Raw genomic sequence first — 72,089 nt, forward strand, 5'->3', positions numbered from 1 at the left:
CATATTCCTGTGACTCGCACTGATGCTGGGGAACAACTTAAGACTGTTGACAACTATGATCAAGCAGACAGAGACTTATTAGCACAAGACAAGAAAGCCTGTCTCATTTTAACCGTCTGTCTTTCAAATGAGATCACTAAGACTCTTCGTGAACACACAAGTGCCAAGGGTTTGTGGGAAGCACTTGTTGAGAAGATTGAGGGCAATGCTGAAATTAGGGAAAACAAGAAGGCCCTATTGAAAGAAGAGTTCCATATGTTCAACCATCGATAAGGTGAAGCTGTGTTGGATTTGGTAAAGAGATTTGAGAAGCTGATGGTTAGAGTCAGAGCTGCTAGTGTCAACATAACCAACTCTGAGGTCAATCACAAGTTGATGAATTCGTTGCCCAACAGTTGGAGTACAAACACAATCACAATCAAGAGAACTACAAATCTAAATGCCATGACAAACAGTGATTTGATTTCTATTATCAAATCATTTGAAATGGATGAACAAATGAGAATGAATAATCATCTGAGTTCTCTGAATCAAGCTGGAGTGAGTACTGCTTCTTCATTGCCAACTGCTTTTATTAGCAAAACCCAACAGAATGTGTATCCTGTGACCACTTCTAAGTACTCCCCAAGTGTGCCTTCACAACCAACTGCTTTCATTTCAACCAGCAATCAATCAGATTCTTCCAGTACAAGTTCATTTCAAAAGGCAGTCGACAGTGCGGTTGCCCAAGCATTAAAAGCTCACGGGATTTCCTCATCTTCAAAACCTCAACCCAGCAAGCCTTCAAGTTACTGTGAAGCTCTTCCATTGTTGAATGATTCAAATGTCTCATTAGTTCATGCCTTTCTGTCGTGTCATGAAGAATTATTGCAGGGAAATATATTTCCACCACAATTTGAGGTTAGGGATTTGAGAGATATCAATCAAAAGTATCTTGAAAAGTTGGATATCAAGTACCAAATGGCAATGGCTGTGCAAAGAGCCACAAACTTCATGAAGACGTATGGGAAGGATAACTTCAATGACTCTGACAGGAAAAGGATTGGGTTTGACAAGTCGAAGCTACGATGCTACAACTGTGGTGAGATGGGTCACTTTTCACGAGAATGCACGAATCCCTCAAAGCCAGCAAATGATATTCGTGTGACCGAGGTGACAGAGGAAGAAAACAACAAAGTTGCTGGAAAGAGGCATGAGGTGTAGAAGCCAAGCAGCTCAGCTCAAAGAGTTGGGAATCATCCACACAAGGGCAATTCAAGTACAAACTCAAAGGCCCTTGTCTCCCAATCAGAGGTCCAAACTGGTATGGATTGGGATGATCAATTCCAAGAGCTACAGAATCCTCTCAACATGGCTGGCATGGCTTTCACAACAAACAATGAAGCTTCTTCGTCTACTGCTGCAAGTTCTGATGTGTCACCCTCTAATAAGGTAAATAAAATTCTTTTCTCTCAAGCTTGCGTGAATAAATTTACATATTATAGATATCTTCAGGACGAAGTTTTGAAAGAAAATGCAAAACTTCGTCAGCTAAATGCTGAATATGTAAAGGCTGACAAGATCTATGTTGAAAAGATTAAAACTCATCACGATGATGTTGAAATCTTAAACTTAAAATCTTTCAAAAGGAGCACAATGTCATCTATTATAAGAACATAATTAATAATTTAAAAGATGAGATTGAAAAGTTGAAACTTGATATTTCTGATAAACGAGAAAAAGAAAAACAAGTTGAAAGATTTGAAGCATCATCTGAACAATTAGATGATCTTATTGGAGCTCAGAGAAGTGCTAAAGTTAAATCGGGGCTAGGTTATGATTATTCAGCAGTGCCTCCACCAATGAATGATAATTACACTTGCCTACCCCATTTTAGCTATAATACTTCTCCTAATAAAGAGATGGCTTATGGTATTGGTAAACTACCAAAACCAGTGAAATTTGTTCCTGCTGTCTCTCCATCAAAAGCTCAAATTCCATCATCTGATAAGTCTAACGTCAACGTGTCTTGTGTAGCAGGTGATGTAAGTGATGATTGTGGGAAGGTTAACCAGAGTTGTAAACCAAAAGGAGGGTTAGAACCCCGTTTTGAATCTTGTGTGGGTCTAACAAAAACGATTAACAATCCTGTCTGTAATAAAGTGTGTGAATCAATGTTAGGAAGCTTAATGTCAGGAGCAAAAGCTGTGTTTTGTGAAACATCTAGTGATGACTGTTGTACAAATATTTGTAATGAAAGTGAATGTTCTTCTTTTGATTCAGAATGTGAAACTGTTTTTTATGAAACCATTGAAGTCAAGGTTAATGAACAGACTACTCAGAGTTGCTCATCAACTGATCATAATGTTGAGAACTTAGTAAAAGAGAAATCCAGATTTTAAATGAAAAACCAAGCACTTCCTGTAAATACGTGCCACCGAAGAAAACCTCATTTTCCCATATACAATTTTAAATAATAGTGCTCAATATTATGATCAGATTGATACTGACTATTATTATTCTCAACAGAAACCTAGACATTCAAACTATTTTGCTTCAAAATTTTCAAATGTTCATCATTATAAAACAGATACAAGTTATAGAAATGTTAACCCAACTACATCACCCTATCACACATATCTCAGTGACCAAGATATCTATAAATGCAACGAAAGAAAATGTTGTTTCGTTTGTGGGAATCCGTCTCATCTTGCAAGACATTGCAAAAACTGGCATAAGCAACAAAGAGATCTAAACAGTAAGTTTGGTCAGACATTTTCTAGATTTCCTGCTCAAAATAAGAAAATGCCTAACCAAACTTATACTTTAGCCAGTGAGCCAGATTTAAGACCCAAAAGAACTGAAAAACCCAAGAAACCTTTCCGGCTAACCCAAAGAGAAAGGAAGAGGTTAGCTAAGGGATCTGAAGCTGAAAAGCCCAAGAACTCTTCAAAGGCTTTCTCGAAGGCTAATCAAGAAGATTTTGTGGTTAAGCTTAACCAAAACGAAGGCAATCAAGAAAACCATTTCAAAACCGAGGAAACATAATTCAAGTTCCTCGAGGGATTGCTCTTCAGATTCTGACTCACCAAAAGATTACATTTTCAGAAATCATAAAATTAAACTTGGTGATTTTGTGTTTAATTTTCCCGAGACTAGTACCTCTCGGGAAACCCTCCACTAACTGGTTGTTCGTGTGTATAGGGTCAGCCAGGACGGCCTGTCAACAGTATTTGGTACTTGGACAGTGGCTGCACCCGACACATGACAGGAGATGAGTCCTTGTTGTTCGACATTAAATCATTCGACGGACCTTTCTTTTGCCGGCGACATTGGAGGAGAAATAACCAAACAAGGGAAGGTCTCGAATGGTACTTTGACATTCAATGAGGTCAATCTGGTGGAACAACTCAACCACAACCTGCTCAGCGTGTCTCAAATTTGTGATAAGAAACTCTCAATCCTATTTACAGAAAATGAATGTCTCATTCTAAAACCAGGTTTTAAGGTCCCTGAAGAGTGGATCATGTTGGGTACTCCGAGGCACAACGATGCATACATTCTGGACATGAGAAGCAATTATTCCATGCGTTCTGCTTCTTGCTTGATGTCCAAGGCCTCGGAGAACGATTCATCTTTATGGCATCGACGTTTGGGTCACGTCAACTTTAAGAACTTGAATAAGTTGGTTAAAGGTGACCATGTGAGGGGTTTACCAGTAAAATCTTTTCACTATGCTGAAAAATGTTTATCTTGCTCTAAATGCAAACAGCACAAACTCCCTCACAGACCCAAAATCGTCAATTCTGTAAATTCCACTCTTCAGCTGTTGCACATGGATCTTTTCGGTCCAATTCAACCAATGGAAATAGGTCGAAAAGCCTATTGTCTGGTTATTACTGATGATTTTTTGCGTTTCAGTTGGACATTTCTGTTAGGGCACAAGGACGAGACATCATAGTTTCTGCTCATATTTATCGTATTGGTTGAGAATCAAAGTAACAATAAGGTGAAGTGTATCAGAAGTGACAATGGTACAGTGTTCTGCAACAAGGTGGTGAATGAATTCTGTCACAACAAGGGAATTGTTCATCAACTCAGCGCACCATACACTCCCGAACAAAATGGGGTGGCTGAAAGAAGGAACCGTACGTTGGTTGAAGCTGCTAGAACAATGCTCTCATATTCCAAACTACCATTGATTTTCTGGGGTGAAGTCATCAACGCTGCTTGCTTTACTCAGAATTGTGTGCTTCTAAACGAAAGACTAAACAAAACTCCGTATGAAGTCTTCTATGGAATGAAGCCAAGGGTAAATTTCTTCAGAACGTTTGGATGTCCCTGTACCATACTCCAAACGAATGCTGGAAACCTCCAAGTTTGCTGAAAAGGCGGATGAGTGCTATTTTGTTGATTATGCTGCCGACAAATGTGCTTATCGGGTCTATAACAAGAAAACTAGAGTGATCTTAGAAGTCTTTCAACATTGATTGGCAAGAATTGAACCCTACTGATGCACATAATGGTCCGGACTGGATGTTTGATTATGAAAGTTTGTTCAAGTAGTTTCGTGGAATGTACATGACATCCGCTGTGCCAATGGTTTCCCCTGTTGTCTCTCCACCGGTTCAACCTGCTGATGATCAGTCTATCCTGATGCATGCTGTTTTAAGAGATCTTGGACATGTTGATATAGCTGCTGCTTCACCCATACTTAATGCACAACCCGTGGCAGATCAACCAGCCCTGGTTAATGATGAGCAGCCCTCTTCCGACACCACTGAAATGCCAGTTGTTGAAGACATGACTGATTCAAATTCTGATTCATATGTGTCAGCCGACAACAATCAAAATGTTCAAGTCGATCAAGCAGAGCCACCTGATATGGTCTGAAATATACATATTATTATATAAATGTTTCCTATACTTTTATTACTTTTGAGCTAGGTTTTTTATGACTATTGTTTTTAGTTGGCTCATATGCGGGTTTTTAAGGTTTTAAGAGACAACGAGCTAAAATGAATTATATTTACTGATTTGAGACCAACAACTGAATAGTCGAACTTAATATATTTATACTTTCTATTATCGTTCTCCATTGCTTTTAATTATAGGAAATGACAAGTTGTTTAAATATGAATTTCAAATTTTAAGGTATAATATGAATGATATTTATTTGATTCTCTTGGATACAGGAACATAACGTGAAGAGTAAAACATGGAGAAATTCTATTATTGATTTATTTAATGGCCCATGTGAAGATTTGTGAAGCCCACGTGAAGATAAAAAAGGAAAAAAGGCAAATCGCATATAAGGAGGATATTTATTATTCTAACAGAAGCTGGGCACCCGTGAGCGGAAGAGATGAAGGAGAAACCTACGGCTATCTAAGGGGTCACGCAAAGAAAGAAGAAAAGAAAAGAAGCAAGCCACTAGTTCGAGTAAAGAGCGTTTGGGTTCAACGCCTACTCATCCAAACATCATTATTATTTGGTTCGAATTTATTGTTTTCGATATGAAATCATTATTTGAATTTATTTATTTTGGTTTGTCCTTGAGTATAGTTGTTGGCTAAACCCTTAGACCGCCTAGGCTTTATGATGAACTTTTGTTGACGTTGTATTTAGTTTGGATTTTTCTTTTGTTATGGTTTATGATTAAGTAAGAGGTTTCTTGTTATTTATTCGATGCATATGTGTGCTTAGGATTGTTTGATGAGTTTTATTGTTTCACAGTTTCTTGGTGATTGTCTGTCATATAATAGGATTCTGTTAGGTCATCTACTATGTGTTTTTGACTAGTTATGGTTGATATGCATTAAAACCATAGGAACAATATTAATAAATTAAATAGACCTAAGTGTGCTGCTAATCTAAATAGCTGAGAGGTGATAGATTATATGATAAGTCTTGGTTGTTTAATATTGCTAGATTTAGTTCTTCGTAAGGAGTCCGTCTAGGTTTGATTTTTCAGCCTTGTTTATCTAGTCGAGTGAATACTTTAAACTACCTTTGATTTCCACGCTGTAAGGTAGGATTTCTTATAGAGGTACTTGTCATAAAATAATTAGCGACCGTAAGCGAGTCTAATTAAGCTGGTGTTTTTAAGAACTTAATAGAAATCCATAGGTGTCTTCTTGAGAAGGGTCAGGGGTCCTGTTCGGGTTTTCTTTAAGTGACTATTTTAAGATACCGGTTCCATAACTTAGCATTTTTCCTACTATTTGATAATTGATGCATTAGGGATTCTAGCCTAGGTGGTTGTTTGTCATTATTTGAGTTAAGTCTAGGTTTAAGTCATCTTTAAGTCTTAGTGATTAATTTAATATTAGTTTTTAGTAAAACCCCCAATACTAATAAATAAATAGTCGTGTCTGTAGTTAAGTCTAATTTAGCTAGTTTACGTAATTTAAAGAGTCTCGTGGGTTCGATATCCGGACTTACTTAACTGTACTAGAGTCGACCGGGTTCACTTGCCGGTTAGTAGTTTAGTTAATTTTAGGAGTCTAGAATTTATTACTTAGTGTCTAGATTAGCGTAATTTTAGTTAATAATATTAAACTAATTTTAGCACATCACCACCTCCTGCAAAACCAAGTGTGGTGGAATCTGTCCTCACACCTCCCTCAGAAGAAGACAATCAAGGACCTGCAATGGAGGTCAATGTATCAAATGTGCAGGTTGAACCAAGTCCAAATGAAGCTTCTGATAACACCAACACAACATCTGTTCCAGCAGTAGTTGTCCCATTCTATGACAACCTATGGGAAGGTCCCATTGCTCCAGAACACTTGGTCGAACAACAAGAAGGTGAATTTGATCCTCAACCAAGTGCTTCCGTCCCTGCGACCACTATTTCTCATCCCATAGAGAGCCTGACTATCCAGCTTGAGGCCACACCAGTCGAGCATGTCGACCAGATTCCACAGCTACCAATATATCGTCGACATCCGACTGAGAACATCATTGGAGATCCGTCCGCTGGCATTCAGACACGCAGTACTTCTGGTAACATTAACAGATGTCTTTTTGCTTGTTTTATTTCACAGGTGGAACCCAAGGACTACAGAGTTGCTTTGAAGGAGAACTCTTGGGTAGAGGCCATGCAAGAAGAGCTGTTACAGTTCAAGAAGCTGAATGTTTGGAGGCTAGTGAAGAAACCAGAAAATAAGAAACCGACTGGAACGAAGTGGGTGTTCCGAAATAAGAAAGATGACAATGGAGTGATCATTAGAAACAAAGCCCGACTTGTTGTGCAAGGTTTTTGGCAACGTGAAGGTCTTGATTACGATGAAGTCTATGCACCGGTAGCTAGATTAGAAGCAATTCGTATCTTTCTAGCATACGCTTCGTACATGAACTTCAAAGTGTATCAAATGGATGTGAAGACTGCTTTCTTGTACGGGAAAGTAAAGGAAGAGATCTACGTCAGTAAACCACCCGGCTTTGAAGATCCATCTCATCCTGATCACATTTACCGCCTTGACAAAGCACTTTATGGTCTTCACCAATCACCTCGTGCATGGTATGCCACACTGGCCGATCATTTAGTGAAGAATGGATACGGGAGCGGAATCGTTGATCAAACTCTCTTTGTCAAGAAGGTCAAGGGTGATCTGATTCTGGTACAAGTTTATGATGATGACATCATCCTCGGGTCCACGAATGAGAATCTGTGCAAGGAGTTCTCTAAGGTTATGCAACAGCGATTTGAAATGAGCTCCTTAGGGGAGATGACTTTCTTCCTGGGCTTACAATTTGCGCAAAAGAAGGACGGGACTTTGATTCACCAAGAAAAGTACGTTCACGACATTGTTCAGAAATTTGGTTTCAAGGACTCAACATCTTTCATGACTCCAATCGCTACGTGACCTGTTCTCGCTCCTGATCCATCGGGAAAACCAGTCGATCAACACCTTTACAGGTCAATGATTGGTTCCTTGATGTATCTCACTGCAAGCAGACCGGACATTATGTTCCCTGTTTGTTAATGTGCCAGATATCAGTCTGAACCAAGAGAATTCCACATGACGGCTGTCAAGCGTATTTTCAGATACTTGAAGGGTAGACCACGTTTGCGTCTTTGGTATCCAAAGGAGTCACCCTTGGAACTTCATGCTTACACCGATAGTGATTATGGGGGATGCAACTTGAACAGAAAGTCAACATCTGATGGATGTCAATTCCTGGGAGATCGGTTGATCTCATGCCAGTGCAAGAAACAAGTCACCGTGTCCACTTCCACAGCAGAAGCCGAGTACTTCGCCGCATCCAGCTGCTGCTCTCAAGTGATATGGATCCAGCATCAACTGCTGGATTACGGTTTGAATTTCTATGGCCACGATCAAATGTGATAATGAGTCGGCCGTTGCAATTGTTAAAAACCCGGTCCAGCACTCAAAGACCAAGCACATCGACATCCGAATACACTTTATTCGTGATTGTTATGATCGTAAGCTTGTCGATATAAAAAGGGTCCATACTGACTATAACTTTGCAGATCTCTTTACTAAAGCTTTTAGTCGTGCCCGATTTTTGTTTCTCGTTGAGTCATTGGGCATGATTTCTTTTGAGTAAATTTTATCTTTCTTTTTAAAATAGTAAATATTTTTCAAATATGTCACAATTTTAGAGGGAGAAAATGAGTTAACTTTAACTTACCAAAAAGATTTTAAATTTACTTTTAGCAAAACAAAAATCAAGTCATTTGACTTAACAAAAAGATTTTAATTTTTTATAACATTAATTTCATCTTTACTCCTATCTAAGAAAATCTTAAGAAAACTCTAAAAAGTGGTGTCCCGCTTAGAGGGAGCTCCTTTGTAGAGGGAGTCGGCTAAATTTAAAATTTTCATTTAAGAACTTGATCCGACCATATGGAAAATGATAGTACATTGGTGTGTATTGATCCTAGCAAGTTAAAAGAATAGAACAAAAGGCTACAAAGTCATTCATTGATGTGTAGATAGGCTTAACAAGCAAGTAAGTGTTGGGCGATATAAACTTAAATTTCTACCGTTGCTAGTGGCTACACGTTTAAGAAGCGGTTGCATGATTCCATTTAAGTCATATCAATGAAGGATGAAACGTAATTACACATGTCATACCCAAGCCTCTCTTTACCTGATCACAGAAAGTCAGTGTCAATTTTAATTTTCATTGAGTCAAGTAAAACGTCAAGAAAAGCAAGAAAAAGAAAAACAAAAGAGTCAGAAAAACAAAAGAAAAAGAGTCAGTCCTAGGAATTTTAACTTCTGCTTTATTTCTTCATTTATTTTCGACTCAAGCCTTGGACTTTCTACGTTTGTAGTCATACAAGATCTGATTGTTAAGGCCCTGAGTCTTCTGCTTTGTTTTATTTTCTTTCTTTTGTTCAAGCCTTGGACTTTCTCTGCGCGATAATATGGTATTATCCAACCTGATTGTTATGGCCTGAAGTTTTGCTTTATTTTAATCTTTCTAGATCGAGTCAAGTGTGCAAAGCACAAAGTTTCACGTGTACAGTGTACAAAGTCAAGTATGTTAATAAGAGTACTGTGATCAACTAAGAAAGGTTTAAGCCAAGTTGAGGTGATATGTTAACACAAAGTAAACTCGAGATATGATGGAATCAGTAACATGTCTAATTAAGTGGGGACCACATGAGCATCGAGCCTAATTGAACTTCAAATATATCATTTTGACATCAAAACACTTGTCAAGTTAAACAGGTGGACAATATCTACAGTCAATGATGAATTTGTGTCACAAAAACTTCAAAATGGAGACGTGATCTAGGGCATTGCAAATCAATATGATTCCATCTCAAGATCGTTCTTTGTAAATTAAATAAAGAAAAGAACTATGTAAATTAATTTAATATTATCTTCATCTAAAGTTTTTGTTTATTTTGTTTTTGTTTTTGTTTTCTAAAATTTTTTAAGTACTTGCACATTTAAATATTTTAAGTTTTAATTTTAATTTTTAATTTTATTTTAATTTTATTTTTGGTTTATTTTTATTTTTATTTTATTTTATTTTTATTTCATTTTTATTCTTATGTTTAAGAGATCGTTAGTACAAAGATTAACAGTAACGGACCGACAAAAGAAAAACTATAAAAATTAAACAAGTGTTTGGATTCGGTGAGTAAAATATTTTTCGGGTTTGAAAATGCAAATATTTTTAAAGAACGAGGACTGAGAGTGTATTTTCGGTGAATACTCGCGATGTTTTGACCTTATCGCGAGATAGGCTGACCCTATATAAGAGGGAAATCTAAAATATCTTTCACTGTTCACCAAACACTCTTACTTTTCACTCTCTCTATTCTCTCTCATCTTCAAACCTTCAAACCCTTAACCTTTCAAATTCTTCAACGATCCGACCCTCATTATCAAATATGCCTTTGAATCCAGATCATGCTCCTTCGGTATAACATCATAAACATCTAAATTCATCCTTTCATCTGTGTTTCTGGGTTCTCTTGGATCAAGATGGCGGTTCTTATGAACCGTCGGCTAGATCTAAAGACAGATCTCATGATTTTTGATGTTCTCATGGTCATAATATATTCTTAGGACCTTAGATTTATGTTTATCATCATTATTTGTTAGTTTTAGATTTGATTTTGTACAGTTTGTAGTTATAAGGTTTGTTCATGGGTTCTGAGGTTCAATTGACTAAGTAAACCAAAGTGTTTCAGGTTCAAACTTTCCAGAAACTCAAGTTCGAGTCTTGGCGACACACGCGAAATGAACAAAAGATCAAAAAGGGTAAAGTGAAACTTTTTCGCATGAAAAGGCTTTTTTGCTTCGCTTGGGTTCATGCGAAGCGAAATAAATTCACTGTTTCGCTTCGCTTGATCTCATGCGAAGCGAATGGGATTTCGGTTTCGCTTCGCTTGGGTTCATGCGAAGCGAAATAAGTTTCTGCTTCGCTTCGCTTGAGATCATGCGAAGCGAAACAAATCTGTTTCGCTTCGCTTGGGCTCATGCGAAGCGAAATGAAGTATCTATTTCGCTTCGCTTGGGATCATGCGAAGCGAAACAAATCTGTTTCGCTTCGCTTGGGCTCATGAGAAGCGAAATGAAGTATCTATTTCGCTTCGCTTGGGATCATGCGAAGCGAAACAAATCTGTTTCGCTTCGCTTGGGTTCATGCGAAGCGAAATAAATCCATGCGAAAAACTCTAACTTGGCAATTTTTTTTGGTTTTTCAGACTAATATCCACTGGACTATATTGAACTAATAAACTGTTTGAACTCACAGACTGTTTTGGACTGGAACCTTGTACATATTGGACTTAATAGATTATTAACTAACTTATTAATTATAAAATCTAAAATGTACATGATTAATTTATTGTAAAATTTAACTATGTAAATGCTTAAGGCATACGTATATAACCTATCTTGTTTTGCTTTTATCTATTGATGATTCTCATATTCTTGTGGTATTAATTTCAGGGACATAATCAATTTTGTGCTCTTGAGCTTCCAAAGTCTAGAAAGGACAAAGCGTTCACATCGATGGTCAAGGGACTTAAGCAAACACCCCTTGCACATGCTATATCTGCTGATCCAGCTATTTACTACAAGTGGGTCTTGGATTTCTGGGCATTTGCCAAGGTTGCCGATGATTCCCTATCATTCACAACAAAGGTTGCAAGAAAGGAGTTAACGATTACTGAAGCAGATATTAGACGGGTGTTAAGGATTGCTGACGAGCCAGATTACAAATATGAGAAAGGAGACAGGAAGAAGTTAGAAGACTTTGTGGCGAGTATGGGATATGATACAAAGTGGAAGAGCCTTGAGAAGAAACATCTCCCACCATACTGGAGATTTCTATTCCACATAATCACTCATTGCTTTGCTGATATTTGTGGAGGATTTGATAGCATGAGTGTGGACTGGGTCAGGATCATGTTTGCATTAACGACTCGAGAGAAGTTCAATTACTCTCGAAGAATATTCCTGTGCATGTTGGGGAACATCAGGAATGGAGCCACATGGTACAGATGCTCCTGGATGATTTGATCCCAAATGTTCCGAGGCCGGGGTCAAAGAAGGCTAAAGACAAGAAATCTCATCTCGAGCCCTATCATGTGAATGAAATCAAGACGTCAATCTTTGGTGTATTGCTGAGCACCAAAGGAAGGGGACATCAGTATGAAGGACCAAGGCTAGGTCCTAAGTTTGATTTGTTTGAGGAGACTGAAACTGCGGGTGATGAAGATGTTGAAAGTGAAGATATTGAGGAGTTGGATGCTGAGATTGAGGCTGATTCTAGTGATGAGCCGGCCGAGGACCGCACTAAAGCCAAGCTTGATTTAAAAAGGAAGGCTGCTGAGAAGGGCAAGTTTATTGAGCTAGAGGAGGAAGAGGAAGACCAACCGCCCTTGAAGCGTCTGAGGAAACTTGGGGACTCCCAGAAGTCATCCAAGTTTCTTGTTAAGATTCCCTCACAAGACAAACCATCTAACCAACCCAAAATCACCAAAGAAGCCCTAGCCCAAGCCCTCAAAACATTAGATGTAACAAAAATCCAAATCCCTACCTACAAGAAGCCAAAGACCAGAAAGAAATCCAAATCCAAGAAAACCAAAACCTTACTCCACGACTCACCTGAATCCTCACCTGAACCCACTCCAACAGACCAACCAATATCTACCTTCCTAACCCAAATACCACCCTCACCACCTCAAGACCAACCCACAACTCCAGTCACACAACCAACCCAAACCCTCCCAAATCACAACACCACCCACTCAACCATTCACCAAAACAACAACTTCCTCCATTTTCACATCATCTGTCTTCAGCTCACCAATCCAAACAACAAACTTATGGAGCCAAACCATTATAACTTCCCCAACCCAAACCATAACACCACCTGTCTCACAATCAACACCACCCACCACTACATCTTCACCAATCATTACTCAACCCATCACCCTGCCTTTGCAAACAACCTCACCACCCGTAATGTCCATCACACCACCAACCACCATCATTTCACCCAAACCCATTGCCCGAGGGAAATCGTCGACACCTCCAGTATACGCCAATCCTATCCTCGATAGGATCGTCGCACTGGAGGAATCCAATGCTAAAAGGGCGGAACGAGAGATGGTGCTCCTCAAGTTCATCAAAGAAATGAAGCAGAGAGCGATTGAGAATGAAAAAGAGAAGGATGCTCTGAAGGAGCAGATAAGGGTATTGGAAGAACAGAAGGAAAAAAGCGATGCGCTTGCTGAAAATCAAAGATTATTGACCAACACCTTCCATACCTGAATCCAGAATGTTCAAGCGCTGATGAACCGAGAAGCCTCGGAAAACGAAAACCTGAGAGCAGACCATTCCAGACTTGCTGACAGATTGGCCACTCTTGAAAGAAACCTACCAAGTGCAAGTGCTCTCAGAACAAGTGTCAACAAGAAGATTGAGGATGCCACTCGAAGATGGGATGTTGAGAAAGAAGCTACAAACTTCAGAGTCACAAATTTAGAGAACCAGCTCGCTTCATCCGCTTCCCTCGATACACTCAGGTCCGAAATGCAGGCTATTCAAGAAAAGGTGATGGAACATGATCGTTTTAATGAGCTCCAACTGAAGACAAACGAAGAGTTGGTGAGCAAATATCAAGCGGCCTCAGACCTTATGGGTATTCATGAAGATGACTTTCACGGTCTAGAGGATCGACTTGATACAATTTTCAAAAGTTGGAGAAGGTCTGGTGAGACTTCTCAGGCTGGTGGTTCATAGCCCACCGCAGGTTCGAGTGTGGACTTGCGAGGAGTTAGATTTGTGGCATCTGAAGGTGAGGCAACTGTTGGTCGTGTGGTACAACAAGGTGGCCAAGCCGCTAATGGAGTCAGTACAAGCTTGGGTCCTGAACAACAAGCACAACCTCAGGACCAAGCCGGTGATGATGGTGATGACGAAGATGAGAATGAGGATGATGATGATGAAGAAGATGATGACGATGATGACGTTCATGATAGCTTTGATGAGGATGATGATGGTGGGAACGGTGGAGATGGAGGAGCCAGGGCAGTAGGAGGTGGAGGTAGAGATAACACTCAATCACCTCCACACACTCAACATGACGTTCAAGACCCTGCTGCTTACGACTCGGCTGGCAAAGTCAAGGTGCATGATTATCAAATAACTGACATGTATAAAGAACTGTTTCCTGAGGATTTTGCAGGTGTCATGGATGATTTCATAGAGGCTGGAATGAACTTGGAAAAACTCATTACAGCTGACACGGAGGGGGCAGTAGAAAACGACATCAACTACTCGCCAAATCCAGATACACCTCCAGCTCAAGTCCAAGCTTCAAAGACACCTGCCGCTGATCCCGTCTCCAATCCAACTGACGACTTGACACAGGAACCACCAAAGAATGAGAGAAATAATCATATTGTGTCAAGTCGTGCATGCGCACACGAGCTCATCTACCCTTACCACGATGATTCGTTGATTGTCTATGCGAAATACAATAAGGAGAACGCGTGTTGGGCCACCAGACGATATAGTGGTGATCTAATTTATCTCAACCACCATGAGCTGAAGTCGTTACCAGAGCTTGACATTAATTATCTTCGAAAGGCTCTAGGTCATGGTGCGGTTGGGAGTACGTTGGAAAGTTGGATCCCGGATTATCTTCATCGTCAATCGAAATTCGACTACAAAGATTTTGAGCCGAATAAGGGTCGGAAGTACAAGAACCCAAGGGAGATAGACCCAGCCACCGGAGAGCCACGAACAATGTGGAGATACAGGGCACCAAAGAACTGTCATATCATCTACCATGGTGAGCCCTTTATTCCTAACATCCTCTGAGACTTCATTGGCTGGGAATTCGACTATACGACATGGGAGGCCGTCATACGCTGCAAAGATCTGCCTGAGATTCGCGTATTTGACGAGCACGAGCTAATGGGGCTGCATATAGAAGATATCAAGAGGATCTACAACTCTCCCCTGGGAACCGTCGGGGATATCGGTCGTCAGAATACAGACCGGATAGTTGAAGCCTTCAAAAAGTTTGTTAAAAGAGTTTTTGAACTTCCACTACCCGAGGACGGCTGGCTGGATTACGACACCGACGGGTTCCAATACTAAAGACTAGAGGGAGATAGTTAGTCCCATTTTGTATTAGTCTTTTGTATTGTAATTATATGTTTTGGGCTTTAGTTGTTAGATTTGAATGTATAGGCCCAAGAGAAATAATGTTGTAAAGCCTATTGGGCATTTGATGTGACTTACTTTTCATGCATGCTTTCCTATAAATAGGAAGCATGCCATGAGAGATAGTTGTTGGTTGGTTGTTCATTGTTAATAAAAAGAAACCTTTTTGCCAAACTCTCATTCTCTCTCGGCTTTCTCTCTTTCTCTCAAACCAACCGAAAATAACCTCTCAAGATCCGAGACCGTTTAGATGGCTTAGTGTGATTTCCGCTAGCACTAAGCTCGGTTGATCCAAGATTATTGTTAGATCCACCCACGTTAAGACATACACATAAGTTTACCATCAATTTTAAAACGTGACTGTATAGTAGTTTTTTTTTTTAACTATCTGAACTTGGAAATATACAACTAATATATACATAAAATAACTCACTTTGAGAAGCCTAAAGCTCCATTTCCTAGAAGGTTAGATTTTTAAATGACCACGGTCAAATCTCATATTTTTTTAACTAAGAAATTGCTTATTCATGAACCTTGACACACTCCAACACAACTTGCCCACACAATCGCCAGTTGGCTAGCTTATCCCCTAATTAATTCATTTAAGACCAAATGCCTCCTTTTGTAAAGTCAAACTTTTACGTGTTTTGACTTTCTCTTATTCAATATTAATTTCCGCCTATATATATATATATTACAAATGACCAAATCATTCATAAACCAATATTCACCGTTTCAAAAACTCAAAAAACTCTCAACTTTCTAATCAATTTTCTATCTTATTTCAATAATGGCCGATCCACAAAATGAAGTTGAAGTTCCTCGGTTTTTCGTATGCCCGATTTCGCTCGAGATCATGAAAGATCCTGTAACTCTCTCAACTGGAATCACTTACGATCGAGAAAGCATCGAAAACTGGTTGTTTTCAAGAAAAAATAACGTTTGTCCGGTAACCAAACAAGTCGTTCACGATATCGAGCTCATCCCTAACCACACGCTTCGCCGGTTAATCCAGTCTTGGTGCACCCTCAACGCCTCATCCGAAATACAAAGGTTCCCGACACCACGACCTCAAATCTCCAGAACCGAAATCATTAAACTCCTCAAAGATTCAAAGTCTCCACAACATCAAACCAAGAGTTTGCAAAGATTAAAATCTATTGTTCTAGAGAATGAAAAGAACAAGCGGTTGATGGAATCGGTTGGAGCAGCTGAGTACTTATCAAGCATCATAAGTAACGTAAACACTAGCATGATCACTTCATCTAATGAACAGGCGTTATGTATTCTTTACAACCTTAAACTATCACCAACCAGTCTTAAAACATTATTTGGAAAGACGGGTGATTTCGTTGAGAAGCTGACGCGCATGATGCAACGCGCGTCAAGCTATGAATCGCGTGCTTACGCGGTCATGCTATTAAAGTCCATGTTTGAGGTGGCGGAGCCCATGCACGTGACGTCATTAAACCCTAATTTCTTCAAAGAGCTTGTAAACATCTTGATGGATCAAATATCCGAAAAGGCTACAAAGGCAACACTAAAGTTACTAATAAGCGTTTGTCCATGGGGCCGGAACCGAATAAAGGCAGTGGAGGCTGGAGTGGTTGCGGTTTTAATCAACACGCTTTTGGATTGTTCGGAGAAGAGAGTGTCCGAGATGATTATGATGGTTTTGGTTCAGACGTGTCAATGTGCGGACGGGCGAGCAGAGTTGTTGAGACATGGCGGTGGGTTAGCGGTGGTATCGAAGATGGTGTTTGGGGTGTCTCCGGTGGCGAGTGAGAGGGCGGTGAGGGTGTTGTACTCGGTGGCGATGTATTCGGGTAACTCAAGGGTGTTGCAAGAGATGGTGGAGGTGGGGGTGGTTGAGAAGCTGATGTTGGTGTTGCAAGTGGATTGTGGAAGGAAGATGAAGGACAAAGCAAGGGAGATGTTGAAGGTGCATTCTAGGGTTTGGAACAAGTCTACTTGTGTCACTTTTGATTTTAGTTAGTAAGAAAAATGAAAGTTAAATATTGAGAAGAAAGAAAAACTCATTTTAGGGAAAAGAAAAAAGAAATTGTAGATATGCTTTTATTGATGATAGTTTTATATTTAAGAATCAAGTAATTGTTGTTAAATATGCTTATGATGAGTTATTATTATTGTGAGATAAATTTAAGGTTTGTATGGGATGATGGTAATGTTTGAAATCTTAAGGTTTTAGGTTTGAAACTTAATTTAAGGTGGTTTTCTTATAATGATGGGTTTTCCCCCTTGATGTTGTTCTTAAATGACTCAGGTATGGAGCATAAAATCGGTATAAACGGTTGGCATCTCGTCTTATAAAAAGAATCACCCAAGTATTAGGAATAGTTTTAAGAGTTATTAAAAAAAAAGATAAATGGTATAGTTTTATTGTTGAGGTCATTACAAAACTAAGCAAAAATCATACATGCTAAAAGTTTGCTCTCATCTTTTTTTTTATTGATACTAGAAATAAACGCTATCCAGATCAAGTGAATCATGCTGTTGAAATCAATAGTAATTACTCTCGTTTTGAAGCCGAGATCAGTCGCATAGGCCATTCACATAAATTTGTACATCATGGCGATTACTAATCTAGCTTGCACTCGATCACAACTCAAAACCCGCTGAATTTGCTCATATATGGATTATGGAAGATTGAGAGTGTCAATCATGAATAGAGTTAGAATATTATCAATTAAAGAGAAGATGAAAAGGTTAGAGTAACGTGTTGAATGCCAAACAAAACTAAATAGGTTATATGGTTGAATCATGAATGGCAATTTTAGTTTTATAATATAACATGAATTACTTGTCAATACCATTGTTTTAACGACCAACTCACAATCCTACTAAATAATAAACTCTTAAATACACGAGCGCTCACTATAAAACTAACATTCTCAACCATTTTGGGAGGAACACTTTATTACACTCATTGATATCGTTATACTACCTACCTTTCGGTTAAATTTCACGAAGTTACAAGAAAACCAATCACATAATTGTAAACTTATTTTTATTTTGTAAACATATTTTTATTTTAGTTTCTTTGATGGGTTTTTAAGTAAAATTCAATTTCGCTATTTTATGTATTCATCATGATTCTTCCTTCTCAAACCTAGTCAGTTTAAGAATTGAGCGCGCACACGTGAAGCCTGATAACCGATCAGTTCCACATGAATAACAAATGCGTGAGACTAGTCATGTCAGTATATCAACCTCGATCTAGAGCTTGGTTATTAAAAAAATTCTATTTTAGACAAAAGTCCAGTTCAATTTAACCTTTTAGCGAGTCAATATTAAATTATTAATGGGTTTAATATAAACTTTTAGCAAATCGATATTAAATAATTCATGAATGTTTTGACTTGTTTAAATGGATACCGATTGATCCGCTTTTAACTTAAATGGAAATCATCAAATCAGTTGAGAGATGAATGAATTGAAAGAGACCAAGTCGTACGTAAAGTGAATGCCATTGGCCGGCTTCTTTTATTATGTGTATACTTTGGCGGTTGTCGGTCGTGTGCCAAGACTTTCACAAAAGTCAAAAACATTTTTTTTTCCATTAAAAAGGAGATAGTCAAAACGGGATACCCACGTACATCAATTGACATTTAATGTTTATAGAAGTATTCTCGTAATCCCTTGGTTGGGGTCGGACCTTAATTGGCGATCATGTGATCACCCATTACTTCCATTCACGTCTTCAAATTTTTTATAATATGTTTTACAATTATTTGCACACTGTTTATGAAATTCGAACATCTTACTTATGAATTGTGAATTTTTGATGCATTGATGCGAGATTAATATTTATTAATATGAATGAATTTGATTCTCATAATAAATACTAATTCGTGAGCCTCCTCAACTTAACTATCCTTATGATACGTTCTAAACTGGAACTCGATCATATCATAATCATGTCCTCTTCTGTCTCTATGCTTGTAGAATTAAAAGGTATACGGATTCAATATTATTTGTTCTCCATTATCATATCACATAATTGATCGACATGTAATAAAAGTCTCTCCTACAAAATTTATGGCGTTTCTTTTATTCAAAAAGCTTGTATTATCTTTTAGGGAGTTAAAAATTTATATCCATTCTATAAAGTGATTAGGTGAGATTTCAACATTTAGATTTAACAAAATAATAATTATATCTCAACACGTGAAATAATAATGAGGAAGATCACCTAATTAGATCTCGACATTTAGATTCAAAAGTAGATTATGTATGCTGTATATAATATAAGATGATTATAAAATAAAAAAGTAATCGAAAGTAGAAAGAAATAGCAATCGAGGCCTAGTCGTGGAAACCAAATCTTAACCAACAAGTTGCCCTATTGCAAATAGTGTCTTTTATTCAAAGGAGTTGCATTTTAGATTACAATAATAATTCCATTATATATAAGACCAATCATTGAAATTTTTTATTCATTGATTTCGGAAACAACGTGGAGAAAGCATACATTATTCTTACAATTGTATCAAAACCCAACTTTTTTACATAGAATTAAAATTACACCATAATGTAGTTAAATGATTGAGCTTTTTTATATATACGTGTTAGGAGGATTATGCGAGAAATCAAATTACCACAAAAGTGGAAAAAACCAATATGAAGTATGTACCACTCATTTATTTTATTTGAAATGTTTAAAAAAATAATGGACATTTTATTATCAATAGCTACAACCTACACATTACTAAATCAATGGACATTTTATTTAGCATTAATATATCTTTTGTACAAGGAATTATAGAACGATAATAGTAATTATAATAATAGTGTAATAATAATAGCAATAATAGAAAAGTTCATGGAAAGTTAAATGAAAATCATCAGAATAATCATTTTGACAATAAATATTATCAAAAAAGCATGAAATTTGTTGGATTACGATTTAATTCCTTCGACGTGGAAGGATAAAAAATGGCATAGGAGAAACGATGGCGCATGTGCCATGATATTAACGCTAATGCAAATAATTTTCGTTGGCAACCTATATTAGAGCAGGAGGTGATGATTGATGTGTTGTACCATATCACGTAGAGAAGGAAAATAACGGGTTGGTGTAGAAACCATTAGGCAAGACTATTTTGATAATTATAAAAGGTTAAGTTTATGTTTTTAAAATTTTATTGATCAATTGGGTTATTTTAGTCATTTTTCTCAAAATTAAAACCTCTAAATAGGAAGGCTGCATGTATATTTTTAAAAGAGTAGTTGACATTTAAGGGAATAAAAAGTCAAAAGAAACTATTGGCACTTGGCAGTCAAGTGGGACAGCCAGGTTCTATCTAACAGCACTACCACTACCCCATTACCAAGAAGAAACTTATTAAGAATTCTACGCCTTTAGTTTACACACTTTCAAATCACCCACAAGACTTCTAAGTATTTACATAGTTCACCCATCATACTCAAATACAAACATTCATATCATCATGAAACTTAAGGTTTGCTTTATTATTGTTCCGTACATGAAGAAGAGCATCACATGAGTCGAGCGAATATCGATGATCAACGGTTGAAAGACAGCCCTCTATCTTTTTCTTGTTGAGCATGACAAAAATTTGCTATGTAAGAAACTTGTTCCTTTAAGAAAAACATATGTGAAATCATGTCACTTACCGTTCGTTAACAATTATCTGATTCTACTTTTAAATTCAAACATTTCAACTTAAACCCGCAACCACATAAAAAAAACACATATATCGCAAGATGCTAAGACACGTGCACTTGGGTATAAGAAATAGAGATTTTGAAGATCATATTTACTTTCTATTTTCAAATTTTCTTAATCATAAGGACCTCTATTGCAAAAGTGATAGAAGATAAAGGACCAAAACTGCATGCATCATAATAAGTCAAAAGAATGTCTTGATTGATACTTGTTGTTTTCTACTCTCCACAAACACACTTTTCCCATCTTTGTGCACTTCATTTCTATTTAAAAAGTCAAATAGATTACGTCTTTGACTTTTTTATAAATATATATTTCTAAACCCCTTAGTATAAAATCAAGTCCTCTCTTTGCAATTTATTCATACCCAACATTCACCAATCCTTCAATAGCATTTCAACATCTTCTAAGGTTTTCTTCAACTTCATTTGATTCAATAATGTGTGATGTTCAAGTTCCTACCTATTTCATGTGCCCAATTTCATTCGAGATCATGAAAGACCCCGTAACACTCTCCACGGGGATCACATACGATCGAGACAGCATCGAAAAATGGTTGTTTTCTCAAAACAAGAAAGTATGCCCCGTTTCGAAACAAGTCGTTCTTGACATCGAGCTCACCCCAAACCTTACCCTTCGTCGGTTAATCCAATCTTGGTGCACCCTTAACTCATCATTTGGTGTCCAAAGGTATCCCGAACCACAACTTCTGATAACAAAAACCGAAATCATAAAACTCCTTAAAGATTCAAAGTCTCCTCACCTTAGAGTAGAGAGTTTAAAGAGGTTAAAAACGATCGTTTGCGAGAACGATAGGAACAAACGGTTGTTGGAATCCATCGGAGCAGTTGATCATCTAGTATATAACTTAAATAACGTGATTACTTTATCATCACTTAAATGCACTACTGAACAAATGAGTATTTCTGAGGAGGCGTTGACTATTCTCTACCACCTTCAACTTTCACCAACAAGCATCAAATCCTTATTGGAAAAGACCGAAAACTTCGTTGACACGTTGGCGCACGTGATCCAACGCGTCAACATTCCCGAGTCACGAGCATACGCCGTCATGTTACTTAAATCTATGTTTGAAGTTGCGGAGCCCATGCAAACAACGTCGTTGAGCACTACATTCTTTGCATGCCTCGTAAACATCTTGACAAGTCAAGTATCTCAAAAAGCCACCAAACCAACACTAGAGCTACTCATCAATGTATGTTCATACGGCAGGAACCGGATAAAGGGAGCCGAGGTGGGCGTGGTGGCGGTGTTGATAGAAACCCTACTAAACACTACAGAAAAGAGAGTGTCCGAGTTGATTATTATTCTCTTGGACAGTATTTGTCAATGTGCTGAAGGACGTGCGGAGTTGTTAAAACATGGTGGTGGTTTGGCGGTGGTGTCGAAGAAGATATTCCGGGTGTCTTCGTTGGCGAGTGAGAGTGCGGTGAGGATATTGTATTCGGTGGTGATGTTTTCGGGTGATAGAAATGCGGTGCATGAGATGTTGCAGTTGGGGGTGGTGGGAAAGCTTTGTTTGGTGATGAATGTGGATTGTGGGAAGAAGATGAAGGAGAAAGCAAGGGAGATTTTGAAGATGCATTCTAGGGTTTGGAAGGGTTCGAATTGTATACCTTGTAATTTGGTTTCATCATATCCATAGTTGAGTGATTTCATGGAATGTAAGGTGTTGAAAACCCTAAAAAGCAAAACATACCCCCATTTAAAAGGGAAAATTTCCGAAATAAGCATGTTTGATTCGAAGCGTTACAAAATAGGCGTAGCGATTAGGATTTCAACAAGAGGCTCTTCACGTTTTCCATTCAAAAAGATTTGGCACCTCTCTTATTAGACAATGTTTCTCAACTGGGTTACAGAATTGTCAAAACGTAGATAAGCATGCTAAGACAATTTCTTGTCTGGCAAAGCTCCAGAGGTACCCAACAGGCCCTGCCATGCACCTTACTTGCGTAGCAAGCCAACTTTCCAAGCTGACTCCAAATACGACGACTAGGCTATGGTGCCTAACGAAGTTGGTTGGGCTGGTTGGATGTAATTTCAGACTTCAAGTCACAAGTTGGTGAACTTGAGGGGACAATATTGAAAAATAGGTCATAGTTTGTGATGTTTCCTAATTGTTTTATAATTACAATAGGTAATGTCTTGACTAGCAAGTTATGTTAATCTATATAAATCAAGTCATGGTTAGACATTATAGAACGTGGGATGCAACCGATTTAGGGTTCATCTATAGAAACACGAGTTATATGTAATAGGAAATTTTGAATTATATTTCATCTATATAATATTGAGAGTTATTCGATATTAATTATTGTGTGTTTACATTTCAGTGAGATATCAATTCATTAATTCTTGACGGGTATAGCATTGCCTAACCAGTTAGGTTGCGAAGGTGCTTGACGTTCAACACCTAGATAGAAATGGTACGCATCTAGTGGGCCCCTTTGGTGACTGATTTACAGCACCTAGGCGAAGGTAGTACATTCCTGCTTGGTTGGCTCCCGTGATCTCTGACCATTAGCGTCTATCCATATTGAAATCGTCCTGCAAGGCAGCCTTAACATTATATATCTATGAGCATTGCATTAATTGGATAGGTAGTGTTGTAATAGACGATGTTAATTACCTCGATGGATTGTCATCAAATATTACCCGTAATATAATTAATATGTTATCACATAAAATGCTGCAGGATGTTTACTTGTACATAAGTAAATTTGTGTATTAAATTTGAAAGAAATAAAAATACACTTTTTCTTTTTGGAGGATCACTCATCACGCTAATGGTTAAATTATTTGGTTAAAATTCAATAAATTAAGACCCAATTACAAATTTTGTCCTTTAAAAAAAGCCAAATTACGGTTCGTGTCCTTTCCTTGCAGGCGGTGTCCTTTAAACTTTTTTTTTCTACACGTTATGTCCTTTACGCTAACTGGGTTAGAAAAACTCAGTTAAATGCCCTCACGTGAGACGCATGTGAGGGCATTTTTGTCTTTTTGCCTACCCTTCTTCTTCTTCTTCTTCTTCTGTATCTATTAACACACAGATCCGGTAACAATTACGGTATTCCCATGACCTCCACTCTTTATCCCCATCTCTTTCTCTCATCTCTCTCTCTCCTAGCCACCATGACCTCCACCTGCCACCGTTACTAACACCACCACCATCAGGGCAGCCACAAAACCGGTGTATACTAACATGGTTTGGGCATCACGAGGTTGCTTGTTTGCGACGACAGTAGAGGGTACAAGCCTTCTCGTTTCCGGCGACCAAAAGAAGCTCCCTTTGTAGCGATTGGTGGTGATTGAAGCATTAGACGATGATTAGAAGTCCAATCGGACTAGTGACCAAATGAATAAAGGGACGGTAAGTGTACCAAGACCTCGATTAGTGTTCCGCCGGAAACCCTTATTTTAGATCTTAACGGCGATGTGGTTGTTGTCCGTCGGAAACCCTAATTTCATACCTAATAAGCTATTTAGAACACTAATTTTAGATATTAAGTGCGATGGTGTTATTATGGTTGTTTGGTGGTATGGTGTGCAAGTGGCTGCTTCGATTATGTTGAATTGTTGTTGTAGGTTAATTAGGTTTTGTGGTTTTGTGGCTGCCCTGATGTTGGATCTGGAAGAGATGGGGATGAGAGAAAGAGAGATGAGAGAAAGAGATGGGGATAAAGAGTGGAATCTGGGTTTGTGTCTTCTCCGGAGATGGGTTTGTGTCTTCTCCGGCGAGTTTGACCGGAATCTGGGTTTATGGGTTCTCCGGCGGTGGCTGGTGGCGGAGCTATGGTGGCGGTGGTGATCCCTTGGCGAGTTTGACCGGAATCTGGGTTTATTTAGAGGTGTTCATATCTGAAGAAGAAGAAGAAGAAGGGTAGGCAAAAAGACAAAAATGCCCTCACATGCGTCTCACGTGAGGGCATTTAACTGAGTTTTTCTAACCCAGTTAGCGTAAAGGACATAACGTGTAGAAAAAAAAAGTTTAAAGGACACCGCCTGCAAGGAAACTTAGAAAAGGACACGAACCGGTTTTTGGCTTTTTTTAAAGGACAAAATTTGTAATTCTGTCATAAATTAATTAAATCCAAATCTTTCAACCGCCAACGATCGATGTCATGTTCTTAAGCAACTTGCCACTTTTGCACTGCTATGCATGAACCGCAGCACCCGCTATAGCTTTAAGAAAATGTTTTATATTATAGGTTTAACTGGCTTAATTTGTTTTCATATATTTTATGTGCATATGTACGTATGCTTTCAGTGAAATGCTAAAAAACAAAAAGAAACAAGTTGTTGAATGTAGCATGATCAGTAGCACCCAAGTGGGGTACGCCTAGACGAAGCATTGAACTAAGGAACTTTCAATGAAATAAAGATAGATCATTTATTATTTAAAAACATCCACCAAATTTCAATATATAAAATAAATATTTTATATATTTTTTCAAAACTCGGGTGCTATAACTAACATAATTTGTGTGATACAGCTGAGTTATACCATCAATCATTATTGTTAGTTGACAACGTTGAGCATTTCCGATTCATTCTCTTTCAAATGTTTATAAACGTGTTACATTGGCCTATATTTTAGAACGCATCTCCATCGATATAATAATCCATCATTATTCTAGTCTCATTAAATGTGAAAACACCCTTAAACTTAAAACGTTTTAAAAGTTTGGGTATGGGACATTATGATATTCATTCATAACTGAACAAAAGGATTCAATTGTAATAGAGAGATAGATAAGCGGATAACAAACTGCGCCACCACCCCCTTTTGAATGACAAAACAAATCATACTGAAAACAAAGTTATAGTTTTTTGCGTCGATAAGTTACTGTGCATGACCCACTAAACTCTTTTCAGAAGCGTAATAGCTTCAGGGGCAAGAGACCCAAATGTATCAAAAACAAAAGAAATTGAGACGCGTTGATTCTCGGCACATGCTTTCTCATACTTAGCACGGTCTGCCTAACAACAAACTCGGTATCCCTAAACCCTACAAGGTGGGATGGTACACTAAGGTCTATACAAGCGTGTTTCCTCCTGCCCATCCAAACACAAGAATGTTTGTTGGCCGGAGAGTAAGCCTCCCTTCAAGTGGATCTGTCAGGAAATTCATAGAAGCTTTTTTTTTTTTTTTTGCCAAGATCTCCGCTCGTTTTAACACATCACAAAGGACATTCCGCTCGTATGGGACTCTTTTATTATTTTTCTTAACTTAGCGATCGGGATTATAGGGTGCTTGTTTAAGATATGTTTTAATATTCTTATATGTATATATATATAGGGGAGATTTCAATTAAGAACCCCTTTGAGTTTTACGAACTCAGTGAACGATTTTTTTTTTTTTTTGAATTTTTATTTACACATGCGTAATATATGTAAGTAACATACACGTAAAAAAATTACAGAATTTTTTACGGACCGAGTCGACTTTTTACACATGTGTAACGGACGTAAAAGTTAGTGTAATCACTTATATATTTATTTTCTCTCCTACTTTGACTTTTTTGCCAGATTTAATCTCAACCACATATTCCAATCTATTTAATTAAATGTGTGGCCTAGAATTGAGTTCTTAAGTTCTTAAAATTCAACATGGTTATCAAAATATCCCTCCCTTATATATATATATATATATATATAGGATCAGGATCATGTGAGAACTTTTTGGGAATTAAGAACTTTGAGAACCATTTTGGACCACAAAAAAACCCAAAAATAAAAAAAATCATAAAAAAAAACACAAAAATAAAAAAAGTAAAAAAACCAAAGTTCTTATTTATCATCACGGTTTCTAAAAAAACGTAAAAAAAATTCTCGGTTTAGCTAAATTATACATATATGTATAATATGTACATATATGTACACACATGTTTTTTTCCTATACACATATGTATAATTTAAGGTAAATGATAATGTACATATGTGTACATTACGTAACTAGAGATTAAATAAAAGTATACATATATATAGGTATAATACGAATTAAAAAGAAAAAAAATCAGTTTTTTTTATTATACATATATGTATAAAATGTACACACATGTTTTTTCCTATACACATATGTATAATTTAAGGTAAATGATAATGTACATATGCGTACATTACGTAACTAGAGATTAAATGAAAGTATACATATGTGTATAGGTATAACACGAATTAAAAAGAAAAAAAAAGTCGGTTTTTTTTTTAAATGAAACCGCAATGAAATATAAGAATTTTGATTTTTTTACATTTTTAAATTTTTTGTTTTTTTTTTGTTTTATAATTTTTTAAATATTTTTAGACGCTTTTTTTTGTGGTCCAAAATGGTTCTCAAAGTTCTCAATTTGCCAATGGTTCTCTTAGGATCCTAGGGATGAGTTTAAATAAAAAGAGATAGTTTTCTAAGAAGACTAGGAATAAATCATAGCCTTTGTATCATGTTAATTAATTGTTGAGATTTAAAATTACCAAAAACCGACATAGTTTCCTAGAATAACTCTTTCACCATTATAACCGACATAGTTTCCTAAAATTATTCTTTTACCAAGGTTTTAATGCCAAATGTCAAAAATCTATTAGTTCTTACCATTCATATAAAGCTCTTTATTTTTATTTGAACCCTTTTATATATATATATATATATATATATATATATATATATATATATAGGGTAAGGATCCTAAGAGAACCATTGGCAAATTAAGAACTTTGAGAACCATTTTGGACAACTAAAAAAATATTAAAAAAATTATGAAACAAACAAAACCAAAAATTTTAAAAAAGTAAAAAAACCAAAATTCTTATATTTCATTCCGATTTCATTAAAAAAAACCGAAAAACTTTTTTTCTTTTTAATTCGTATTATACCTATACACATATGTATACTTTCATTTAATCTTTAGTTACGTAATATACACATATGTACATTATCATTTACCTTAAATTATACATATGTGTATAGGAAAAAACATGTGTGTACATATTATACATATATGTATAATAAAAAAAACCGATTTTTTTTCTTTTTAATTCGTATTATACCTATACACATTTGTATACTTTCATTTAATCTTTAGTTATGTAATGTACACATATGTACATTATCATTTACCTTAAATTATACATATGTGCATAGGAAAAAAACATGTGTGTACATATATGTACATATTATACATATATGTATATGTATAATTTTGCTAAACCGAGAATTTTTTTTTACTTTTTTTTTTTAGAAATCGGGATGATAAATAAGAACTTTGGTTTTTTTACTTTTTTTATTTTTGTGTGTTTTTTTTTTATGATTTTTTTTTATTTTTGGGTTTTTTTGTGGTCCAAAATGGTTCTCATAGTTCTTAATTCCTAAAAAGTTCTCACATGATCCTGATTCTATATATATATATATAGGAGAGTTCAAATGAAAACCACTCCTTAACTTAAAAACCATGAGAACTCTAATGGGCCAATCACAAATTTTCTTTTTTATATTTCTTATTGTAAGGATATTATAGTAATTTGGTTTTACTGTATTTAAGCACAATCCCTAATTTATCTCCCGTAATTGTTGAAGTGGATCTTTTTTTTCAAATATAATATACTTTACATATTTAATAAATTACCTAAGGAATCGTCTATGCATACATGATACACCAAGACAATTTAGATCTTATCATTTATAAATATGTTGGAATGGCATTCAACCATCAATTTCCAATGTCTTTGTTTTATTTTATTTTATTTTATCGTTTGTATTAAAAATATTAATATGCGTTTGTATTTTTGTTTTACTATCCACTTATTCTATTTAAATTGAATTTAGCGTAGATATTTTGTGTGGTTTCAGAAAAGAATACACATTTTTATGATTAATTTTTTTTAACGTTTTTAGCGATTTTGAGTACACTCATTTCACTATAAATATATGACAAATAAGAACATTGTTGTTATGCATGTAACTCTATAATTACACAAAGAGCCCGTTTGATTTACATGTATTTAACTATTTGTTACAAAAAAAAGCATGAACACGTTAGTTTACATATATGTAACTTCATAATTTATTTTTACATATATGTATATGATTAAGTTACATATATGTATTTTAGTATGACCCCTTTCAAAATGCAAAAATAATAGAGCTACATATGTGTAAACGTATATGAACACAAGAGTATTTAGTTTTGATATAATAACATATGTGTATACATGTTGTTACATATATATATAACTATGTATATACTAGAGCTACATATGTATAAACAGATACAAACATGAAAGTATATAGTTTTAGTATAATAACATATGTGTATATATGTTGTTACATATATGTATCATTAGGGCTAACTTTGTTTTAGCATGTGCGATAAAAATAACAATAAAAATAAAGGTTCATTTATTCTAATAATAGGAAATTAGAATAAAATTAAAAATTGTTGGACATTTTAGATAAGACGAAAGCATAAAATCTCTGGAAATTGAAATCATAAAACTAGAAAATTGGAAAATCCAATAATATACAATGAATCAAGATAAAGCTGGAAATTCTTTATTTGAATTTTGTGTTTAGATTTTCCAACTTTTTTATTGTTGATAGTTCTATGTATTGTTTTTTGGAAGGCAATAAGTATTTTTTTCTGCCAACAAATATTAAATAAAGTAGGATAATAAAAAACTAAAAAGGTTATGAGAGAGAGTGAGAATTTTTAGGAAACTAAGAATTAATATTTTTCCAGTTTACCAATTTTATCCTTAATCTTCTTAATTAATCTTCTTTAGTTTTCATTTAATTACCTAATTGCCACTATGTATATTAACCATTGATCTAAAAAATGGATGGTTTGGATTGATTTAACTAGTTTTTTAGAAAACTGTGGTTTTTTTATTATATATATATATATATATTTGGATTTTAATTTTATTTATTGTAAAAAAGTTAGTAACTAATATACTTAAGATTTGATGATAAAATGGTTTCACAGATAAATGATGTTATAATCCGGTTTAAAATCTATCTGGGTTTGGTGATACTCATTACCCGTTTATTTTCTTTATTATAAAATTGTTTCTTAATTATATAAATAATACCTTTTTTAAATAAAATAGGATATTAATTTTTAGTATATCCCTATTTTATAGGTTTTTCATATCAAATATATGATAAGATTAATTTTTAATATAATAAGATGTTATAATCCATTTAAGAGCTATCTGAGGTTTGTAAGACCTTTACCCGTGAATTCGGGTCAAATGCGTGAGAAGCCTTGATTTACAAATAAAGCAATCTGATGGCTTGAGAGAATAATTGTTTTACATTTTTCGTTTTTTAATATTTATTTTTTGGATTTTAATTTTCTTTATTGTAAAAAAGTTAATAATATACTTAGGGCTTGATGATGGCAGGGTTTCAAAAATAAATGATATGTTATAACCCGTTTAAAAGTTATCTGGATTTGGTGACCCATAACCCGCTTATGTTTTTTACTATAAAATTGTTTATTAATTATAAATAATATCTTTTTTTTTTAAATTGGATATTAAATTTTAGTATATCTCTATTTTATAGGATTTTCATATCAAATAATTGGTAAGATTAATTTTAAATTTAATGAAATGTTATAACTCATTTAAGAGCTATCTGGTTTTGGTAAGACCATACCCATGAATTTGGGTTAAATCAATGAGAGACCTCCATTTAAAAATCAAGCAATCTAGTGACTTCCATAAAAGGAGGGAACGACCACATCGCGACACGTAGGATTTTAAGGGTTTTATTTATATATATTATGGATTCTTATTCTTATTCACCAATCTAAAATTCTGGCTTGAGTTGTCGAGATAGGTTGAGCACTTGAGCCAATTGATGTTAGCCGGTTAGGTTTGAGTTTGAGTTTGAGTTGTTGGATTCAACCATTTGAAATAAATACATAAAAAATACCAATAATATTTATTCTCTTAGTTTATATGCTACTTCCCAACTGTTCCCATAAATAATTTGATGTATTTTGAAAAGTTAAGAATTGGTCCAAGCCGGTAGCAATCAGACCTAGCTAGCCCATCTTGTAGGTCCACGCCGGTGTTCAGAGTGGGTCCAATTAAGACCGAGCTTCGTTCCTTAAGACTGACCCTGTTACAAAAAGATTGGATTCGTGACTTGGTTATAAAATTAATATAAACATGAAATGGCCCAAGTCCAATGGTAATTAAACATGACGTAGATGTAATCAATAGAAGTTAATTCATTATTCAAACTAATAAACACAATCAACCCTATCTTATACGCGTTAGTAACGACATTTTTTTCTAACGGCAATTCTTTTGTCGCCTATGAGCTTTGAAGCTTCACCCTTCAAAGCTTTGTCTAATTCCTAGATACGACTACTCTAAAGTCCCTTTGATTAGTAACAACTTATTTATCAACCAAATGGATTGATAATAAGATATCTAGATTTAAGTAATAATAAATGCAAGCTTAATTCTTATTTAATTCTTTATTAGCTAAAAGAGGCATTATCCGGCAAACTTCACTAAAGAAAATAAAAGAATACACAACTCCCTTACCTCTTCAAGAAAAATACCGGAAAAACCAACCTAGATGTTACATTTAAGCTAAGTTATTTACCTTGACAACTTCATTAAAAAGAAACATGTTTCACATATTACCGCAATCGGCTTTAAGTGTGTAAAGTGTAAACCTAACCTACTTTTGACTTTTTAAAGAATTACATAACACTGTGCAAAAATAAGGTGAAAAAAGATATTGTTGCTGTTATAGTATTTGACAAATCACAAAATTACCATTATTTTCATAACCATAAAGCCAACTAGTTAAAACTTTTCTGTAAATACATAATACATAATAAATTTTAACATATTATATAGGCTAAATAAATTAGATATTGTCATCCTAAAATAAACTAACCAATCTGAAATCTTGAAATTTCTTTTTCATCCCCAAATGTATTCTACAAATAACAGTTATTCTTCAAATCAGTGACATGTATATAAAAATTTGTAGAATACATTTTGAGAACAATGCTCCCAAAACATTTAAAAACAAATACTGTTTAGAGAATCGATTCTTCTTATCAACAAATCATCTATCAATTGTAGCAATCGGGCTTCAGTCAATACAAGTAGCATCTATTTGTAACATAAAATCTAACAAAGAAACTAAAGAGGGCCTACTAATAAAGAACCATAAATAACTTGCTTCATTTGTCTATTATCCATATTGAGATCCAAAATTGATTACAAAAACAATAACAAAAACAAATGTTTAATAACGAACATTCTGGTTGTGCAGCAACTCAACAAGAGCTGCAACAACTCCTTTACCTTCAACATTAACATCCAACTTAGGGTCTTCAATCTTCCTTTTCAATAATCTATCTACTTCCCCTCTTAGTTTCTGCAACAATCAACATTAAAGATATTATAACTATGGTACCATTGCTCAACATTGAAGATGTTTATCATTAAAAGTAAATAATAAATATAGTACAATTGTCAAATGGGTGGAATTTGTACCACAAAATGTATTTAAATTCATAAAACATAAATCAATTTATTCCAAGAATTTTAAGGTGTTACTAGTAATATATGAAACTTAGATTAAAATCTTTAGACAAAAAGTGTTCGGAGATTAACCCAATCTAGGAAGGCCCGTACCAATACGATCCAACCTACTCATTTTGACACCTAATATAAGATAACACTTGGAAGCGTAACATCTTTGGGATCTAATTTTGAAACATAAACATGTTTGATATCTATGGTTTTCAGCTTGTAGCATATCTATGTTTCACACCAACCCAACATGATTTGACCCAAAAAAATTGGACCCGTTACTCAACCCACCACATATTGTCACATCTAACAAAATACTTACCTTTATCAATCCCAACACACTCTTGGAAGCAGAAAACTGAAGATACCCATCGAGCATCTCAATTCCATCTCCGTTTTTGCTTGGAATTAGATTCCCACCAAACATTAACAAAGCATAATCTGATATATTTGTCGAGTCCCGAATGTATACACTGCTTGTTTTCACCTTTTCACTATAAACCAAATAAGGAAGCGGGAAAATATGAACACCCGCATTCACAGATGCGGGATGAATATCAACTTTTCCAACTTCTTTCGTGTACAAAGCGGTTCGTTTTCCTCTTCGTTTGCATTGCACCACGTTTGGGTACAACCCGGCACATAGTATTGCACATACCATTTCCATGTCATCACTATATTGGTTATAAACCTGAAAGCACATAAAAGAATAAAAATAAAAAATGCAATTTAAAAGATACTGAGAGGTAACAGACCAAAAGGGTGAATAAGCGTACGTATTGGGTCAACCGTTGACCAAATTTCATAGGCCTATAAACAAATTCGTGAATCATTCAACAAGTTAGTTTATGTCAAACACGAGCAATGTCACATTCGCTCATTTCAATTCTTTTATATTTGTGAACGTTTCAGTTAAATTTGTTTTTGTTCTCGTTTATGTAATAAACGGACGAACATGAAGTCATGAACAAAAGAATTGTTGGTTTAGTTAAACAAACATGAATGCATGTCTCATTCACTCATTTAAATTTTTTATGTTTGTTCATTTATGTCTATTAGTTTACGCTTTTTAGGCCGATAGTTTACGCTCATTTATATATTTATTAAAAATACATAACTTGATCTTCACATTACTTTTAACTAATCTTAGCTCAGTTAAGTTCATTCATCTGCGTTTAGTTATGTTCGTTCCTGTAAACGAACCTTCCTGACACGTTCGTTTATACCGTTAATGAAAGAACATAAACGAACACAAACATGGTCATGCACTCATGTTATTAACGAACGAACATGAAAACCTCGTTCGCTTAACTGTCTTTGTTTGTTCGTTTGTTTGCATTAAGTTAAATGATCGAAAAATAACATGCTCCGCTCATGTCCGTTCAGTTTGTTTACAAGCCTAGACTTGTATCTTTATCTTTGTTTACAAGCCTAGACTTGTATCTTTATCTTTATGTGTGAATAAAACGCTTTGATGGACCATTTTGACCCACTTGACCAGTTTGACCCGTTAGAAAACAAAATCTGAATTAGAAACTTACATTTGCACCCTTTGACTTATCCACAAAGCCAATATCAGATAAAAGATCAAGAAATTGAAGCCGCATGTCGCTTATCATTTTCAAAGTTTGAATTGACAAAAAAATTTTCCCAACAAAATGATTTTTCATTTCCGGCCCGTTTTGCTTCCTTCCACCCTTCAAATGCTTTAAGAAGGGCAATATGGTCACTGCATAAACCGCACAAAATGAAACTGAATGTTCCAGAATGATGAGGACTTGTACAATTAGATGGTTCCAGAAGATTCTTACCTGCATGAATCACCAGCAAAGAGTCTTTTTGCTTCATCAGCTTCCTCTTTCCGGTTAATTGGAAGAACAAAAGGGCTGCGAGATGCAAGTGCGGCAGCGATTGTTAAAGCGGGATTAACGCATTGGAAAATCGAACCCATAAGAAGCATTTTTCCGATATTGGGCTCCACTGGCAGAGTGCACAAATGGCGTCCTGTTCATTTACATAACTTTTTAAATTAATAATCAAATACCTTGGTGTGGCAATTTCGACCCATTTACTAGAAATAGGTCAAACTGGGTTGTTTTTATCTTTGAACAAGTAAAACAGGTTAATTAAAAAAAATTTGCTCAGAAAAGAAACTACTAGAAAGGGTAAATGTTTAGATTGTTAGGACTTTGTGCTATGTGCATAGAAACTTCAGATAAAATGTGTTCCGGGTCAATTCAGACAGACATCAGATATTACCGGTTTGACCTGTTACCCAACCTGATGAATTTAAAGTTTGACCTGTTACCCAACCCGATGAATTTACCACCATCGGTGGTGACAAATGAGTATGACAAACACTGAGCATCATACCAAGTGGAGTGAGCTCTTCTGCGTCATCTAGAGCTCCAATGGTTTTAAGAAGTTCAACGGCATTTTGAACCGAGAGTGCATCCGGGGGCTGAAGTGCTTTGGACAAGAAGGACCCAATGGCTCCAAGTTGCAAGCTTTTAATCTGCAAGCACAGTTCTTGCAAAGGTGTTCTAAGAATTTCAGGTAGCTGATATTGAAGCATAGCATCATGAACCGTTCTTGGATATAATCTATAACAAACGCCAGGTTGTACCCGACCGGCACGGCCCCGTCTCTGTCAACACCACCAGATAATAACATGAGAAACAAGAGTGACAATCTCGTTTATTTTCGCTCACGAACATAAACTGAGCAAACACAAATTATAAGTAAACAAGAGCATCAATCTGTTGAGCCAAAATAATCAACATAACTAAACTAAATTGAGAGTGATATCGTTATTTCATTAAACTATACTAAAATATGAGCCTAAAAAACCAAAATAAATATACAAAAACAACGAACTAAACAAACGTAAACTAGCAAACATAAACAAATTTTAATGAGCAAACACGTGTGAAGTTTTGTTCATGTCCGTTTATTAAATAAATGAACACGCCGAACGGTTCACCAAACAGTCGGTTCATTTACAGGTGGATACCTGATGTGCTGAAGCTTTTGATATCCATGATGGTAGCAAACACGCAAGGTTGTTTAAAGCATCATAACTAGTCTCCTTGGCTTTCCCACAATCAATCACATACACCACATCATCTATGGTTATACTACTCTCAGCAATATTAGTCGCCAAAACAATTTTCCTATCAAGAAAAAAAAGAAAAGATATTTTAAGTGAATGATATATAATTTAGTTTAAAAAGTTATTTATAAAATAATCCTAATGGTAGAAAAGTCAAACCTCATGCCAGCAGGAGGTCGGTCAAAGATTTCACGTTGGTTGATAGTAGGCATTGAACCATGAAGAGGAAGAACAAGAAATTTTGTAGGATCACCAATAAAATTGTTGGTTTTGACATTGTCAAGCAGCTTTGAAATTTCATCCCATCCTGTAAGAAACACCAGAATCGCCCCTGGACCTTCGTGACGACAGATATACTCAATAGTTGCTTCTACCTGTATAAAGTTTTGAAAAAACAAAAGCTTCAATATATTGAACTCATTTGGTTAATGTTTGAGCTGAACTGGTTTTAAACCCTAATGGTTCACTAATATATGTCCATCTATATGCATACATCAATATGTGTATCTATCTATAAAGTATAAGCGCATGTATTTGCATAACACATACAAGGCCCAAGTCTGTTTCTGAACCGGACCAAGCTTCAAGTGACTGTTTGGTACTTGCACTATAGTTTTTGTATACTGAGCTGATGTCAGCATCCTGCAATACCAAAATTAGCTCGATATCAGTCTTAACACTAATAAGATAATATGTATAAATAAATAATACCTCAAAGTTCTCAGTTATGGGGTCAATTTTAGTTTCCTGTTGTCTCCTCTTCCTCCTTGAATAACCCTGAAAATTATCAGCCTCGGATTTTATTGCATAGCGAGTCTTCTCGAGCACATCTTCCAGAAACATCTCTTGCACAGGAAAAGTCAAGCCCTGGTAATATAAATATAATACTTACTATTAACCAAATAACAAATGTTAAATATATTTCACGGCATGACAAAAGTAGTACCAGGATATGAATAGTTGGGGCGTTTTCAAAGTATTTGGAGAACAAGTCAGCGTTAATTGTAGCACTCATTAATATTAATCGCAAATCGGGACGTTTAGGAAGAAGATCACGCAAAATAATTAAAAGAAAGTCCTCGTTCATTCCTCTTTCATGGATTTCATCAACCAACAAATGACTGACACCTGTTAAACTCGGATCTTGAACCTGAAAATATAATTAGAGAGAACTTGTAAACGATCCAACAAGCTTGTTTAACTTTACCCAAACAAACGATCAAACATGAATAAATGGGCTTTTCTTGTTTGTGTTAGTTCGTTAAGAAATGGATGTGTTCATGTTCATTCATCTACAGTATAAACAAACGGTTCAAGAATGTAAATGAACAAAGTCACAAACATAACCGAACATAGAAGAACCAAAAATAAATTGACAGAAAACAAAATAACAAACATTTGTTTGTTGGGCTTAAAAGGTTTATATAACTAGACCAAATTCTAATGCATGATATTTAAAATCCATAGAACTATACTAAATTGTGATGGACCTAAAACTTTACAAAAAAATATATATAGTTATAAAAATGGGCGTAAACGAGTGTTAACGAACATAAATGAACGAACAAGACGTGTTTTCGTGTTCATTTAATCAAAAGACAAACTTCTAGCCAAATGGTTCATGAACATTTCACTGGACTTTAGGGTTCTTTTGCGAGAGAACCATATATTCATATTTGAGAAATAAAATCTTATTAATGATAATAAACAAAAAATACCAGTTTTCGAAGCAACACTCCAGTTGTGCAGAACAATAATCGTGTTTGTTCGGATCGTTTTGATTCCAAACGGATCTGATAACCGACAGTCTCGCCAAGGTTTTCTCCCCTTTCATTAGATATACGAGCAGCAACAGATATTGCAGATATACGGCGGGGTTGGGTACATGTAATATTGCAGTGGGACCCACGTAAAGATGATATCTCTTCCTCTAATATGAACTGAGGAAGCTGTGTAGTTTTGCCACACCCTGTTTCGCCAGAAACCACTAATACCTGTATCGTTATTTCCAAAAATATAAGCAGCTTCAATAGATTGTTATTTTCTTGAATAATAATGGAAGCCAACAAGTTGATAAGATTATAAGAACCTGGTTAGCAGCAACAGCTTTTAAAAACTCAGATTTCATTTTGTGTGCAGGAAGCTTCTCTCTAAACGAGCACATGGCCTTAACAGCATCAGATTCCTACAAGGTTGTAAATTATTAAACGCAACCAGAATGTTGAGAACACGATACAATATAGCATTAGTGATAAATTCTGAATGGGCTAATCAGATGGGTCAAATCACAATATGGGTCAGATGGGTATTCATCTCCAAAGTCTAGTTTCCTTAATTGTTATTGTGTACAGTGTACACAAATTATTATTGGTAAAAATATAGTTTTTGTAATTTTAACAAGAGCACTGATTATTTAGGAAAAATAAAATAAAAACCCAATAAGTGTTTACAGGTCAGGTCAACTGGACCTGACTCGTTTTGGCACATATTAAGAAATGTACGCTTGTAAACGAACCGTATGAACACGATCAGAGCATGTTTATCTAACTTCGACCGAACAAATGATCAAACGTGAAAAATAACGAACATGTTTTTCTTGTCCATCTTCGTCCATTAAGCTCGTGTTATGTTCGTTTCTTAACAGTACAAAGGAGTGTTCATGAGCGTAAATGAATGAACATGACTGAACATAAATGAACGAGCATAACCGAGCTAAAGCCAGTTGAAGATAATGTGAAAAGCAATGTACTGGGCCTTAAAAGTTATTAAAACTAGACTTAAGTTGTAATGACAACGAGCGTAAACAAACAAATGAGACATGTGTTCATGTCTGTTCGTTTAACTAAGAACAAAAAAAGTTGTTCATGTCCGTTTGTTTATAAAATAAACAAACTTCCCACTAAACAGTTCACGAACTGCTCATTGAGCATTCGGTTCGTTTACAGGCCTTAGAAATGGCCCGTATTAACCTGAACCCATTTTAAACCGTTGCCTGACCCACCCAATCTGGCAATCTTATCGCCTCTACAAAATAGGTTACCTTTTGCTTATCCTGCCTTTCTTTTAGCTCAACACTAAGTGCCTTCTTGGCACTATCCGTCTCCATTACCGACATGCCAGCTGTCTTATCTGATTCTTGAGGCACTTGTTTAGCACTCTGAACAGATGTACCAGAAAATCTGTCAACACTTTGAGCCCCTGATGAACTATCTAACAGATTCTCAACTCTTCTCTCAGTTTCCGAGGACATATGTATCTACAAAACAAGATATGTATTCACAAATAAGAATAACATGTAAACTTGCATTAGTCAAAACACCAAAATGTACCTCTTTTTGTGCAGATCCATGACGATCATCAAGATCTGCTCGGTAACTTGGCAATAGAACTTTGCTCACCACAAGTGCCTTCCCTTTATTATATGCATGGCTTTCTTTCCACAAAGAGAATATAAATGCATCAATGGTAAAACAGTTTGTTGATCATTTGAAGAAAATAAATGTGGCACTTACAAATAAAGCCCCAGCTGATATGCCATATCAGAAACAGTTTGTTGATCATTTCTACTGAAGAAATGCTTTATTATCAGTTCTGTATCTCCTCCCCTCTTCATTTCCTCCATTTTTCCCCACCAGTGGTTCTTATCAAAAGCCTCAACCTGAGAATCATCATTCAGATTTCAGAATCATTTTCCTTAGGGCTGTAAATGAACCAAACATTCGGCGGGAAATTACTTTAATAAATAAGCGAACATGAACAAAGAATTTCATTTGATTAACTAAATGAACTAACACGAACAAAGGCCAAGTTTGTTCAATCATGTTGTGAGCGTTCGATAACGAGTTCCTTTATGATCGTTAATGTATGTTCATTAAAGGTTTTTAATACTTTTTAATGACTTTTCTAATCTTATCATATAGATTTAAGAAAAAAATTAACTATAAAACAAAAATATATTTGAGTATTATGTAATAATTTATATGTAAAGTTGACATATGAATATATATTTAAAAAAAAAAACACCAACACAAAGTCACAAACTTGGTAGCCGGATGGACCGGTTGACATTTACCATTCTCGGTTAGCCAAATCAAATATAATATTGTTTGTGTTCATCCATTTGGTTTGTGACCGTTCACGAATAAGAAATTTTGTCCGGTTAGCTGTTTGTGAACCATCCGCTTATACGATAAAAGCTTAACCGACAAGCATGAACAAGGCTCGGTTCGATTCCAGCCCTAATTTTTCTTCAACAACTTCAAATTTATACCTCCATCAATCATTAACTGATTTTAACAAGTGGAGCAATGTATATTTTACAACTTACAAGCATAAACTTATTAGCGATTCATTTGAAATGTAAAACCCTAGGAATAAAACTAACTTCATACGTAAAACAGAAACAACGAATTGAACGAAATTAACCTCTCCTTGCATTTGCTTAAGCCGTTCAGCTCGCCAAACAGGGTCCCACCATCGTTGCTCGCCTCTTCCGCCGCCTCCGCCACGACCACCGCCACGGCCACCGCCGCCACGACCGCCGCCGCGACGGCCGCCTTGAGAATTAGGGCGGTAAGACATGGAAGCGGTTGAGAGATGAAAAGTGGTTCGGAAGTAAGAGTAGTAATGAGTAGTGATGAAACGCGGAGAAAGTGAAAGTGAGGTAAAATGCACTCGCATCGCACTTATATTATTAATGGCGGTGGTGGACAGTTGAGTGTGAGCGTGCACGAACTAAAAAAAAAATAAAAAATGTTGTGTAATGTATTTTGCTTTGTGTAACTTAACAAAAGAGAATAATGTATATCGATTTTGAGAAGTTGAGTTGGTCATGTTACAAACATAAACCACTTCTTGAACACTTACACTAGTAACAGTTAAATCGCGTGAATGTTTTAAAAAGAATTAAAACGCGTAGGAAAGGTTTCTAATTTCCTTCATCCACACCCCCTCCCGACCCCCCCCTGTTATCTTCACCGTCAGCTAACCACACCCAGTGACGGATCCAGAAAATTTTTTCACAGGTGTCGGAAATTTTGGGTCAATGCTCAGTTGATTATCGGGTTAAAAAAAAATTTTTGGGGTCCGGTTCGACATCTCTGGTCGGGCCATATAAAAAAAGACTATCAAACAAAATACCATGCAAACAAAAAATACACATGAAACGTCACTAAAAGTATATAATTAAAATAAAATATATTTAAAATTGTTTTCCAAGTATTTTCATTATATAAAATCTAATTATAACATCACCAAGTTTGACATTCCTAGGATATAGGGCCATGCAAAAGAGAAAAACTACAATGATTTACAAAGTTAATACTTATACGCTAGAATTAAAATGACGTTGAACTTTGATTATACTTAAATCACACAAAAGTTTATGTAGTTTAAGAATATTAATTTTGTTTGGGTATATACTTAAAAAACAATAAAACAAAACAGCCACCATTTTTTTTCTATTATTATATATTAAATATTTTAATGTTTTTCACATATTTCAATAATTTAAATGACCAAGAAAAAAGAAACTTGTTGTGCCTACCTATGCTAGTCTACAAGATAAAACAAAATAATGATATCTTCTTTCCATCATCTTCTTCCATTGTTGTGTACCTGCAACTATGATAAACTTGCCTGAAAGCAAATTCTAACGATCTTTCTTTATAATCTTCTTTCTTTCTCCATTTTTCAATATTTTATAGGGGTCGGAGTTGAAATTTCACAGGGCTCGTTCGGGAATTTATAGTATACATAACACTAGAAAAAAATTTATAAGGGACGGCCGACCCGCGTAGCTTTGGTGTAGATCCGCCTCTGACCACACCACCTCCATGTGTAAAATGTTTTTTGACCCATTTTAATACATGTTTTAAGGTGATTGGTGACGTAGCATCATGGGCTATCTAATGAGAGCAAAGAACACATTTCTATGATAGTGACTAACTTTAAATGTTTTTTTGTTAAATTGAAAGATGTATAGATTTTAAATTATGTAAAGGTCTATCAAGTTATGAAATAGATAGTTACCATCTACTCGTTTATAATTATAAAAAGTAAATTTCATAAAATATTTTATCAAATCATAAAACTAACATTGTTCATAGTTTCATCATCATAGAACCAAAACGAGTGATCCGAATTAAAAATTCGTCAAGAATAGTTAATCACCTAAATAAGTTTAATAAGAAATTCAAAGCCATAAAAAAATAAAATAAACCTAGAACTACTAACCCATAAACAAATATTACAAATCAACTATTTATAAGTTTACAAAGTGGGCAAGAGGTGAAGAACCATTGACTAAAAAGAGATTTTTTATTGTTCAAACACAATTTTGTTTACATTGATAAGAAGAATCGAATAATCGAAGCCATAGCCAAAATTGACAGTCAAAAAAAAGTATAGCATAATCGACGTAACCATAAACAAAATAATCGAAACAACTTAAGCAAAATGGACAATTTCGATCAGACAAGTCTGGTCCATATACTAAAACCTTGGTTTTACGTATAGGTGTTAGAAGAAGTTATGCATATGTGTTTATTTATGTATCGTTAAAAAATTCATTTTATGAGCGGTTAGTTAAATGTGTGTTGCAAATTTTATAAGTAGCGGGCATTGTCATTTTAATTGTTATGTTGTTTTTTTAAATCACATACTCAGTTCTTTAATAGGAGACCGCCCCTCTTGAATTAGGCCTTATATTTTCAATTCAATAATAACTCGTCTGCTATTTTTCCTAGCATGCATTAAGATAACTTTTACTTTTTATATTGTGTAAAAAGTTCTCTCTCAAATACTTTTTTTAGTGTATCTGTTTTTGTGATGTATACTTCTAAGAAATATACAATGATCTACCATATCTACCCATACTAATAAAAGAAAATAATTCTGGACACATGGCATTCTGAGGTTAATTCTTACTATCAAATTCTCGTCAAAATCACTTCTCTTCTATTGATGGAAAAGAAAAAAAAATATATCTTGGTTCTAAATATAGTATTGATTATAAATTCAACATACCGTATTAATTGGCCAACCTCCATTGACTGAATTATTATGCTATAAATTATATTGTAAACATACTTAATATAAAACAAATATTAATATATATTATAATTACGTGTCATAAAGATATTTTCTTTAAAATTAAAATGCATATAAAAGAGTTTATGTTTAAAGAGTACACTAATATTTAGTTTTTGAGACATTTTCATATTGAAGAAAACTATAATAATTTCATTTACTTTTTACATATATTCAATGTTTAATAAGTCCTAAAAATCATAAACAAATTTTTTATATTTAGTATAAGATACTTAATGAAAGCTGCTCAAAAAAAAAAAATCCAGTGTATTTTTTTGTTTATGATTTAGGGTTTATGGTATGGAGTGAAGCACTTTTTATGAAATACTTTAACTGCATCTTTCATATCTAAATGCCTCATTGTTTTAAATGTTACTTCAGTGGCATTGCTTCATTATTGTATACCGATGGTAGAACAACTCATTCTCGATTTAAAATTCAAATACATTTGATGATATAAAACGACTATATTTGTAATAAATTTTTTACATGATATAAAGAGACTTAACTATCTTTTATTTTATTTGTATTAAATTATTTATTGTAATTTATACATTAACTTATACCGTGTAATACATGGGTTTCTAAAGCTAGTCTACATATTCTAATAAAGTAAAATAAATGTGGACATTTGTCATGTTTTGGTTAATTCTCGTAATTTTTTTTCCTCCAAAACTAATATACCCTAATATATGTAATAAATCAATAATGATTCACTTTCTTTTTACACTATATTTATATTATATTATATATATATATATATATATAAATATAAATATTAACATATTATTTTACTATATATTTCACAATACTTGGTGAATTTCAAAAATCAACAATAAATCATGTTTCTCAAATGAAAATTTGTTTCGGGTTTTTTTGTGTAACTTAAATTTGATTAATGGATCAAAAGTTGGTAAATACATTGTTTGGTACAAGTTAACTGCATTTAGGTTAAAATTTGTAACGGATAAAAAATGAAAATTTTTAGTATTTTTAAAAGTTTGAAAATGCAAAATAGATTTATTGTCAAATTTGTTATGGGCTCAAAGTGTTGACTTTAAAATGTCAAAAGTATGAAAGTTAGAAGTTTAAACATGATTCGGGTTTCAAATTTATTTTAAAGACATTTTTTGAAATAATCAAAAGATTCGGGATTTGGCAAACTGACTATTTTTTCCTCAACTATTAAAATATAATAAAAGATTGCGAACTGTGACATTCGTCAATTTCGGGTCTTGTTTGTATTCGTTTTTGTATTTGTTTATTATGTAAACCGACCCGATTTGTAAACCGAAGCTTATGTTATAATCAAAATGATGGATTTATGTTACAATATTGTTTCACACTTGTTGGGTCTTGAAAACATCCTATTTTTATTTTTATTTTTATTTATTTATTTATTATTTATTATTATTTTTTTTTTTTTGTTTTGTGTTTTTGTCTTGATCCATTTTGCATGAAAACTCTTGTGTCTCACACCCATATTTGACCATCAACATTACCCTATATATACACCACTTTTCCTCTTCATTTTCCCTTGCTACAACTCAAAAAAAAAAAAACTCTCTCAAACATCAAAGATTCAAGGTTATTTTCTTAAGTGTTATTGAAGGATTTTGGTCTTTCATCTTAATTAGTTTATGTATCCTTATTAATACTTGTTTATGGTTGTGCAGCATATATATAATATACACCCCTTGTTTACCTTTGGTAGTTACTTATCTGATTCCGGTCGGTGAGGTTTCGGACCCCATAAGGCAAGGCTTCATGGAGGACTTCGTGTCCTGATATATATACATCTATATAACTTATTCATACATATTAATCTTGCTTATTTTAGTTTGTTGGTCATGTTTACAAGTTCCATGGTTATGGGTTTTTAAGAGTCTATGCTTCGGTTTAACCGTAAATAGCTCTAAACCGTAAACCGAACTTTGTTACTAGTTTTTGTTTGTTTAAACATACTTAGTGTTAGATCTTAAACTCATTTTTACAAATTTTATGGTTATGGGTTTGTAGAATCTTACCTCGGTTTTAACCCGAAACACGATCCGAACTGAAAACCGAACTTTTGTTTAAAGACTTTATTGTTAACTTTTGGTATTTTTTTTCTATTTGTACATTATTATACAAGTTCTTTAGTGTTTGGATATGTGGAAACCATCTATGAACTTGTTGTGAGATGGAAACCGAACCAAACCGATTCTTGCTCGCTTAAGACACACAAGTGTGTTTTTTTTAGCCATAAAGACTTGTATATTTATTTAAAAATAGTTACAAATTGATTTTTAAATATTTTCTTAAGTACTTGGAAATGTTTGATCTAACTTGATCTCATAACAAAGTTTGGACCGACAAAACCGAACACTCGCTTAACGTGCGTTGTTAGTTCTAAAACAATGGAACTACATACTTGGTTAAGTCTTAGTAAATTTTATTGAGTTATCTCATAACATTCAATATTTTGGAAAGTTGACTTTGGGTTTGACCAATTATCAAGACCTGAACCGACAACCCGAACACTCGATAAAAAAAACCCGTTTTAGTATCCTTATTCCAAAGGGATTTGCATTCTTACATTTTACCCACCTTATTACTTAACATAGGTTGAGTAAATATTAAGGTTAGATACTTTAACCCGGTTTCGAGCAAACTTACATTTTTAAAGGGTTATTATTATAAATTCTTAAATAGTCACATTTTAAACATTGAACTTTAATTATTTACATTTCTCAACATTTATTTTGTTTAAAGACCTTCAAGACAACCTTTCTAAATTCAAGACTTCTTTTCTTTTTAGGCATTGTGCGTTAAACTCGTCGTTCCGACAAATCTCCAAATTATCATCTTTCAAGTTTTCTACTTGAAGGTGAGTACTTCATACCCCATTTTCCATCTTTTATTTTGGGGGTGACATTTCATACTTATTCAACAAAATGCTTTATATTTGAATCTTAAACCACAAACGTAGTTGTATACTTGACCTAAATAATAGCTCGATTTGGTGTTCTATGCTCATATGCCTATGTGTTTATCGCTTTTGGTTAGTGGAACTATAAAATCCTAGACTATTTGGCATCCCCTTATAGCAAGGTGTCGTTAACGTAATGCAATTAACGATAACTATAAAATCCTAGACTATTTGGCATCCCCTTATAGCTAGGTGTCGCTAATGTGTTTAGCGATATCTTTATCCAAATTACCACTTTTATTTATCGTTTCGTATGCAAGTTTTGTGGCAATCTTTATTATATACTAATATGATTAAACTTATGAATTGCTCACCGACCTTCGTGTTGACAAACTTTATTTTATGAAATGTTGCAGGTTTGCGTCTTGGTTGATTTATGATTGTGAAGAAAACGACATCAAAGACCTTAGGATATTAGTAAAAATGAACAATATCAATTTGCCATATTTTGTGATATCTTGTTTATGGTTATTTTATGGATAATTGTTATGTGACATTTTCGATGTTGTGAAATGAAATGAGTTTATTAAATACTGTCACTTTAATTAGTGTCATGTGCTTATGGACAATCGTTACACCTCGGCATGTTCCGCCGCCTTTGGTCGGGGTGTGACGCGAACACTTTCGACGTGCCACCCCATGCCTATCAATGCTTCTAACTTTTATCAAATTAAAATATTTATGTCAACGTTAATTTTTTCTTCAATGGTGATTAGAACGTTGTATGAGAAGCATGTCATGCAAAACTATGCTCAAATGAATATTCACAAAACTGAATGGGTTAACATGTTATTTTTTATGTTGTCATTATGACAAAGTCGAGAAGCCCTCTGAAACTTATAAAAATCTTTTTCAAGGTGTAGCTCAGAAAAATATAGCTCTTGAAGAACATCCATTGTTACAAGTTAATGTTCTACTTTCCTTTGATGAGTGGTAAATTGATAAATATATCAATAAAGGTAACGCTCCTTTTGTATTTAGGCTGAGTGGTTAGAACTAATATCGTATGAGAAGCTTTATCTCCGAAATTGGTTCATAACCAAAAGTCTTTCAATTATACATATATGGCACCGAGAATGAATTTTTCAATAGAAAGAAGCATTATCGGGTACGCTTTTGCACGAACATTTTTTTTATTAAGTTCGTTTAAAAAAATCACTTTATGATATATATAAATAAAATCAATTTATGTACATATTGTATAGATATAATACATTTTTTTCATATATGCTATGTAATTATTTGTTTTCCTTATAATTTTATAATTTGAATTATCCCGTGTGTGACACGGGCTTTATAACTAGTATACTAATAAAAGACACATGGCATTCTGAGGTTAACTCTCATCATTAAATTTTCGCAAAAATCATTTCTCTTCTATTGATGGGAAAAAAAATATATTGGTTCTAATTATAGTATTGATTATAAATTCAACATACCGTATTAATTGGCCAATCTCCATTGATGGAATTATTAATGTTATAAATTCAATTGTAAACATGCTTAATATAAAAAAATATTAATATATACGATAATTACGTGTGATACGTATATTTTCTTTAAAATTAAAATGTATATAAAAGAGTTTATGTTTAAAGAGTATACTAACATTTAATTTTCGAGACATCTTCATATTAAAGAAAACTATAATAATTTTGTTTACTTTTTACAAATATTCAATTTTAATAAGTCTTAAAAATCATAGACAAATTTTTCAATTTTTTTATATTTAGTATAAGACTATTGTGACAGTTGAACAACAATGTGTTTATAAGGACATCATGAAAGCTGTTTAAAAGGAAAATCTGGTGTCTTTTTTGGTTTATTGTTTAGTGTTTAGGGTGTGAAGTGAAAAACATTTTTGTGAAAGACTTTAACTACATCTTTCAGATCTAAAGGTCTCATTGTTTTAAATGGTGCTTCCGGTGGCATTGTTTCATTATTGTATACCGATGTTAGAACAACCCATTCTCGATTTAAAATTCAAATACATTTAATGATATAAAGCGATTATATTTGTAATATATTTTTTACATAATATAAAGAGACTTAATTATCTTTTTTTTATTTGTATTAAATTATTTATTATAATTTATAAAATAACATTACCTTATACCATGTAATACACGGGTTTCTAAAGCTAGTATACGGATACAAGTGAATACTTCAAATTTTGTTAAGGAATTAAGATTGTAGAAGAAACCAAGTTTCCAAAGTCTAGTTATCTCATCCCTTCTAGAAGAGTTGATCTTGGCTAGATAGTAAATACCTAACTAAGCCTTGGCCTTCTTATTTACAACCCAACCCAACCCAACCCAATAAAGTTAATTTTCTCTCTTTCACCTACATAACCCAACCCAACCCAACTTTTCACTTTTATTCACGATCCAACCTAACCTAAACAAATTATTCTAATACATATATCTTATTAGTTTTGAATTTATTCTATAAAATTTAGTAAAATTAATAAAAATATTTATTTTTTAAACAATATTATTTTAAGTATAAAAATCATTAGAAAAGATAATATCATAATTCTATTAAAAAAATCTTGAATTTTTACAACTATTAAAAAAACAAAATTTTATACATAATAATATTAAACAATACATATTTTTAAAAATGCTCCGTTTCTAATAAAATTGATATCGAAATATTCATAAAAATAAACTAAACAAGACTATGTTTTTAGATTTTTGAAATCCGTCAAATAATATAAATTATTAAATAAAACTCAAATTATATAAAAAAACAAATTGTTTAAAAGAAAAAAACAAATTAATATTTAATTAAAAAGTGGGTTGTGACCTAGGTTGGGGTTGCAACCCGGGTTGTAGTGTGAAAAGGATTTAATCTTTTTATTTATTCCTTAAATAGTGTCATGACCTCTTAAGAGGTCACCGATAAAAGTAGTCATAGTTATTGTAGGACGGACCCATTTTAGCCCGTTTGGTATTTGGGGGGTAAGAAACGCTCTATTCCGAGTCTCATTTAACGAGGGGAGTGGAAGGAGGGGGAATTAGGACATGAAATAAAGCTAGTGGAAAGAAAACGTGCGATTTTATTTAGTGTTCTTGAGTTTAACGAAAATGAAAGGAAAAAGAAGAAATAGAACACTTTAGGTGTTCCCGAGTTAGGAGGAAAAGAAAAGGAAGATACAATTTTCTTATTATACCCTCTAAGTAAACTATAATACAAATATTTTCTCTTTTAATTTCTCCAATCAGAAAGGATGAACATATGCTAAAATTTTCTGGTCTTTTCCCTCATCTCCCTTGCCCTTCTCTTCTTAAAAAATCTTTAGAACATGGTTTTTTTTATTTTTACCTCTGTTTTTCTTCCCTTCCCCTTGTTAAACTAGACTCGGAAACACAACGTTATATCTACAATGATATGCATTCCCGGCAGCAGACGCCCATATAACATGGTTTTTAGGTTGCCTAACGCCTTTGTTGAAGGGCCTTATTCGTTCTTGTTGCGTTCGAGATTCCAAACTCCGTATCGGATGGAGTGAAGGAACGCCCCTCTCTCACACAAACAATATATTTATTATGTATTATTATTTCTAAATGTGTTTGAAAGGGGCCCTAACATAAAATAAATGTTTTAAGAATAAAGATATGATATTATGCTATGTCATGTTTAGATGCATTTAACAATGTTAGAGCAATGAATTGAACCTTAACATCGACAATGAAAATGAATTTAGATGTATTGAAGCTGTAGCCAAATATAGCAAGCATAGACATATCTCCCAATCAAGAATCCAAATCTTGAAAAAATAAAAACAGAATAGCAGGCTCCATCTACTCTTGAATTACAATAACAAAGTATAGCATAAAACTCTCACCCAAAATCAATTTTCTATAAACAAAAAACAAAAAAAAAACAAAAAAAACAAATAACAAACCAATTTTTTAACAAAGCTTGCTACTTCCAGGGTCTAATGGACAAGACAATAATGGTAATTATGATCAGCAGCAAAAGGATCCCAAAACAAGTCCATTTTCGCGTATTCTTCTGCTTCTTTCTCGCCTGATTCAACTGTTGTGCCCCTCGAGTCACAAACGAGTTAGCCTGGTTCACATGACTCTCGATATTATCAAGCTGCTCCCCTTGATGCTCCACCAAAACCGCCATATCCATAAACACCTGATGCAGCTCCTTCAAGTTCCTCTCGATCACTGTAACTGCGTCGTGTCGTTCCTGAATTTCAAGTATTGTATCCATCACCTGCCCTCTCCCTTGCTGTTGAATCGCCTTCTGTAAAAACGTCTCGCTTTCTCCAGTTGAGATTAGCTTATCGACGGTGGCTTCATCAGCGTTTTCGCCTGTCACGGTGTAATACCTATAAGATAGTAAAATGCTTAGTTGATTATTATTGAATGATGCATTACAAAATATAGAGGGTTAAAAAGATTGTGATCGCGTGTTTTCCGGTCCAACCTGACACGAACCTGAAAATCATGTAAGACACGTGAACCTAAACATGACCAACATATTCGCAGATCAACCCGAGCCCGAGCATGACAGAAAATTTTTTACTTTTTTGTTGTGTGCATATATTAGATAAATTTATAGTAATTTTTTTATATTTTTAAAGCAAAAGGTATCAATTTATATTAAACAATTAAATTACAAAAAAATTTATTCTTTTTTGTTGTGTGCATATATTAAATAAATTTATAGTCAATTTTTTATATTTTTAAAGCAAAAGGTATCAATTTATATTAAACAATTAAATTTTAATTATTGTATATTATGTCACTTTTCTTAGTTTTCAATTTTGACGTAAGATACTTAACTCATTAGCCGGTCGGGTTGAACCAAACTCGACTCATTTATCTAAATTGGTTAGGGGGTTCGACCTAAAACTAAGCCAAACTTATTCATACCTAACCCAAACCCGTGAATTTCACGTTACGGCCCGTCAGCTCATAATAACAAACCTAATATCCAATAATACCTTCGCTGAACAGTTTCCCGGTGCTCCGCCGCCATTCGCTACCGAAGCTCGTTAAACGACTTCATCGACGTCTGTAGCTGCTTACGAAGACCATTAACAACTGACGTTCGTGTCCGGTCAGTCGAGCTTCCCGGACCGCAGTCCGGGAGACTCCGGTTGGTCGCGTTAGACCGGTCCAATGCTTCAAGACTATTCTTAATAAACTTAGCCTTCTTAAGCGACAAAGCAACGTCGTTGTCTATCTTAGACCTTAAACTTTTAATCGAGTTAGCGTTATGCAGGGTTTTGCTCTGTTCGTTTGAAGATTGGAGTGATTCAAGACCCTTGAGTTCTTCTTTGATTGCATCCACGTCGTGAAAGAACTTGTCCAGATTCGAACCGGCGTTAGTGTTACCCATCTCGATGTCGCCGGTCCGGCCGCCGGAAAACGAGCGAGATAACAGGTCGTTCATCTTTTTACAAAAATAATAAAAGTTGAAGAAACAAAAACGAAAAGAATGGATCTCATTTGAGAGGGTAAATGAATGAACGAATAAATAAAGTGTTAAGGATTTGGATTGAAAAACACGGGAGGTTGTTTTGACTAGACTAGGTCTGGTCGTTGAAGATGGCGGGATCGCACGGCTAAGAAATTTCAAGGCGGTTTGGCATTTGTTTAGACTTTTGAGTTGGATGAGAGTTATAATATAAGTTTTATTTTGTTAAATATTGGACTAAATTAAGTAATTAACCATGTGGCTACACGTTTTTTTATTTTGAGTTTTAAGCTTTGTAAAAGCGTCACGACTCATGCGTGGTATTAAAATGGATGTTCATAAAAGGTTTATCAAAATAATGGAAAGTTATTCTTTTTATTTTAAGGCTTATATTCAAGAAAAAAAAAGGTCAAGTTATTCTATAAAAGTGACAAAAATGAGAAGAATGAGAAATATTTCTAGCTATAAAAAAAACTTTTAAAAAAATAATGAAAAATTAATTAAAAAAAATCATGACTCAAAATTTAATAAAAAAAGAAAAATGTAAAAACGCAAAAATGTTTCCACCGTCTTTTTCGTTCTAAAAAAAACCCCTCTCGAAAAAGACACAATGTTGATGAAAAAACATCATTGTGTCTTTTTATTTATCATTGTGTTTTGTGTTTATTTTCGTCATTGACTGTGTATTTTTTCTTTGACATTATGTTTTTTTTATATTGTGTTATATTGCTCGATACTGTGCTATATTTTGTTCGGCATTGTGTAAATTTTTGCGACCTGTTGTGTTTTTTTATTTATCATTGTGTTGCTTGTTCATTTTTGGCATTGTGTCTTTTTTCTTGGCATTGTGTCTTTTCGTCATTTTTTTTGAACGAAAATGACGGGGGAAACATTTTGGCTTTTTAAATGTTTTTTTTTTATTTATATTTTGAGTTATTATTTTTTTGTTATTTTTAGGGGGTTTTTTGTGTGGCTACAAATTTTCTCACAATTCTCATTTTTGTCTCATTTTGTATTTTAAATTTACACTAAAGAGAGATAAATATGTAAAAACCCCATTGCATGTTTCCGCTAACTTTTGCTATCGATCTACATCATTCACTAACGGGTTGCTTCATATTACGGATCTCAGGGTAGACCACCATCATGTCGACCCCCTTCCCATGTCTTAATCAATCATCGTAGTCCGTAGATCATTGTCAGTGAAAAGTTTGGCCAACAGGAAGACCTATGAAGAAATTTGATGTAACATGAGTGAAACCACCAAGAATGTTGGTCACTTTAAATATGCTTTGTTAGTTTTCAACAGCACACTTTCTCTGCCCATTTTAAAATTAGATACCAAGTGAATGCATTGGGGCTCCTATTTGCTTATTGGGTTTGACCTCGATAACCATCGAGTAGATTGTTCATATGATCATATAGTCACAGCATGTGAAGATGATGCCTTGATGGAACTGAAATTTGGTTTGGTTATTGATTTTTAGATGAGATGCAATTCAATGGTTTTTGAATTTGATTTAGTTCATTGTTATTGAAATGAGTTTATGTTATCTTGATTTTAGTGTTAAATGTGGACGATAACTAAAAATGGTCAACGAAGCTGATAACCGAAAATAGTGACCAAAAAAGAAGAGGGGTTGGTGGCTTTCTCTGTTCCCGAGTTTCATTTAAGAAGGGAGAGAAAAGGAAAGAAATTATTGTGTTTCTGAGTTTCATTAAAGGAAGTAAAGCTCAAAACTTGTGTTCTCGAGTTTTATTAAAGAAAAGAAAAAAAAGAAATGAATGGAAAGATAGGGGAATAAAGAGTAATTTAGAATGGTTCTCTTTTCTTTCATATAGGAAGGAATTGAAAGGAAAGAAATGAAGGAAAAGAAAAAAAAAAGGAAAAGAGAAGAATAAAAGGAATGAAAATATTTCCTTTCCTTTCTCTTTCTCTTGTTTAGCGAAGTCACGGGAAAAATATTTTTAATCCAAGTATTATCCACTTTGTTAAAAAATGAAGAGTTTGTTCATCAAGAAATATTAAAATTGAAAATTGAAACGTGTCTTCAATCAAAAAGTATGTAAACTCCATGGAATGATTGTTTTGGAGTAGAATTGCTAGTCAACCAAGGTGAAGAAACACCAGTCGAACCCCGACAGATTACGAGTAACCTGAGGGTTAGATAGACATTTTCCACGAGGGGTTAATTCCGGCAAGATGGTTCTTCCGATAACCTGCAAAACAGACACCGTGAGCTCGTCACTAAGAAAGGGGGGGGGGGTTCCTCCTTGTGACCACCCTCCGGCGTGAGAATCAGTCTATCTAACCCTCAGGTTACTCGTAATCTGTCGGGGTTCGACTGGTGTTTCTTCATTGGCGCCATCCGTGCATAAAGCTAGAACTTTATTTTTCTCCAGTTTTTTTCAAAACCTCTGAAAAGATGGTTAAGGATACTCCGGTCCCAAAACCGAGTAACCAAGAGACTCCGGTAATTATGACCCCAGCTATAAGAGGGAATACCGAGTACACAAACTTTACGAACACTACCCCAGCTACCCAAGCCGGGGCAAGTGAAGTAAATAATCAGACACTGGGATTCACCGATACCCAGTTAGAAAATCAAGAGACGAGGCTCCCCTGCCAAACACTCGATGAGGTTAAAGCGTGGGCCGAAGCACGTCAAAAAGAGTTCCAAGCTGAGTTGGATGAACGTTTACGTTCACTCCAACAAGTGGAAGAATTCGAATACGACGATGATTCGGAGGAATCCGAGGAAGACGCGAACCCTCGTCATAGGGCGAAAGGGAAGCGTAAAGAAACGGATTCCCAACCGAGAAGGCGTTTTGGAGAAGCATTCAGTCCAATAAACGTGGGCAACAGCCCACGAGACTTCTCCAAATCATTCACGCCAACTGCGGCAAGGGCGGGAACGTCCAAATTCGCAAGGGACATTGCGGAGGCAATCGCCCCAAGAAGTGCCAAACAAATGTCCAACATAGGCACATACGATGGTATCTCTGACCTTGACGATCACTTGAACAGATTCATTGCGGGGGCGACCGTCAGTAACTGGACGGAACCCACGTGGTGTTATATGTTCCAAATGACGCTGGTCGGGGCAGCTAGAGCGTGGTTTGACCGTCTGCCGGTCCACCACATCTACGATTGGGCACACTTCCAACAGAAGTTCAGCCAACACTTTAGTCAGCAAAGAAAGTACACGGAGGAGCAGTGGACAATCCTCAAGTGCGTCCGAGAGGAGGAAGAATCTTTGCCTGACTTCATCACTCGCTTCAACTCGAAGAAGCTAAGCCTGGGCAACGTTAGCGAAGATCTCGTTCGCGCCGCTTTCATCCAGGGCGCAAACGACCCGGAACTCATCCGCACCCTGACGGGCAAAGATGGCATGCCATCCACATGGGATGCCATCATGACCGCAGCTAAACGCTTTGCGGAAACCGAGAGGCAACTGGGTAGAGATCTTCCACAGAGCACGAACCTCTACACCCAGAAGACGAGGGAAAACAACGTCCTTACCGCCCGATTAAACAAAAAGCGGAAGCTGGGCATTTGGCAGTCAAGGGTAAACTTTGACACCCCGTCCGGTTTCCAACATCGGTTGGGCGGAAGAGATAACGTGAAACCGGAGAAGAACTCCAGGTGGACGCCACTCACAAAGAGCGTAACCGAGATATTCGCCACGGAGGAGCTCCCGTGGCCAAAGGCTCCGTTTATCCGGCATCGCCACAACGCTGATCGGAGAAAGTATTGTGATTTCCACAAAACCAAAGGCCACAATACTGAAGAAATGCTTAGACGTAAAGGACTTGGTCGAAGCATTTGTCAAGGATGGGACACTCGCGCACCTTGTGGCGAAGTGAGCGTCGAGCAGGCTGATGCGTGAACCCCAGCTGGGGAAACGCACGAATAAAAATTGCAGCTTCAACGGAGACTACATACTGCGTAAACAACGAGATCCCGAACAAGATACATGTCGGCTCGATGGTGCTCCCATCCAAGCCACGCCTAATGGGAGCTCAATTACACAGTTTGTATGTAGATCAATTCCAAATTTGTAAAGAAAAAGGCCTAGAGCCACTTCTAATGGAAACGATTCTCCTTCAAATTGAAGCTGATGATTTTACATTTATATTTTATGAACTTTGCACATGGAGATGCCGATATCCGCCGCATCAAGTGAAGAATCGTTGCGCAGGGAAGGCGGCAAAACCCGCACAAACCCAAAAGCATCAAACCTTCACGTAGGTCAGTTAATGGGGAAAGGTTCAGCCATCCCACTATGTGAAAGTGCCGGTATATCCGCATGAATCCTGGTAGAGGAAGCTGAACACTAACCTATTAACAACCACGCGTTGAACGGTCGATTCGAACACTAATGCCGGTAGTCATCGCATCAAGAAGAGTCATTGCGTGGGGAAGGCGGTAAAACCCGCATAAACCCAAAAAACGACAGAACCTTCACGCAGGTCAGTTAAAGGGGAAAGGTTCAGCCATCCCACTATGTGAAAGTGCCGGTATATCCGCATGAATCCTGGTAGAGGAAGCTGAACACTAACCAATTAACAACTGCGCGTTGAACGGTCGATTCGAACACTAATGCCGGTATTCACCGCATCAAGTGAAGAATCGTTGCGTGGGGAAGGCGGCAAAACCCGCATAAACCCAGAAAATGACAAGACCTTCATGCAGGACAGTTAAAGGGGAAGAGTTCAGCCATCCCACTATGTGAAAGTGCCGGTATACCCGCATGAATCCTGGTAGCGGAAGCTGAACACTAACTCATTAACATCCGCGCGTCGAACGGTTAAAAGTCATTCTGAAAGGATAAGGAAAAACCTACGCGCAGGTCAGACATAGGTAAAGTTTAGCCATCCTACCAAGTGCAAGTGCCGGTCCTATCCGCACACTCACAAAGGGGGAAGCAAAACTTCAACCTACTGTCAACCACATTCAAGGTTAACTTATTCTAAACACTTGGGAAATCGCTAATTTAAACTAAGTATGCAAGTCATATAAGGTTTATAAAGCAATGAACCCAAAGGAAATAACAGTCTTATCCACAAAAAGATTTGTATTTCACAAAGATATATTACAAGAATGGCTGGGTAACTACCCGCCTACAAAACAAAATCTAGTCTATCCTAGCAGCGGGAAGGGATCTTCAGAATCAAGCTTCAGGACCACTTCCACTTGGACCCGCCCCATCAGTGGAGCGTGGCGGTTCAAGGAAAGCCTTGAGGATAGCAAGTCCATCATCAGCAGCAGCGACTTCCTTCACCTTCTCCACCACCGGATGCGGGAAGGCGGCATATTGGTTTACCGCTTGGTCATATGCAGCTTCGGTGTCCGCATCGAACAAAGGGAAGTGGGAAGGCGGGACGCCTTTCTCAACGAACCCTAGACCAAGCAGGAAGCCGGCCTTTTCCCCATCCTCATGAGAAGCGTTGAGGGCTGCGCTCATGGCATCATCGTAAGTAGTCTCTGAGAAGACCCGATGCACAACCTACAAAGAAAATACAAGTGTCAAACACCTTTTCTATGAACAAAGGAAAGCGTGAAGACATAAAGCTAAACATACCTGAGTCAACGCTTCTCGAAGAAGCCAGTCCTTGGCAACCAGAGCTTCTTGAAGGGCGGCTTGAGCTTGAGTGCGGGTGCGTTCGGCTTCGCTTTTGTTTAGGTTGGCAAGTAGCACTTCCTTTGCAGCAGCCTCTTCAACACCCTTAAGCTTCCGCTCGGTGTGGTCAAGCACGCCCCTCTGGTCCAGGATCTCTTGGAGCTTCTTGGCATCCTCCATCGCCAAGGCATCATGAGCACGTTGGAGAGCCTCTAATTTGGCCTTGAGCTCCTCGTTCTCCACGCGTAAAGGCTCGGCAACGGCTTCAGCCTTGGTGGCCCTCTTGGTTGCGTTCCTCGCAGTCTCCTTAGCCAGCCGAAGCTGTTCGTTAACAGCTTGGGCAGCCTTGGAGCGGGCCTCGAGTCGCGCTTGAACCTCAACCTCGAGGGCCTTGAAGGCCTTCTCCTTCTCCGCAGCAGCTGCGGCCAACTGTTGGTTCTCCTCCCGAAGAGCCCGCGCTTGAGATACTTCCTTGGCGCGAGCTGCTTTCAACTTGTCGTTTTCACGACAAAGCAGCTCGACGCGCGGCTGCATCCGGGCCTGGAGAACCCGAAGCTCATTGGTTAGCCTACCCTCCTGGTAGCTAGCCATGGCTTCCCCCAACGCACCATGGGGAGCAGCGTGGCGAGCCCATTCCACGCACTCCACAGGGGTACGAAGGGTTGTTCCTCGGCGGATGTTCCATCGCGGAACATACACTTCATTGGAATCCGACACTGCAAAAGAAACAAAGCAGTTAGGAAAAGATGAAGAAAAAATATAAATGCTAAAAGAACCCTACGCACCTGTAGGGTCGATCACAGGCCGATAGCCACCGAACCCATCACATGAACCTAAGGGAAATCCATCCAAAAGGTCGGGCAGATGGGAAGGTGACAAAGATTGGCGAGAAGCCCTGCGCGTACCTGATGGGCCGGCCATCGTTGCCGGTGGCGGAGGCATAGTAGCGGCCGCCGTGGTCGCCGCCGCGGTCGCCGCCGCAGAATCTGCAGCAATCGTAACCGCCGGCTCGGTGAAAGATGCTGTAAAAATCGCACTTACCACCGGCGGTGACGTCATCTCGGCTGGAACAGTCGGCTCAAAGGAGTGAGCAACTGATCCAGCGGGAGCAGGCGCAGGCGCCTGGGTCGTCGCCTCAGGTAGGCTGACCGAGCCTACCGTCATCGGCGGAGAGGTACTCCTCTGCGCTCCACCCTGGAATGCGTCAACATCCACGCCTGCACAAGAAGATAAGTGTTTCAATAAATTTATAAAGCGATAAATCTACAAAGATAAGAAGGATGTTTGTACTTACGGGTTTTCTTGAGCTTGAACGTACGGACGGGCGGGGACGAACCCGATGGAGCCGGTCTCTTGATGCCGGTCACCGTCGTCGTCATTGGTTCTCCGGAGGTAACAGTCGTAGCCTCCGGAGCAGTGGTCTTCTCACCACCGGGGTTCCCCGCCACCTCTTCATTATCTGACTCGGTGTCAGATAGGAGCACTGGATCGGCTGTGGAGGCCGCTTTCTCCTTCCCTTTCCCGCCGGCAGCCCTCTTCTTCCGCACCAGCGGAGGACCATCTGCGGATTCCTCAGAAGAAGACAGGATGTCAGGAATTCCAGCAGCGGGTACAGCATTGAGGGGTGGAGGAGAGAATAACGCCTTACCTGGCCGCCGGTGGCTCAGGATCTCGTGGCCCAGCGGATAGACCTCCACAAACCGATCCGCTGTTTGTTCCAGGATGGGCAACTCGTGCTCGTCTAGAGCACGAGTACCCACCCGCACGGGACCGTCAGCTTCCCGCGGGTACAGGAGCGACTCCAAATCGTTCCCCTCTGAAAGAAAAGAAACAGTTAGAAGACAAACTCATATCAGCAAGAAAGACAAGACATACCATAAGGAATAGAATTCAAACCGTATTCGAGAAGGATGGGAAACCGAGACGCCTCCTTCCATACCCGGCTCATCCCCAGCATCACCATCCCGGACTCCGGAAACCGGTAAACCGGAGATTGGACCCGAGATATCTTCGCGAACCATTCCGCCTCCTGGTAGTTGGAAGCGTGAAGGCTCGGAAGCGCTTGCCCCTTCTTAAACTTCATGGCAATGGGGATGGCGCGGGCAGAAATGTAGAAGAACTCCCGCTTCCACGATCGGAGACTGCGCTCGGTCGCGCAAATCTTCAAACCCTTGATCCGGGTTGTCAGGGTGTACCACCCCTGGATGCACCTCCAAGTATAGAAGGTCATCAGGCGGTCCACATAGGGCTCAATGCCTAAAATTCGGCACACCCACTCGAAGTGCCGAATCTTGGCAATCGCCATCGGATGCACCTCGGTCAGGTGCACACCGTGCCTCTCCAGGACACGGTACACAAACTTTGTCAATGGGAACCTAAGGTTCCCATAAACAAAGAATGCAGCATATACCCCGATCTTGCCACTGGGGGCATCGTACACAGTCTGCTGAGGTTCAGGAAACTCAGGCTCAAGAGACTCAAGCATGAATTTCCTGACAACATATTGGTACAGATCGATAGGCAGAGCACACTGGCACTCGCCAGCAGTACTCCTATCGTCGGCTACAGCTTCAGCATCATGAGAAGACATATTGCAGAGGAAGAAGAAACGATTTCTGAGGAATGCTCAACTAAATAAGAGAGTATTCACCAGAAATCGCCTTAGAGATGAAGAGAAGAAGTGAAGATGTGAATTACAAAGGACCCTCTTCCCCTTTATATAGTGATCGCAATTAATGCGATGAATTTAATGCGGAGGAGAGAGAAATTAAAGGTGCAATGAAACCGTGACATGTGGCACCAGGCAAGCTGGCAACAGCTGTTGAAAGGACGAGTGAATTTAATTTAGCGGCCACGCGCCCGAAAAATTGCGCCCACGCGCCGTAAAGAGCGTCTGGAATGACCATATAATGTCACGTCGCCATAACTTCCAGCACGTCCTGACACAGTCAGAAGAAACCGTCGCACGACGACTGTTCTTATCCTTTCACCAACTTTTCAAATTTCAAAAATTCAAAAAGATTCGAAAAGTAAGCGGGAAAAACCCCTTACCCTGGCTATCCAGTTGACCGTAAGACGGTTGCGGGTATAGTGTTAAGGCAAAACCCTTCACATACCTAGCACCCGCGGGGAACAGAGGCCAAGAATACCCAACTATGAAGTCGGGTGCGGGTACAGTGTTAAGGCAAAACCCTTCACATACCTAGCACCCGCAGGGCACGGAAACCGGAAAAACCCAATTATGAAGCCAGGTGCGGGTACAGTGTTAAGGCAAAACCCTTCACATACCTAGCACCCGCAGGGAACGGAAACCGGAAAAACCCAACTATGAAGCCGGGTGCGGGTACAGTGTTAAGGCAAAACCCTTCACATACCTAGCACCCGCAGGGAACGGAAACCGGAAAAACCCAACTATGAAGCCGGGTGCGGGTACAGTGTTAAGGCAAAACCCTTCACATACCTAGCACCCGCAGGGCACGGAAACCGGAAAAACCCAACTATGAAGCCGGGTGCGGGTACAGTGTTAAGGCAAAACCCTTCACATACCTAGCACCCGCAGGGAACGGAAACCGGAAAAACCCAACTATGAAGCCGGGTGCGGGTACAGTGTTAAGGCAAAACCCTTCACATACCTAGCACCCGCAGGGCACGGAAACCGTAAAAACCCAATTATGAAGCCGGGTGCGGGTACAGTGTTAAGGCAAAACCCTTCACATACCTAGCACCCGCAGGGCACGGAAACCGGAAAAACCCAATTATGAAGCCGGGTGCGGGTACAGTGTTAAGGCAAAACCCTTCACATACCTAGCACCCACAGGGAAGTGAAGCCGAGAAAATCTTGGCATTCCACCCAACTACAAAACGGGCACAGGTACAGTGTTAAGGCAAAACCCTCCACATACCTAACACCCGTAAAAAGTCATACCTCGGCACCCAATTGTAAGTCGGGCGCGGGTACAGTGTTAAGGCAAAACCCTTCACATACCTAGCGCCCGCAGGGGATTAAACGCCAGGAACACCTCGGCAACCATAAGTCAGGTGCGGGTACAGTGTTAAGGCAAAACCCTTCACGCACCTAGCCCTGCAGGGATTTAACGCCAGGGATACCTTGGGAGTAAAGTAACTAATAAGACGAAGTGCGGGTACAACGTCAAGGCAAAACCCTTCGCATACCGAGCACTCCATGGGAATTGAAACCAAGAAGGATCTTCTGGGCCATGCTTGCAGAAACGGGATTAACATCCCCGCATAGCGGGAACGTCAAGAACTAGATTGTTTGAAACTTCAGGATGGAATTGGTGGTTATAACATGATTGATCACTATGTTCAAAACCACCAAGACCTCATGGAGAATCTACACAAAAGGTTCTAAACGCTCCTGACTTGCGGGGAGGTTACAGACCTATCCGCATCATCCCAGAGATCAAGCAGAACATTGGGAAATTCTGCGTGACATTGGGAAACCCGTGGGTAAGACTTCCCGAAGGAAACCCATAAAACTAAACCCTTTTCAAAAACCCCTTGCTTAAAGTCCAAAAGTTCACCTCACTTTATTAAACATTCATGAGCAGAACATTGGACTGGGGGGACTTGAAGAGGTAGGTCCCAGCAGAGGTGGTTAGGACCCGCAAGACTTCCTTAAAAGGAGACGTCTGCGCAGTTGAACACGCAAGACTCCTTAAACGGACGTCTGCGCAGTTGAACCCGCAGACTTCACCATAGGGACGTCTGCGCCGCGACCTACCAAACCCGCAGGACCCACCACGCTCAGAGTTGTGACGACCTCACATGCGGTACGCAAGCTGGTCCCGCAGGAAATGCCTCCCTATGGTTTCCAAGTATCCGCCTGTTCCCGCAGGAGTGGATACCCGCCATTAGGGACTGGCCACCCGCGCAGCATGGCTACACGCATAAGGCTCAGACTCAATAATAATTCAGTAGTCACCTGAAGAAGGAATGAGCAAAGCCGGGAACATTCCCGCATAAAGGCGGGAGGGGGAAAACTCCCGCCTAAATGAGCCAGTCCGTATAATAATGGAGGATCTTTTGTGTGATACCTGACGAGGTATGGACAAAAGATCTGACCAACGATACGACAGCTCACTGACAGCAGCATGGCAGACAACACGCCACAGCACTGTGACCAATAGCCGCCGCCTGCTCACCAACTCCTGCCATATCACGTGCCTAGCCTGTAGTTGGTGGAAAAGGAAAAGTGAACAGCACGCCTGGCCACTGTCAGCCGCTACCTATCCACCAATTACCAGCAGAGCACGTGCGTAGGCCACAGTTGGCAGAGTAGTAGGCCGGCTAAACCTCCTTGGAAACCCACATTCGGCTATAAAAGACATCAAATGGTAATATCATTTCATCATCTAATATCTTGTATAATTTACCTGATAACTGCTCTAGTATTAATAATATACTTTTATATTCAAAGAGTAATATAGACTGATTCTCACGCCGGAGGGTGGTCACAAGGAGGAACCCCCCTTTCTTAGTGACGAGCTCACGGTGTCTGTTTTGCAGGTTATCGGAAGAACCATCTTGCCGGAATTAACCCCTCGTGGGAAACGTCTATCTAACCCTCAGGTTACTCGTAATCTGTCGGGGTTCGACTGGTGTTTCTTCACAAGGGGATAACTGGTTTGCCACGAACCCACTAGAAAAAGCCCCTAGATCTATCTTTCCAATAGAATATTGTTTCTTCATTAGTAAAATATGCATGTTGGATTAAACAACACACATGATCTACGTGGTTTGTTTAAATCACCTTCTAAGTTTGAAAATTACATGCTTAAATCAAGCTATATCAAAACGTAACATTAATGATCTCTGTAGGTGTGGTGAATGGACGAGTCATGGAGTCATGGGACATTCTTGGGACGGATACAATGTATTGGTATTGGTATGGTGGGCACATGCCCTCTATAAGTGTAAGGCCTAATATAGTTTCACTTGCAAAAGTAAGAATTTAATAGTTTTAACTTTTAAGTCCAATAATTTAATTTTAAAGGCATGTCAAGTACAATAATATAATTTTTACCTTTTGTTTTTGTGAATTGTAAAAACCCTACCGTAAATAACAAAGACGCGTGAAACAAAAATAATATACCCATTTAGGAGTGTAATCAAATTAATTTATCATTAAAATCAAAACGATTATAATAAAGTGACAGGCAAACGGACAACAAGCTGTGCCGCAACCCTCTTTTGAAATTAAGAGTGTAATCATGAAATTAAGGGTATGAATTATAACGAATCTAACAGTTTGGTCATTGCTTATTAAAATCTTATTTACCAATTTTCTGGACTTACAAGTCAGTTCGGTTATGGAAAGTTGGAAACTTAACTATAACCATAACTGATGTTCGGTTATGAAAAGCTTCATTATAATCATAATCGAAAAATGGTCGATTAACCATTGGTTACGATTAAGTTCGGTTAACTGTCCAATGTATTTTCGAAGCTAAAATACGTTAGTTCCAAACCTGGTTATGATGTTTCAAGCTATGTTATAGACAATTGCAACATAAATTTAAAAGCTCAAAACTAAAATTAGACCGTAAAATTTGGAAAACTAAAATTATAATTATATACAAACAACATTGAGTTCAGTTTCGATTAACGAAACGCATTAACCATAAACATAACCGTTCAGTTTCGATTATGGTTCGGTTTTTCTCAGCCTAATAACCGTTCAGTTTTCGATTGTGGTTCGATTTTTCTCAGCCTAATAAAGCATAAAACGAAAAAAAATCCCTTAAAATCCAACGCATCGCATGATAGCTGTAATCCAATGGACCCTCATCACATCCAACGGCTTGTATACAAAGCACCCAATATTCAAAAGTAACCACAGTCAACATCTTCTCTCCGGCAATGGCGATTCCGGCTACTCCAACACTCCTACTAATCGCCGTGGCCATAATCCTCTCAACCACGCCCTATCTCGTCCACTCCAGCACCGACAACAACCACGTCTTTTCCCCGTGCTCCGACACCACCGTCCAGCGCTCCGACGGTTTCACTTTCGGCATCGCTTTTGCCGCGAGGACTGCATTCTTCTTCAACAGCACGGTGCAGTTGTCTCCGTGTGATCGACAGCTTTCGCTTACGTCATCCGGCTCACAGCTCGCGGTGTTTCGGCCTAAGGTGGATGAGATCTCGCTTCTCACGGTTAATAACACCAACTTCCAGCCGGTAAGCTGTTGATTTAATCGGTTTAGGTTAGAATTGCTCAATTGTATGATTAATTTGTGTAGTTTGAGTTTGGATCTGTGTTGTGGAAATTAGGGCTAGTTGGATACCTAATTTGGGGAAAAGAGGGATTTAGGTTTGCTGTTATTGGTTAATTGCTAAGTTACACTAGTAGGACCTATGGTGGGGCAGCTTGGTGCCAGTTTGCCTTCTGTTTCGATGTAATCTCTACTTGTTAAATACACATAGTTACTTACTAGTAGGATAAGCTATGGTGTTCTAATTGGATGCCTAATTTAGGGAGAATTCGAGAAAGGGGAACTAGGTTTGCTGTTATTGTCTATTTGCTAAGTTAAACGAGTAGAAATATTTGAATTGATGAGAACAATTTGTAAATTCACTTAGTTTGGATCATTCTCGAGCCTGTTTAATCGATGATAACAGTTTGGTCTAATAGGATACCTAATATACGGAGAAAGGGGAACCGGGCTTGCTGTTATTGGCTATTTGCTAAGTTAATCATTATCAGTAGAAGTAGTCGCCATAGCCATACCGATGTTTGTATGTGTGTTCCTTTTGAGGAAAATTGGGAGCAAGTATGTTGGTTTTTTTATGTTTTCTGATTTCTCTTCATCTGCTTAGGGATATTATTGCATCATGTGAGACCTATATTTGCAGCATTAGTTGATAGTTATTGCGATATTATTTTTATCATCACTCGCTATCATTGATGATTTGATGTGTATCACTTAGAAAAAATATATATACATATACATACGCGTTTATTTCACGCATTCTTGCTTTGACTTGGAAATAACACCTGACATGAACATTTGTGGCTTAGAAGATGGTCACTGGCCGCTGTAATAGCTTAGACATACCCAAAGGCCAAAACTACAAAATAGTCCCAAAAATTGTCTTCAAACATGTTTCTAGTTGTTTATATCTACTCTTGGTATCAAATAGAAGCAAGTATGCCTGTGTGTGAAGCTGCAAAATGTTTTGCAATTATGCCTCAAAATGAGGACCAACTAATTTTTCCAAAGGACCAAATCAATATATACATGTATATAAAAGAAGATGAGTGGGTCACATAAAGTCATCTTGGTACTTTATCATAGGCAAACTTAGGTAAACTTGGATTTGTACTTGTCACAACTATTAAAGTTAAATTGTTATGTGGTACTTACAAAGGTGTCCAATATCTCTGTTTGTGGACTGTGGTAAGTAGAATGTTTTTATTGTGCCAATCAACATGGTAAGTACATGTTTCAACCAATGATTGTAGGTAAATTAGAACTAAGAAACGGTATGTGACTTTGGAGGTGTAAGTAGAGTTTTGAAGATTCTTGCTCAGCTGAGTTTAAGATGATGAGAAGTTACTTGAAAGACAAAAACTATAGTATATTAGTATCCCTTGCATCTTCCTGTAAACCATGTGTTGAGTTTTTCTTTAAAAAATGTTCCAAAACTACCCTCCAATAAAAGAAAATTATGTAATCTGGTGGACACAAATCAATACTACTTACAATGAGGTTATCATGCAAGTAGCTAATTTTAACATGAACACTTCCCAAAAAAGAAAAAAAATGTGCAATAGTTTGTGATTTTATTCATGGTCTTGTTATGGAATTCACAGGATACTGCTGGTGGTTATATGGTAGCATTTGCTGGTAGAAAGTACGCTGCAAGATCAATTCCTGCTTTTGTTGCAAATAGTACATACATCGTCACTAGTTTCACACTGGTAAGATCATATCAACTCCCTCCACTTGTTCATAACTGAATTGTGTCATGCCAACAGAGGTATTACTATTTAGTATCTGATCCAGAAAATGGGTCAATACACGATGCTACTAATGAGGTGCCATTCTCGTTAACTTTCAATATTTAGGAATGGCAATTTCAACTTGTTTGTGTGAGGATGGTTGATCTGGGCTTTTGTTTTAATGCTAACGGGCCAAACAGTTGAATGTACGATAAAATGTGGCCATGAGTTTGACATAACATCCTAAATTGGTTTATTAAAGAAAAAGTGTATCATTTTTGTAAAAATAATCAAGTTTAGTATCTTATTTATAAATTAATTAAAATTAAGACTAGAATTTGTCAATCTGTTTGTATCGAAATGGATTGTCTCTGGGTTTTATGTTTGAAGGTTATGATAAACTATAAAAACTCATGGGAAATGGGTCACAGGTTAAAAATTGTTTTATTCAAAACAAAATGCTATCGGTTATACAGTAGTAGTTTTTGTAATCATGTTTAATACATCAGTTATTAGTTGAGAAAAGACAAAACATTGTCAAACTGTTTTTGAAGACAGCTTGATTTGGGCTTTATGTTTAAATGGACTGGACGCATGTTAAAAGTTGTTTTATTCAAAATAAGATTCAACCAGCCATTAATAAAAAAGGCAGACGGGCCAACCCAATCATTTTGACCCTTTTTGACGGCTCGTTGAGCTACTCGAGACCGGCTCACTAAAATTTATATAATTTTAGTTTAATATATTTAGAATATTCTATATGATAATAAAATTATGGTAAAAATAACTAAATAATGCATAGTATTCTATATATAAAAATTATTAATATAAGAGATGTAAACAATATTTATAAGTACATATAACTCAATTAATTAATAATAATAAACGAGTCAAGCCTGAGACGAACTCAAGCTTGAAAAACTACACATGAGCCAAGATTGATCTTTAGAAATAGAGCTCGAAACGAGCCAAGTTCGATCCTCGGCTCAGCTCATAACTTGTGTTTTCTATAGGTGATGGAGTACAAAAAGGGCCGGCTACAAAACTTATACTGGAAATGAGACGGATGTTCTTCATGTTCTGGCAAATCCAACTTCGTGTGCCTTAACAACCAGGACTGTGCAATCAGGACTAATTCATGCAAATACAGAGGCGGGAACGTTGATTGCAGCATTGGAATACAGCTTGCGTTTTCTGGAACCGATAAACACGAAACTGTTTTTAATTCATGGTAGGAGGTGAAGAATCTTCGTCAATACTCGTTATTTGGGCTTTACAAGAATCTTAAGGATTCTCTTACTAGTCAATACAATTTTTAATATTAAGGTTTAATGAGTTTTTGTGTTGCTTGTCTTATGGGTTGGTTTTCTGTTTCTTTGTTGTTTGTGTGGACTTTAGTGTCGGTAATATTCTTTACGCTATTGTATATTATGTTCCTGGAGATATTATATGATTATTAATGAATATTTTGCTTTATTTTGCAATCTTGGCAACTCAAAATCTAACTTTCAGTTGAACTCCCCCAAAAAAGCCCACAAGAACCGACCTTCCATGTCAAACTTACATTTTTAAAATGAGCACATACATCTTAAGGGGTAAAATAGTCATTTAACATAGATTTCGTACGTAGAGGCAACACTTTGTGATTGAAAGGTGGTTGTATGTATATATCAGAAGACTTGGTGTTTGGAATTCCTTATTTTACCTCCTTATAACTTCTTGTTAGTTTATAAGCTACAACATTGTAACGTATGAAACTTTTTCTCTTACAATATAAGCAATTTCAAACACCTTATTACTTTTTAAAAAGTTATTAAGTTATAAATTAGTGAAAATAAGCATTCCCAAACACCCTATTGGTAAATCCAAAATATGTATTGTGTATATTTGGTTTGAATTGATATAAGATTTGTGACATTGATATACTAATCTTTCCTCATATGTTATGACATGTTATATTTAATTATCTTTCAAACTTCTTCACAATAGCCTCTTAAAAACAACCTGAGTATTCAGTTTTTAGATATAACATTATTTACGAAATTAAATAAAGTATTCATACTCACTAACACATAATCAACATTTGCCATAGCTAGTTAACGTAAACTTATATCTTTTATAGTGTTAGCGTGATGATTAAATTAAGGGAAAATTCCCAAAATATTATGAAAACAAATTTCTAGTTTTAGGTATTATTTGTAAAAAAATCCAGAAATAGGTATTATAAACTAGTCGTGACGAGTAGTTTGCAGAAACCAATTAGAACTTGTCGCGTGTCCTTAAACTAACCGTAACGAACACGTTTACTAATCATTTACTCGTCACGACTAAATAAGTTTCATGCCTTGTAATCAACGCCCATGAGTAATTTATAAGTCATTTAGTTGCGACGAGTAGATTATAAGGTTAAACTAGTCGTGACGAGTTAACTACGAATAAACTACTCGTGTAGGGAATGCAAACCGGGTAAACTAGTCGTCGCGACTAAAGAACTTATGAATTACTCGTGGGCATTGATTATGAGGCATGAAACTTATTTAGTCGTGACGAGTAAATAATTAGTGAACGTGCTCGTTACGGCTAGTTTAAGGATACGCAGCAAGTTTTAATTGATTCTACAAACTACTCGTTATGACTAGTTTATAATACATATTTTCGGAATTTTTTGCAAATGATACCTAAAACTATAAATTTGTTTTTATGGATACTTATTTTTGGGAATTTTCACTTAAATTAAAAACCTTTAAAAAATCTTTTTGCGGCAGAAATCATGTTAACCTCAACCTTGAGGACTAAACATTTTAAACCACAGTAGAACAAATATCCTCATTCATCAGCATCATCTATACTGATAACATAATCACTCAATAATACATTCATCTCCGATTGATTATTGAAGAAATCAATGGAAGGAATTCGAATCATCAATCTGTTCATCTTGCTTCTTTACTTCGTATCAACGATCGCACCTTCCATACACGCCACAGATTTCGAATACTGCAGTGAGCATTTACTTTTCAAATTCTGCAAGTTGTTTCGATGTTAAAATTTGTCAAATCACTTATCATTTGTAGTTCATGATACATTTGTTTACTTTTAGTTAGGTTTTATTTAGATAATTTTACATTTATCCTCCATATACTCTGTTATACTTTTTTGTGTTTAATAATATACTAAGAATTTATTTGCAGATAAGAAGAAAGAGTATGCTGTCACAGTCACTGGAGTCGAGGTCACTCCTGACCCGATAGCAAGAGACCTCGTTCGTTATTTCTGCATTTACAGGTAAATTTTCTTTTAATTTACAGTTACAGATTTGCTTATTGCATCTCATCAAAACACTTTTTAAGTCCATTATATTACAGCTGATTGCGATGGTTTACTATCTTAGATAAACGATTATCTGGAGGCAAAGTTGTGATTCGTGTTGCTTACTTTGGAATAAGTGTTTTCGGTCAAACTGGTGATCTTTGTGATAATATATCTTGCCCTATTCCTGCTGGTGACTTCACAATTTCTTACTCCCAATTCTTACCTATCATAGCCCCCCCTGTGAGTAGTTTTAGTTCCTATTCTTTTCTGTTGGTTCTGTTTTTATTCTCTGCTGTCAAATAACATTTACAAAATTTGTTCCTATAATTAGTATTATGACAATAGGCAAATGAACCAGACGAACACGAACAAAGAAGGCTCATGTTTGTTCCTAAGGAAAATGAGTGTGTTCTTATTTGTTCCTAAGGAAAATGAGTTTGTTAATAGTATAAACTAACAGTTCACGAATGTAAGCGAATGAACATAGCTGAACATAGAAGAACAAACATAGCCGAGCAAACACCACTGAAAAGTAAAAATGAACATCAATTTGTTGGGTGTAAAAATTCATGGAACTAGACTAAATTGTAATGAGTGAACAAAAACAAACTTCCTGTTTTACAGATTAGTAGAGGTGGCAAAATGGCTGGGCAGAGTAAAGGTTCAAAATAGTTGTGTTAACCCGCAAACAATTTTTTTGTTATTTAGTTATTTGAGTTTTTTTTTAAAATATAACCAATGTTCAACCCGTTAGAACCATTTCCTTTATAGCTATTTTTTATTTGACCAGTTGGAGGCGAGGCATTACCCGGTTTGACCCGGTTCATAAGTAATTGGGTTGAAACGGACACTGATAATGGCTAGGTTAAGATTGAGATGGCTTGTGGATGTAATGACTGTCTTACAGTATGCACTCAAAATATAAAGTTTCACTTCAAATAATGCTGGTTAAACGGGTATAATACGCACATTTATGTTTCAGTTTTCTTATCAGGCCAAAATGTGGTTTGATCAATGCAGGGTTCATACACACTTACATTAAAGGTGCAAGATGGTCACACAAAGGAGCTCACATGCATCAAATTTGACTTCAGGATTGGCTTCTTCAAGATGAGTGACGGACCGATTGACACTTGACTGATGGCTCAAACAAAAGATGTCAATATGTCATTGTGCATGCATTGCTGTATTATTGTCTAGACTTGTTATTCTATCGGTTCTGGTATGTAACGTGTTAAATGGTTTGAGTGTAATTAATCGAGAACGAATCATACGGCTAGTAAGTTATGTATATATTCCATGTAAAACTGGAAATAGCATAAAAGAATCAAATTAGGAGGTTGCTTGGGAATTTTTACCTATGGAAATGTGAAGAATCTTCTCACATGCACAAAGACCACACCTTGAAGTAAAACTTTGCAGCTAAACATATATCTATATCCATCAAGAACCCTAGATACCAATTGCTTGGAATCAGAAAGTTTGCTACTTTACATTTACAAACAGATTTTTTAATAACTTTAGAAAACATACAAAAAATATGTTTTAAACTGTAGCTTTTTAATAACTCAAAAGGGTATGATGCTTTCTAGCAATAAATCAACTTACAACTTTTAAAGCATAAAAACAAGTTGAAATATATTAGCACAGCAAAGATTAGATCTTGAAAACTACATTAACAATATTTAACATACGAGTTCCATTACACATAGTACAAGTCATTACAACATAAAACACTAAACATTAATAGTTATGACCTATCCAAGTTTACCATTTTAGTTTTTTTTTACAAACCGCTCCTTCCCACAAAATAAACGAAAAGTCAACGGAAAAAGTCAAAAGTCTTGCAAACCCACATTCCTATTGGCCCCTAAAAACATTCAAGAATCACCACTTCAGTGATTTCCCACTTCAAACAGTCTAATGGCAAGAACATTAGCATGTAAAAGTTAAAAACTTTAGCGCTATAAACTCACATTTTCGGTGCTGGCATCGCAGTGACCACCACAGGAACACCATCGGCCGCCAGTGGCGGTTTTTGTAGCGGCAGTGACTGAGTATAGTGAAACTCAATCTGCAGCCTGTGATGAATCAAATTCGAAGAAAATAAGCCTTTCTTGATATCTGCTTGCAGTTCCCTAATGGGAATAGCGGCCAAGAAACTTTTTATATACTCCTTACAAGATTCTTTACCACAACAAACAACCTCGTTTTCTTCCGTTGACTTTTCCATTGACTTTTCTGTTGCCTTTTCCGTTGACTTTTCTTCAGAACCCTCAGAACTGCTGACTTGTTCAGGCAATTTGAAAATCACTGAATCTTGATCAAACTTCAAGATATAAGCTTGATCACACCCTTCAAAAAGCCGTTCACCTAACGTATCGATAATATAATAAGCATCTGAGTCGACTTTCAACGAGAAAAAGTGATCGTTCCAGCTCACTATGTAAACCCGAGGCTCGCTTGCAGAAGCTTCCGCTTCACGGCTAATCTCATCCCACATGTTATCAAACGACATCGCCCCATGCAAAAAGTCAAAAGTACCCACGTGAGATTCATCCGGATGGAAAAAGCTGATAAAAGATTTCCCCGGGAGTACGGTCAAAGGGCGTAAATTTGCCTCGAGGACGGTTTCGAGGTCAAAATGTTTATCGGGAAAACGGGTCATGTAGTTTTCGTTATTACAAAGGTTTCGCCACTCTGTTGACCCTTCTCGTATTAGGGAGTCGAATTGTGATTTGATTGGCATGAGGTGGCGGTTGTTTTGGAACCAGTCAGCAATCACCGCCACGAGGGCGGTGCATGCGCTCTCCCCTGCCGCTCGTTCACTTCTTTGATCGATTGAAGCAAAGAAGACGTGTGTGTTAAGCTTCATGCACCCGTCTCGGCTCATTATATCCCTATTTTCCCAATTTCCGACTGCAAAACTATCGTCCCCGAACTCAGATACCAAATGTGCGTTCGCACACGGGTGGTCTTCATCAGGTTTGTGACACTGTAAAACCGAGTTGAACCATAATTTTATAGAAAAAGTGGTGTAATCAAATGCATTCTAAAGTTAAAGCAAATTGTGTTTTGGGTTGGCGTATCTAACTCGTTTAAAAAACAGGTCGTGCTTGG

The 72,089-nt window shown here is 36.7% G+C and overlaps 2 protein-coding genes and 4 pseudogenes across 4 annotated transcripts in view; 3 read left to right on the forward strand and 3 right to left on the reverse strand.

Moving 5' to 3' along the window:
- Nucleotides 1-15,948: 15,948 nt before the first annotated feature.
- Nucleotides 15,949-17,168, forward strand: LOC143577777 (E3 ubiquitin-protein ligase PUB23 pseudogene; annotated as a pseudogene).
- Nucleotides 17,169-21,239: 4,071 nt separating this feature from the next.
- Nucleotides 21,240-22,554, forward strand: LOC143576987 (E3 ubiquitin-protein ligase PUB23 pseudogene; annotated as a pseudogene).
- A 9,592-nt stretch (nucleotides 22,555-32,146) lies between these two features.
- LOC143577788 (DExH-box ATP-dependent RNA helicase DExH1-like) lies at nucleotides 32,147-40,271 on the reverse strand (annotated as a pseudogene). The gene is made up of 16 exons (XR_013143169.1): nucleotides 39,989-40,271; nucleotides 39,076-39,221; nucleotides 38,893-38,992; nucleotides 38,604-38,819; nucleotides 37,653-37,748; nucleotides 37,282-37,557; nucleotides 36,510-36,713; nucleotides 36,275-36,430; nucleotides 36,113-36,205; nucleotides 35,723-35,937; nucleotides 35,465-35,624; nucleotides 34,825-35,098; nucleotides 34,263-34,455; nucleotides 33,993-34,180; nucleotides 32,774-33,142; nucleotides 32,147-32,293 (listed from the first exon to the last, which is right to left on the reverse strand). The product of XR_013143169.1 is annotated as a DExH-box ATP-dependent RNA helicase DExH1-like (transcript).
- A 9,272-nt stretch (nucleotides 40,272-49,543) lies between these two features.
- On the reverse strand, nucleotides 49,544-51,041 carry LOC143577797 (syntaxin-121-like; annotated as a pseudogene). The gene is made up of 2 exons (XR_013143171.1): nucleotides 50,590-51,041; nucleotides 49,544-49,971 (listed from the first exon to the last, which is right to left on the reverse strand). The product of XR_013143171.1 is annotated as a syntaxin-121-like (transcript).
- A 12,521-nt stretch (nucleotides 51,042-63,562) lies between these two features.
- LOC143576995 (uncharacterized) lies at nucleotides 63,563-67,120 on the forward strand. The gene is made up of 3 exons (XM_077060953.1): nucleotides 63,563-63,892; nucleotides 65,529-65,636; nucleotides 66,671-67,120. Exons 1-3 carry the CDS (start codon nucleotides 63,572-63,574, stop codon nucleotides 66,716-66,718), a joined length of 477 nt encoding a protein of 158 aa, XP_076917068.1. The 5' UTR covers nucleotides 63,563-63,571; the 3' UTR covers nucleotides 66,719-67,120.
- Nucleotides 67,121-70,936: 3,816 nt separating this feature from the next.
- Nucleotides 70,937-72,089, reverse strand: part of LOC143577806 (uncharacterized) — a 4,022-nt gene continuing 2,869 nt past the window's right edge. Inside the window, exon 4 of the mRNA XM_077061539.1 lies at nucleotides 70,937-71,964. Within this exon, the coding sequence (XP_076917654.1) occupies nucleotides 70,942-71,964 (1,023 nt within the window). The 3' untranslated portion in view covers nucleotides 70,937-70,941. The remainder of the gene's footprint in view (nucleotides 71,965-72,089) is intronic.

The sequence above is a fragment of the Bidens hawaiensis genome, unplaced genomic scaffold (assembly GCF_021521415.1).
Source record: "Bidens hawaiensis isolate Kalapana, Puna unplaced genomic scaffold, B.hawaiensis_p1.1 tig00001461_1, whole genome shotgun sequence".
Taxonomy (NCBI): domain Eukaryota; kingdom Viridiplantae; phylum Streptophyta; class Magnoliopsida; order Asterales; family Asteraceae; genus Bidens; species Bidens hawaiensis.

Excerpts from the sequence above, each read along its gene's own strand:
- LOC143576995 (XM_077060953.1), top strand. The coding sequence starts at position 63,572 with ATGGCGATTCCGGCTACTCCAACACTCCTACTAATCGCCGTGGCCATA. Across the intron at positions 63,893-65,528 it reads ATAACACCAACTTCCAGCCG|GATACTGCTGGTGGTTATAT; the intron begins GTAAGCTGTTGA and ends TGGAATTCACAG. Across the intron at positions 65,637-66,670 it reads TCGTCACTAGTTTCACACTG|GTGATGGAGTACAAAAAGGG; the intron begins GTAAGATCATAT and ends TGTTTTCTATAG.